The sequence below is a fragment of the Mercenaria mercenaria genome, chromosome 1, assembly GCF_021730395.1.
Source record: "Mercenaria mercenaria strain notata chromosome 1, MADL_Memer_1, whole genome shotgun sequence".
NCBI lineage: Eukaryota > Metazoa > Mollusca > Bivalvia > Venerida > Veneridae > Mercenaria > Mercenaria mercenaria.
Genome location: NC_069361.1, coordinates 27428572 through 27500660, shown reverse-complemented (window position 1 = coordinate 27500660; position 72089 = coordinate 27428572). Strand labels below are relative to the sequence as shown.

General features: G+C 36.3%; 1 protein-coding gene across 1 annotated transcript; it reads right to left on the bottom strand.

Annotated features, from left to right (window-relative positions):
• Positions 1-17508: 17508 nt before the first annotated feature.
• Positions 17509-68470, bottom strand: LOC123542979 (WD repeat-containing and planar cell polarity effector protein fritz homolog). Its single transcript, XM_045329041.2, has 25 exons — positions 68410-68470; positions 65675-65719; positions 65172-65216; positions 63231-63301; positions 58177-58357; positions 57044-57177; positions 56032-56109; positions 51739-51839; positions 51125-51187; positions 50601-50700; positions 49529-49565; positions 48588-48658; positions 48123-48173; positions 47441-47512; positions 44950-45041; positions 43634-43735; positions 37520-37625; positions 36737-36851; positions 30427-30550; positions 29076-29139; positions 23308-23398; positions 22094-22203; positions 21584-21786; positions 20258-20360; positions 17509-18956 (listed from the first exon to the last, which is right to left on the bottom strand). Exons 1-25 carry the CDS (start codon positions 68468-68470, stop codon positions 18912-18914), a joined length of 2265 nt encoding a protein of 754 aa, XP_045184976.1. The 3' UTR covers positions 17509-18911.
• Positions 68471-72089: the final 3619 nt, after the last annotated feature.

Here is a 72089-nt window from a genome sequence, read left to right as displayed (position 1 = left end):
CAGTTATTGATCAGGAATGAAGTGTGACGTACGGACGAACGGACAGGGCAAAAACAATGTGGGGGGAAGTGGGATACATAAAAAGCAAAATATCAACTGTAGCAATGATATTATATATAATATTATATATTAAGAAATTTACACAAATACTACTGATAGACATACATTCATTTAAAAAAAAACAATGGTAAAATATATGAGAAATGTCAAGAACAGAGTGTAAATAGTTACCTTCAGTTCTCCAAAAGCTGTATTGTTCTGTCCAAACCAAGTTAATTAAAGGAAACTTTTCTATTTTCGGCAGGAAATCTGATTATAGAAAATCTTATCAACCTACTGTATCATCATTACATTTCGTAATTTTGGACTTGGTCTCAATCTAAAATCAATTACGTGATGCTAGGTAACACAATCATGCCCACTATGAATACATCAGAGTCGGTAATGCAATTGTGCTTCCTACCAATATACCACAGACGGCTTAAAAAGTGTTGCCAGAAATTGATTTCTGTAGATTACTCACCATTAATTGTATCAACGCTTAGCCTTATATTTTGAGAGAGAAAAATATCAAACAACATCAAATCATAGAAAGAAAGGGTGATTTTACATGAAAAATGAACAGAATATAAAACATGTATATTACTCTACAGAACAATTGTCAGCATACAGATATTTAAATTAAATACATATATATTCTGGAAAAGGACAGCATAATGGGGCCACACTTTCGGACAGTTCAGCGCCTTTAAAAACTCACCGTTTTGAAATAACTGTTACCTATCTTTGATGTATTTGGAATAATGTCCCAGTGCTGAAATTCCATAAAACTAGATGAAACCTAGTTTTCAGCGGTTGTTTAGTTTTTCATGAAACTATGTGAAATCTAGTTTTCGGCAATTCTGAATTCATTTTTAAAGGGCGTGGGGGGGGGGGGGGGGGGGGGGGGGAACTAACTCTTTCAAAACATTTTAAATATTCATCTTACGGAACAGTACGACAGAACATGTAATGGTCAGGTAGAATAGAGTTTAATTGTTCGTATATCAAATATTTCTGTGTTTTAAAGATATACTCCTAAACCTTAATTTGTTGCAACGCATCGAAACCTTTCAGGTCAAGTCTTTCCAGTTCATATTTCAGCGCTTTAATTTAAAAGTGGTAGCATTCTGAACATTTCAGATTATTTCTTATTTTTTCTGTTTTTTGTTAGCAAAACTGTTATAAATTAATTTGTTATGATGAAACACAATGCTGTATCTTAATACAGATTTATAGTAAAGTGGCAAACAATAACCAGTACTATTCTGAATCAATAAACATGGTGATTTAAAAGGAAACGAAATCCAAGATATGAAAAGATACTGACACAGAGTATCCCATAAGTAGCGTCACATCCCATAAGGGAGACTACAATAATAGTTTACTATTTTCCTAATTCACAATTATCTTTCATGTTACTCCTGGATAAAAATGTTTCCATTCTTTGTATCAGTTTATATATAAAGGATTTATTACATCAAAATATTATATCGGTGTCTCAACCTTTTGTCGTCATAATAAGTAACTACTTGAGGTCATTTAAACAATTTGAAGAATCCGATATCAATGCATTATGACAAACAATGGCCGAATAAACAATGTACTATTAATTTCTTTTTGATACATTCAATTATATTTCAAAAACTATTACAAAATTTCAGCCTGGAATTTGATTTTCTGTCTTAGTGATCAGGTGAATTACTGACATCATATTATCTAGACACATAGACCATTATTCAATCATGTAATTCATAAGATACTAAATCATCATTGGAATGATGAAGCCTGCATACACCCCAGGTAGTTCAATATTACTTAAAGACTTTTAATTTTTTTAATAAGTCAGTATAATATTTTGCATCATTTGAGTTCATGAATAAAAAAATCATGCATATGAAATATAGAAATGCTAGTTATTGCACATACTCATAAAATATATGCCACTGCAAAATGTGATGAAAGTTGGATACTGTAAAATCTAGTAAATAAGCCCATACTTAACAAGAGGGCCATGAAGGCCCTGTATCGCTCACCTGACCTACTGGCCTAAAGATCATCAAGATCAACATTCTGACCAAGTTTCATTAAGATATGGTCATAAATGTAGCCTCTAAAGTGTTACAACCTTTTCCTTTGATTTGACCCGGTGACCTAGTTTTTGACCCCACATGATCCAGATTCAAACCTGACCTAAAGATCATCAAGATTAACATCCTGATTAAGTTTCATGAAGATACAGTCATAAATTTGGCCTCTAGTGTTAACAAGCTTTTCCTTTGATTTGACCTAGTGACCTAGTTTTTGACCCCACCTGACCCAGATTTGTTGACCTAACGATCATCAAGATTAACATTCTGACCAAGTTTCATTAAGATATGGTCATAAATGTGGCCACTACAGTGTTAACAAGCTTTTCCTTTGATTTGACCTGGTGGCCTAGTTTCTGACCCCAGATGACCCAATATTGAACTCATACAAGATTTTTTTGAGGGTAACATTCTGATCAAGTTTCATTCAGATTGGGCCAAAAATGTGACCTCTAGAATGTTAACAAGCTTTTCCTTTGATTTGACCTGGTGACCTTGTTTTTGACCCCACCTGATCCAGATATGAACTTGACCTATGGATCATCAAGATTAACATTCTGACCAAGTTTCTTAATGAAGCTGTTATACATTTTAAGTCAATGAATGATATTTCACTTGACGTCAAACATATCCGTTCCTGAATATTGGCCTGAAAAACCAACAGGTTAAAACCAAAATGGAAAGGCAACAGGAGTAAGAACCGTAAATATGACTTGGGAAAATGTCATCACTTCATCAATACTATCACCTACATTAAGTTCAGGATATGTTCATGCGGAAGGAAAAGGAAAATCTACCTATATACTTTCCTTGAGAATAGCTTGGCAGAAGACAATGAGGTGGTAGAATTAACATGTTTCAATATATTATCACTGCTTTTACAAATTTTCCCCAGAATTGTGTAGGATTTCGAAAAGAGTGTATCGTGCCAGTGTCTTTAATAATTATGGACATTATTTGTTTAAATTAAATTTTGTCCTTTAATTTCATAAGTTCCTTAAGTAAATTTCTTGAGTATTAAAATATGTAATAATGCAGAGAGGCATAAAATAACAACAGGGTGAGAAAGAAGTGAATCTTGATACATGATTAGAATTCTGTTTAGACTGCTTTTACATTTTGAACAGTCTGCTTTCACATTGTGGCAAACACAACCACAAAACTGCAATTTATCCTGTGCAGAATCAGTATATATCCTTAAGGTGACAAAATGTACAATTGGGCTCCGAAATGCTCTTAGTTGACACATCGATTTGGTTGCTGTTGACTAACAGAAGTCACATGAGGCACAGAGTGCTCGACTAATCCACAGGATCATGTCAAACACGGGCTATAACTTGGCATGGGTTACTTTATAACAATTTTCAGAACAATATATATTCACAGATTATCACCTTCAGAATATCCTTGTAATAATAAAAGTTTTAAATACGCAGATTTACCTAAGTAAAAATGGCCATAAGTTATATAAAATTCAACTAAGAATTATTTAACTTGGTCATTTTAGCAAGTTTGACGACACAGAAGTGCTGTTTCAATCTGACACATATAATTGTTACGGCTTGATAGTGAATTTGCTAAATGTTCTGAAAGCAACAAACTAAGAGTTATCTAACTACGAACTACGTTATATCAGTAGGTTTGATGAGTGAAATTTCAATCTAATACAGATAGTTGTTACTGAGAAACAGCTCAATAGTTTAACCAAATTTTGTAAGTCAAAATTTAGATTAAATTCAACCAAGAGTTATAGGTAAGTTATTTCATTAGGTTTGATGACTAGGAAAATGTGTGTGAAGTTTCAATCAAGTTGATATAATGGACACTGAGATAAGCAGCATCATATATGTATTGTATAAACTATGGACTTGTAAATGCCAACCTAGCATAACACAATAGAACAAGAGGACCATGATGGTCCTGAATCGCTCACCTATCCCCACATGACCCAGTGTTGAACTGAGTATGACGTCATTATTTCTATTATTTGACATAGTGACCTAGTTTTTGAGCACATGTGACCTAGATATCATCAAGATAAAAAATTCTGACCAATTTTCATGAAGATCCATTGAAAAATATGGCCTCTAGAGAGGTCACAAGGTTTTTCTATTATTTGACCTAATGGCCTAGTTTTTGAAGGCACGTGACCCACTTTTAAACTTGACCTAGATATCATCAAGGTGAACATTCTCATCAATTTTCATGAAGATTTCGTGAAAAATATGGCCTCTAGAGAGGTCACAAGGTTTTTCTATTTTTCGACCTACTGACCTAGTTTTTGACCGCACATGACCCAGTTACAAACCTGACCTAGATATCATCAAGCTGAACATTCTCACCAATTTTCATGAAGATCCGTTGAGAAATATGGCCTCTAGAGAGGTCACAACGTTTTTTCTATTTTTAGACCTACTGACCTAGTTTTTAACCCAACGTGACCCAGTTTCGAACTTGACTTAGATATCATCAATGTGAACATTCTAACCAATAATCATGAAGATCTCATGAAAAATATGGCCTCTAGAGAGGTCACAAGGTTTTTCTATTTTTACATCTACTGACCTAGTTTTTAACCCCACGTGACCCAGTTTCGAACCTGACCTAGATATCTTCAAGGTAAACACTCTGACCAATTTTCATGAAGATCCATTGAAAAATATCGCCTCTAGAGAGGTCACAAGGTTTTCCTATTTTTAGACCTACTGACCTAGTTTTTGATCGCACGTGACCCAGTTTCAAACTTAACCTAGATATCATTAAGGTGAACATTCTGACCAATTTTCATGAAGATCCATTGAGAAATATGGCCTCTAGAGAGGTCACAAGGTTTTTCTATTTTTAGATCTACTGACCTAGTTTTTGAACCCACATGACCCAGTTTCGAACTTGACCTAGATATCATCAAGGTGAACATTCTGACCAATATTCATGAAGATCTCATGAAAAATATGGCCTCTAGAGAGGTCACAAGGTTTTTCTATTTTTAGATCTACTGACCTAGTTTTTAACCCCACGTGACCCAGTTTCGAACTTGACCTAGATATTATCAAGATGAACATTCTGACCAATTTTCATGAAGATCCATTGAGAAATATGGCCTCTAGAGAGGTCACAAGGTTTTTCTATTTTTAGACCTAATGACCTAGTTTTGACCCTACGTGACCCAGTTTCAAACTTGACCTAGATATCATCAAGGTGAACATTCTGACCAATATTCATGAAGATCTCATGAAAAATATGGCCTCTAGAGAGGTCACAAGGTTTTTCTATTTTTAGACCTACTGACCTAGTTTTTGAACCCACGTGACCCAGTTTAAAACTTGACCTAGATATCATCAAGGTGAACATTCTGACCAATTTTCATGAAGATCTTATGAAAAATATGGCCTCTAGAGAGGTCACAAGCAAAAGTTTACGTACGCACGGACGGACGACGGACACCGCGCGATCACAAAAGCTCACCTTGTCACTTTGTGACAGGTGAGCTAAAAATCAGAAATAATACCATGCAAATTTAGACAGCAAACAACACTCGACTGTTGGCACTATGCTTGACACATGTACCATTGAAAAGTCTGAACTTTGCTATCCAAACAAAACTTTCAGTCCGGAAATAAAGTACACAAGTGTCACCTACAGATGCATCAATGGCGGGAGACAATGCAAAAGCCGAGATTTGGGCTAGCGTGTCAACTGGTAAGAGAGCTATTCATATTCATTAATAGAGTCTTAAGACAATAGTGAAAAAATTTAAACTTGCATATGGCCTCTATCCAATGAGATTGTATGCCAACATCACGCTATATAACGTCTACTATGACTGCATGCTGTCACTGTTTTGCAATATGTAGGTAATGTATGTGGTTTATCTAATACAAAACTTAGCAAAACAACTATGATGTTTTACATGGAGATGCATCTCAGTATAATAATTCAACATATTCAATGTACGTCTTCAAATTTGTACTTGACTTTTAGTACAGTATTGTAGGTGTGTTCAATATTTATTTATTGCATAATTCCTGATTATTTTAACGTTAATAATAAACAGAACAGACGTTATTATCTTCTTCTTTCTTGATTTGCACACTTAAAATATTTTTAATACTCATTAATAATAGTTTATAACCTCCCTTTAACATTCATTACCAACTAGTATTTTATTATTTTTGTTGGGTTTAACGTCGCACCAACATGATTATAAACTAGTATTTTAACAACCTTGTTACGCTTGTAGATGCAACGTACAAACTGAATGATCTACGTATGCCATGTTACATTTTATTAGTAGCGAATGGTAACGGTCAATCTGAAATTGTTGGAATGTGGCTAGTGGCAGACGAAATAGAAGAATTGATAGCGGAGGTAGTTGGTCTTTTCAAAGAACAAAATCCAAAATGGGAAGACCTTAAAATGGTCATGTTGGACAAGGACCTCGTGGAACGTGTCGTATTCAGACGGTACTTTCCTGAAGACAAATTAAACATATGTATGTTTCATGTACTTAGAACGTTCAAGTGGGAAGTCACCATGGAGAAAATGAACATATCGGCTGATCAGAGACTACAGATCCTGGATATCCTTCAGAAGTCGTTATGCGAGAAATAAAACCGAGTAAGTGAACACCACGAAACGCTAAAAACCCGGTTGTGTCGCTGTTAACACCTACTTCGAGAACTCAAGGCATCCAATTAGGAATGATTGGGTCACAAGTATGTCCTCAGCATACTGTTTAGGAAATCAGACAACAGACTCGAAAGCTTGAATCAAACACTAAAGCAGGTAATATCAAAACAATTTGCCACAGAATTTGTTTCTTTTCTCAGGTCACATCGAACTAAATTAGACAGTATTAATTTCCAGAACCGCAGTAAAAGTGCTTAACCATTATGCTTATGGACTCAACAAATCAGAAACAAGAGCTGTCACTAATGGTGACAAATGCCCCTGCATTGCCTTGACCTTTGACCTGGTGACCTTGACCTTTAACCTGGTGACCCCAAAGTCAGTAGGGGTCGTGTACGCAATAAGTACTATCAGCAAGTGAAGTTTGAAGGTCCTGGGTGCAGTGGTTTGCGAGTAAAGTGCCTTCATGCAAAAAGTTAACGTTGTGACAAATGAACGGACGGACAGTTGAGAACTAATATGCCTCCCTTCGGGGGCATAAAAAAGAATGTGTTGAAGCATACGGACAAGACAAATGTACCTGTCCTTTTTATACACAGTACATTCTCCCATGTTGTCACATGTTTGCGCCGAGACAAAATAAAACCAGCCTGCGATAGAGAATTAAGTCATAAAAGATGGACAAGTTCCTACTATCTTCAAGGAAGAAACTACTCACAACATCACTATCACAATAGGCAAAACCCAAATCTCAACAACAAAAGGTCCGGGCTTCCTCATATGTTTGCTAACAAATTGCGTCATCCGTAGCAGAGAGCACCAGTCACAAATGCACAGTTAAGCTCAACCAACTGCAGGCTTTGTTAGTCATGGATGAGAGGTGACGATGTAACTCGAAATCTTGCCCCCAGAGAAGACAATACTAAAGACAACGAGTCTACTATCACATTGGAAAACAATTCTAAAGAAGCCGAAAACGAAGAAATTATCGCCGCAATAAACACAAAACGTAATAGTAAAAGCTCACAGTGATGACATTCATTTCAGCAATCGTCAAATTCAGATACGGAAGAAATTAACACCGAAACATTGAACCGATAAAACTCAATGGTCGAATCACAAAGCAACATTCAAACACAGCTATCTTCAAATTCTGAGACAGACAAAATATTCAACGATGAATCCATTGCACATCTCAGCCAAGAGCCTCCAGTCTTTGCACAAGCTGGCGGTACCGAGGACGCTGAACGTCCGCAGTAAACCAGGGAATGCACGACGTCTGAGGTCTCGGTAACGGAATGCATATCTTCTATATTATTGCCTGCCACAATCAGAAAAAAGAGAACAACCAAAGCGATCTGAACAACAGTAATAGGTCTTCCGAAAATTTTAGCGTCTTAAGCTGAAAAAACAACAACAAAGGCCCACAAGCATTTAACAATTTACCAGACGCTGAAAAAAGCCAAGGCAATACTCTCTTGGTCTGCTGATAATAACATAATTGGACAACTGGTAACAACAATATACTATAACAGTATTCATTCCTGATGTTGAACGACAAAATAATTCTTCAAATTGCGGTGTATTCGCTATTGTTTTTCTGACGGAATTTGTTCTTAATTTTGATGTGGACATATCTAGAATTAGATTTACCGCTACGTCAATGCGGGAACATCTTTTAAAATGTGCTAAAAATAATGAGATGGAATTGTTTGTTTGTTTTGGGTTTAACGCCATTTTTCAACAGTATTTCACTCATGTAACGGCGGGCAGTTAACCTAACAAATGTTCCTGGGTTCTGTACCAGTACAAACCTGTTCTCTGCAAGTAACTACCAACTTCCCCACATGATTTATCAGAGGTGGAGGACGAATGATTTCAGACACAATGTCTTTTATGAAATCGTCACGGAGAACATAGGCCCCGCCCGGGGATCGAACTCACGACTCCGCGATCCGTAGACCAACGCTCTCCCTATTGAGCTAAGCGGGCGGGCTTGAGATGGAATTGTTCCCTAAAGTTAAAATATGCTTAAAATGCCATGTAATGTACCAAAACCATTAAGGGTTAGACTTTACTGTAATGCTAGACATATTGATGACATAATTCAGTGGGATAATGAATAATGTGAAAGATGGTTCTGGGTCAAGTGGTTCTCAAGTTATTGATCGGAACTGGTTATCAATGTTCAGGCCCCTGTTACCTTGACCTTTAACGGAGTGACCCCAAAAACAATAAGGGTCATTTACTCTGCATGAACAATCATCCTATGAAGTTTCAACATTCTGGGTCGAGAGGTTCTCAAGTTATTGATTGGAAATGGTTTTCCATGTTCAGGCCCCTGTGGCCTTGACCTTTAATTCAATTCAATTCAATTCAATTTATTACTCTCATTTCATGATACTTTAACAGAGTGACCCTAAAATCGTTAGGGTACATCTACTCTGCATGACCAATCATCCTACGAAGTTTCATCATTCTCGGTCAAGTGGTTCTCAAGTTACTGACCGGAAATGGTTTTCAATGTTCGGGCCCCTGTGACCTTGACCTTTCACAGAGTGACCCCAAAATCGTTAGGGGTCATCTACTCTGCATGACCAATCATCCTATTAAGTTTCAACATTCTGGGTCAAGTGGTTCTCAAGTAACTGACCGAAATGGTTTCCAATGTTCAGGCCCCTGTGTCCTTGACCTTTGACGGAATGACCCCAAAATCGATAGGGGTCATCTACTTTGCATGTACAATCATCCTATGAAGTTTCAACATTCTGGGTCAAGTGGTTCTCTAGTTATTGATCAGAAATGGTTTTCTATGTTCAGGCCCCTGTGACCTTGACCTTTGACGGAGTGACCCCAAAAACAATAGGGGTCATCTACTCTTTATGACCAATCATCCTATCAAGTTTCAACATTCTGGGTCAAGTGGTTCTCTAGTTATTGATTGGAAATGGTTTTCAATGTTCAGGCCCCTGTGACCTTGACCTTTGACGGAGTGACCCCAAAATCAATAGGGGTCATCTACTGTTCATGACCAATCATCCTATGGAGTTTCAACATTCTGGGTCAAGCGGTTCTCTAGTTATTGATCGGAAATGGTTTTCAATGTTCAGGCCCCTGTGACCTTGACCTTTGACAGAGTGACCCCAAAATCGATAGGGGTCATCTACTCTTCATGACCAATCATCCTATGAAGTTTCAACATTCTGGGTCAAGAGGTTCTCTAGTTATTGATCGGAAATGGTTTTCAATGTTCAGGCCCCTGTGACCTTGACCTTTGATGGAGTGACCCCAAAAACAATAGGGGTCGTCTACTCCAGTAGCCCTACAACCCTATGAAGTTTGAAGGTTCTAGGTCAAATGGTTCTCCAGTTATTGCTCGGAAATGAAGTGTGACGTACGGACGGACGGACAGGGCAAAAACAATATGTCTCCTGGGGGAGACATAATGACGGTGTTATGGCAGAGTTATGGACCGGACAAGAAACAGACCATGTTAACCTTTGTCCTCTAAGTGTGACCTTGACCTTGGAGCTAGGGGTCTGGGTTTTGCTCATGACACGTAGTCTCATTATGGTGAACATTCATGCCAAGTAATTTCAAAATCCTTTCATCAATGGCAGAGTTATGGACCGGACAAGAAACATACCCTGTTAACCTTCGACTTGTGTGACCTTGACCTTGGAGCTAGGGGTCTGGGTCTTGCTCAAGACACATCGTCTCATTATGGTTAACATTTATGCCAAGTTATTTCAAAATCCCTTCATAGATGGCAGAGTCATGGGCCAGACACGAAACAGACCATGCTAACCTTTGACCTCTAAGTGTGACCTTGTCCTTGGAGCTAGGGGTCTGGGTCTTGCACATGACACTTCGTCTCATTATCGTTAACATTCATGCCAAGTTATTTCAAAATCTCTTTATGGATGGAAAAGATACAGCCCGGACAAGAATTTACCAGATGCACGCCCGGACGGACAGTGTGCTTTTAATATGCCCACCTTCGGGGGCATAAAAAGATATTAATTATAAGATGCCATATAACATATAAGCTAATAAATATGCAGTACAATAAAGGAACACAGTGTGGAAATAAAATAGAATCTAGAAATGTTTTTTAAATGTGTTTATAAGAAAAAAACAAGAGGGTCCTGATGACCCTGAATCGCTCACCTGAGTAATATAAACCACATGTTTAAAATGGCATACAGATGCTGAAATATTAGAAAGTAGGTCACATTCATGGTCACTGAACTTAAAAAACAAGAAAGTAGGTCAGAAGGTCAAGGTCACAGTCAAGTGACCCTAATTGCTTGTGGTCATCAGGTAATTATAATAAAACAGTCTAGGAAATATGATATGATAATTTTTTAAGTATTCATTTTTTTATAACTCATATAACAAGTGACCACCAGGGCGGGGCCTCTTTTCACCCCACGGGCATAATTTCAACAATCTTGTTAGAAATCCATTAGGCCATGGTTCATACACATTCTTTCAGACAAAATTCCCTGACATTTCCCTGACTTTTCCCTGACATGAAAGCATTTTTCCCTGACTTTTTGGTTTGGTACGATACAAACCAAGTCACCTAGTATGACTTTTGTTATCTTAAAATGTGCACATTTAGTGGTTCAATTTTAAATGAAAAATAGAATGTTGGCCTCCACCACCCCTACAGCCAACCCTTACCTCCTTTTTTGACAAACATTTACATTGTTTAATATTTTGTTTGTTTATTCCAAATCAACTGGATATGGAGCTGGTGATTATACAAAACACATTGGCAAGCAAAATGACATGAATTATCATGCATTAAAAAGTAATCAAATACACTGTTTCAAACAAACAAATGTTTTTATGTTATGACCAATAGACAATAAAGTGATTATTATATGGAATTTGAAAAATATGTAGAATATAGATATATGCATATAATTTAAAATTATGCTTTAATTGTTGTAAGTGTGATAGCTTTCATGAAAAAGGAAATATTTGAAGAAATGCCTTAACCTTTACAAATTGTTGCCTAACCAGATCAGAAAATTCCCTGACATTTTCCAAATTTCAAAATTTTCCTGACATTTTGTAAAATTCCCTGACAATTCCCTGATCTTGAAAAAAAAAATTTTCCCTGACTTTTCCCTGGCGCATACGAACCTAAGGCAATGCTACATATCAAATATCAAAGGCCTCGGCCTTGAACTTTCAGACAAGAAGAATTTTTTTCTCCCCATACGTCTATGTTAAATTTGGGACCCCCAGGGCAGGGCCTCTTTTCACCCCAGGGGCATAATTTGAACAATCTTCAAAGAGGACCATAAGATGATGTCAAATGCCAAATATTAAGGCTCTACACCTTACGGTTTTCGACAAGATGCTTTTTCAAGTTTTTCCTTTCGGTTGCCATGGCAACCAGAGTTCTGCATGAAAATCAATTCTTTGAACAGTTTTGAAAGGGGGCCACCGAAGGATCATTCCTGTGAAGTTTGGTGTAATTCTGCTCAGTGGTTTTCAAGATTTTTTTAGAAATTGTTGACGGACGCACACCGCACGATTGACGACGGACATTGAGCGGTCACAAAAGCTCACCATGAGCCTTTGGCTCAGGTGAGCTAAAAACAATTATACATTATTTAGCTAACGAGCAAAGTTCCAAATACAGAGATTTCTGCTACTGTGCGTTTTAATCGACCTGGCGAGGCGGAGTTTCGCGACGGTCCACTGCATTATTGTGCAGGATATCAAGTATATTCGGCAACCTGATTTCTTATTAAGTGGCCATCTACCTTACATTGTAACCAATATAGCATTGAATCTTAGTCTGTTTTGCTCGTTTTTGAGATGACCATTATTTGCACAAGTCAGAGATTAACTCTGCCCTGCCAGGTCGAATAAAATGCAAAATAAGTATCTTTGAATTTGAAAGTGATTGTGTTAGTTATTACTGGAATTATTTGATAATGACTATTAGTTAATACTTGATTTATTTTGTCAATTGACTATTTTGAATTATATATAAACATACAAAATCCTTGTATAAAGTGTGGGAAGGTCCGTCCTTGACAGCATCCTGTTCCATGCGAGTCTTGTGAAAGATGGCAGCACAGGCCTTGTAAAACTGGTTAAGTAAAGAAAATTTTCAACAAAGCACTGAAAGAGCATATACCGCCAAACCAACCTGGGATACAAGTACCAGGAAGTGTTGCTCGTTCAGCCAACCGGTACAGATCCAAGTTCAGACCAGCAGAGCCAAAGCAGTGTCAAGACTTCCTTGTTGCAGACATCCATAAGGGTAGTGCCAGCCACATGATATTCACTATAGAAGAATAGCTCACTCTCCCAGCAACACCAGAAGATAGTTTATGGACGGTACATTTAAGGTAATTGGGTCAAAAATTCTACTTGACATTATTTATTGTATATTATATTTAAAATCACCTAAAAGGATGCTTCGGCTGCCAAAGATTTCACGTGGGATAAAGCATTGTCATGAAGACATGCAACAAATGAATGTATATATAATAATTCATTACTAATTTGTTGTTCCAAGGATGATGATCAGGACTATGATGGTGGTGATTGTGACTTAGACAACTTAAATAGTTTATATCTGCTGTAACATTGCTTCTGTACTACTTCATCAGGTTGTCAAAGAGTCCTTCTCATCTGGTCAGCTTGAATCCATCCATGGGTTTGTAACGAAGGATGGCATAGAGGAGCAGATGTCAATGGTCTTCATCCTTATGTCCAGAAAGAGAACAGAGAATTAGGTGGATAATTGCGCTATGCACAAAGTGAAACTAACATTATGGACTGTGGGACCTGTACAGAGATGACCAGATAGGTACAAGCAAGCTTCTACAGGACTGCACCAGGGCATATGGCCCACAATGTGAAGACAGGGAAGAGGCGGAAGAGACAGCCTTAATAATAAGATTGTGTATGTGAGAGTGGTGCACAGGGCACCCCCATAAATTTTTGAGATACCTTTTTGATACCTTTTTAACTGGTTCCTGGTGCACTTGATGCCACCTTTAGTAATGAAAATAAAGAATTAATCGCTTACTATTTTATTCTTTATTTCCAGCCTGTCCATTCCAACATCTTGAGGGCTCGTCCGCGATTCCAAAATGGACACCACCAAAGATGCCAGGAGACAGGTAATCGAACTGAGAAGATAAGTGTACCAACTTAATTCAACATATTTGAATCAAATGACTAATATACGAAAAGAAATCTGTTACATTCAAATCAGAAAAAGACCATCGAGAGTATACTGATAAAATGATTACATCTATTCAAGAAGAAACTGACGATGACATAGGCAACTTCTTGCTTAAAGATTTTGTAATGATGGCTGCTGACACAGACAAGAATGCTTTAGTCAGAGGTGCCTAGTATGTTTCGAGAAGACTAAGATTTTCGGGACCATCACAGAATCAGGTGGTTCTGAGTTACATAAGTTTGAAACGCCAGATGTTGGCGGGTCATACTGACCAGGAAATAGCGGAGGGGGTGTTTAGAGCAATTAGACCATGTGCCCGTCTACAAAATTATTTAGAAGGGAAGGACAAACTTTCACCGGGTGAATTGAGGAAAGTACTTCAGTCACACTTTAAAGAACACACAGAAATCGAACTATACAAAAGTTATGTAACCTAACCTAAGGACTGAATGAAACCTAAGGAATCTGAATTCCTGATGCGGGCCCTCAACCTTAAACAAAGGGAGATTTCAGCCTCATCCCAAGAGGAAGAACTACCGTATGACGTGGCCCTTGTTGAAAGAATGTTTACCCATGCTCTAGCAACAGGGATTCGTGACAATATCTGTCATAGATTAAGACCTGTACTAAAACCATGTGTGGAAGACATCACAATGCTAAAAGAACTTAATGAAATTACGTTAAATGAACAAGAACATTGTGTCTATGTGAAATCTAAGGTAAAAGTATCTAGTATCAAGTCTGATGAAATAATAAAAACTCTGCAAGATAAATTTGTGAATCTTAAAGCTCAAGTTACACAACTACAAGCAAGGAACACTTCTACAGACACAAGAAAAAGGAATTTAGAAGTGTGCGAGAAGTGCGAAGAATCAAAAGTAGAAAAGTGTAATCATCGTTTCAAATGTGGTTCCCAGGAACACTATGCACGTGGTTGTCGAGGCGATTTAAACGGGCAAGGGTCATTGGGACGGGGTATCCAATGACCAGTGAAACAGCGGATCCTAGAGACACCCCCAAAACATTGCAAATGAACACATTAATGAAATCAAAAACAAGATTAAAGAAACTGGAAACAATTCATCAAATGTTAACATCAAGGGAACAGTCTTAAGCTTACTATCCAAATCAAAGGAATAACTGACAAGCTTAGTTGGTAAAGAGTGTTTAGTTAATTATATGTTAAAACAATTAAAATTACAGTTCTTTTGGGATGCAGGAGCCCAAGTGTCTCTCCTATCATCTAACTCCTTCACATGTTACAAATAGAAACTAGAATATGCTTTTATAGAAAAGTGCATGTCTCCACCAATGCATAGTCGTATAGGCAAGAAGTCAATAGGGGACAGGAGCAAAAGTCAAAGTGACACAGATGGTTGGTCGCAATAGGGATCATCTAATTGGCATGTCCAATCATCCCACTAATTAATAGAGTGACCCCAAAATCAATAGGGGTCGTCTACTCTGCATGTCCAATCATCCTATGAAGTTTCAACATTCTGGGCCTAGTGGTTCTCAAGTTATGAATTGGAAACAGTTTTCCATGTTCAGGCCCCTGTGACCTTGACCTTTAACGGAGTGACCCCAAAAACTATAGGGGTAATCTACTCTGTAAGCCCTAACATCCTATGATCAAATGGTAAACTGAGTACAAATATTACAAGCGCAGAGAAAACAACGCCATCAAGAACAGTCCTATTGAAAACAAGTGAGAAGAACAAAAATGGACAGAAATATGATGATCTTGAAGAAATTAGTGATTGTGAACTGGAAGAGGAGTGTAAAAGTGAAAAATCTAAAAGTGAAAGCAGCTCATATTCAGATAGTTTGGATAGTTCGGAGTCCGACAGTGGAGGTCAGAAAAGAAAGAAAAAAATAGGTATCTCAACACTTCAGAAGAAAGCTAAAGTGTCAAAAGTGATAAGTAGTGATAAAAGTTCTTGGGAAGATGAGAACATTGGAGCAAGAAACAAATGAAAACCCAGTACAAAAAGAAAATACTCAAAAGCCCAGAACAGAAGGAAATTATACCAATTGAAAACAGTACAAAAGAAACTTACAGAAAACCAGAATCAAATACAGCATGATGTTAGTGATGATCTGCAGAGTCTCAGAGGGACAACATGACCGTGTCACTCTGAATATTGTAGGTACTCTTTGAGACAACAAGGACACTAAATAGCGAGTCGTTCCGTTTGTTAGCTAGATACTGTCAAGGTGAATCTGTTCATGGTCAGTATTTCGTTGACAGAGACCATGCCCATTTTATTCATATTCTGAATTATTTAAGGGATGGTGTAACAGACACTAGGACCTTACACAATGATGTCAGAAGCCTGCATGAACTCTTCTAGGAGGCAAAACTTTATTTACTGCCTTAACTCATGACAGCCGTTGCAACGAAAACAGAACAACTATCAGAGTATCCATAGGGCCTGCCTAGAATTTGTGCAGTGTATATATGTGTAGATACATCTATAAGCAGATGATCCTTAAATATGTTAAATAAGACTGTGTTTTGTTAACAGCATCAAATTACCTTCTACTTTACGAAATTTAGTCTTTCTTCATAACCAACTTTTGGGGACCAATTCCTATAAAGATGGGGGCATTGCAACGTTCTTGTCATGTTTATGTTTTTTAATAAGTATATTTTCAATAACTTTTTATATGAAATTTAAAAGAATATCCAGTCATATTTTGGTTTAAATCTTGGTAATACAATATGTATATGTAAACAGCAGACTCCCTCTCTTATCTTTATTACTGTAAAGGATATAGTTACCTGTATACTAAAAAGAGATTGTCCTGGCTGACCATTGGTCAGTTTCTATTAGATGATAGAAAAAGGTAAGAATTCAGATCTATCTCTTCATGCAAGCATTTATAAATAAATAAATAGTGTTCATTTTAACCTGTATTTTCATACAATTATATTTCTTAGAGGTAAACGTTTTAGGTTTTATTATTTTGGTTCTTGAATTTACAAAGGACCTAAATACTTGGCAGTGTTTATGCTGTTGTGAAAACATGGAGGTGTGTAATTTTCTTCATTAACCCGTTTGCTCAGGGTGTGGAAGTTTTACTACTTGGTGTATTGTTTAGGTCTGATAACCTGTGTATACATGATTACCATGGTGTTATGGGAGATAGTAAATTCAGTGATATTCATCTAAGTACTGAAAGGTTTAACAATTTAGTACTTTACTTGAAGTTGTGTTTCTTTAAGTGATAACAGGGGCCAAGTACTAAAAGTTTTAACAACATTAGTGATTTTCTGGAGTTGTGTTTCTGGAGGTGACTCAGTGTTAAAATGTGAATAATAATGTTTAACTTAACAGGAGTTAATTTTAGTGTTAAGACTTTGGTATTAATATTATAGAACTATTGGATTAATTCAACCAGCAGTGGATTTTTGGCATAGGAGATTATAATTTAAGAAACAAATTGTCGTATTGGTTGATGTGATCATGCTGTATATTTTGTAAATAACTGTATAATACAAATATATATATATATATATATATATATATATATATATATATATATATATATATATAAGAGAGTAAAATGTATATAAGAAATCTGACTTTGTATATTTTCCCCAAGATGATATCAAATACTAGTGACTAATTAAACGCTTGAGGCGACCTGTCCCAATATTATAGATTATATAAGCCTTCCTGCAGGTGCGCTTCAACACTTTTATGAGCTTGCTTTCGTTTTGCAGTAAATATTTTCAATTTTGTCAATTGATACACAATGTGAATCAATGAAAACCAGATTCCTGATAGAAAGAGGCATCCAAAGTAATGTTTTCTGAATTAAAAAGACCACCAAATAATCACACAGTTTGTGGTATTTTGTCGAATTAATGCATGTTTTCGGGTATATAGGGTCATTAAATTCATTTTTCTAAGTTAGGTTATTATGTAGGTTTTAAATCGGAATATTTTTTTTCTTTGCAAATAAAACCTTGGTACAATTCAACAGAATTTCTGTAAAGGGGGTGGGAATATGAGATTGCTATATTTCTGTAACTGGCTGTGAAAATTTCCTAACATTTCACATAGTATTGCAATCCTGTATTTGTATATAGATTTAATCAAGAGTGCCAGACTGTCGCAAAATATGCCCATCAAAATATTCAGTTACATAATTCAATGGCCATAATCCAAGATTGCACTTGACCAAGATATTATACCCATAAACATTGTCAGCAAGTTTGGTGTAGATCGGATGAAAATTATTCGACTTTAAGAGTGCGGCAAGGGTAAATTTGCAGTTTTTCGAGTAATTCAAGGGCCATAATCCTAGAGTGCCTGGGGCGATTTCGCTGGTTATCGAACCTGGCCGAGATATTATGCCCACAAACATTGTCAGCAAGTTTGGTGAAGATCGGATGAAAACTGTTCGACTTACAGGGCGGACATGCCTGTGGATACCAACCACCCGCCCATCACTGATGTTCACATAATACACCCCGCTCTTACAGAGACGGGGGTATAAAAATAGTATGATACAGATGGTCTAAAGACTAGTCCATTAAGATCCCTCTCCCTTAAATATCCCTGAACTATAAGCAAAGCACACTGACAGACTGTCCAAAAATGTCACTATTACCAAACAGGCTGAATTTTCTGAGGAATAATGTTATTAAAGCAAATTTAGGTGTTCATTATTCAACTTTGATGTCTAATACAACAAAACCTCAGACACATTCTCTGTGAAAAGTGCTCCCCTTCTTCCATCTAAGAACACATTCAAATAAATGCAAAGTATCTGTGTCCAGCACAATATGAAAGAACTGTATAAATTTCACAACTGGAATATGTCTGACATAAATAAATTCAGTATAAATGTCACAAATGGAATGTTTATATGGACGGAATTTATCACAGTTACATTATGTCTTATTCTTCCTATGATTAAACAACTCCAAAATGTATCACGTTTGCGGAGCTGCCATCCTCCTGAAAAATGAAATTAAACAAAAAATTTATAACTAGACTTTGTAACTGTCATTACACATTGATATTGTATTCTTCTACAGCTTGTTTAACATTTGATTGGGTTTCAAGTCATCAACAGTATTGGAGTTATGTAAAGGCAGTCAGTAAAACTAGAATCGCCACTATAACCAACTTGTTATCCACAAGTGTTTCGTTTGGTTCATACCACGACTGGAACAGGTCATATGGAGACTCTCCAGTTTTTGATGGTGGATGAAGGTTTTTCATATGGAAGAATTCCTAAACCAAAGACATTTGAGGTTTCGAACTCACAGTGGTGAATGACAATTGATTCAAAGTCAGTAACCTTTTCTTATTCAAAAGTAACTAATGTCCCTATACTGTGAAATCATTAATATTCGTGGGGGACTCATTTTCATGGATTTAAATGGTTGAGTCAATCCACGAAATTTAATCCCAACAAATAAGTAAAATTCCCATTCATTTTATGTTCAGAAGTTGAAATCCACGAATTTATATCCCCACGAAATTGCCGTTTTGACCAAAACCACAAAATTTCATTCCCACGAAATTAAATGATTTTACAGTACAGATAAGAAGTGGTAGTCGGACATATCATCAGGGAGAATACATGCTGCAGTCAGAGACTGAACTTGACCTCTCGAGATTTGGCTAAACAGACAGGCAATACATTATTCTTTTGAAAAGAGCTTCCAGTGTAGTTATTTCAAAATCAGGGTGGCAGTTTTCTGCAAGTGCCAGTGGATTAGGAGAAGTTGTTGTTAGATTTTTGCATTTTTAGCTCTGGCAGCAATTTTCAACAAAAACTGGAAGAAAAAGACTTGAATAATCTTGGTAAAGGGTCACTCAAGGAACATTTGGGTGACATATCTTGAAATCGGTCCATTAATTTCTGACAAGATGATTTTCTAAAGTTCACATTATATACATACTGGTAAAAGTGACATGCCCTCTGGCAGTTAAGAGAAAAAAAAACAAGAAATGTTTTAAACAATACTGAAAAAGTGAATTATTGTTCATTATTCAGCTCTTCATCCTGACAAAACATAATTAAATCATAAATCATAAATGATGAAATTCAAGACACTGGCAATCAGTTCAATATATATATCACTTTGCTGTACAACACCACTTACAATGGATTTGTTCACTGTATGTTTATAACAAACTCTGAATATAACAAACATATTTTGCTGGTCACAAGGGGAGTTCACTATCACTGGCATTTACTGTATATGAAACACGGTTAGGATGATGACCTGACATTGGCGTATTCATACCTGTTGTCCGTTACTTTGATTCCCAGTTCCACCTTCATTTAGAGCAGCTGTATAATCTCTTATAAAGTCGGAGTTTAGATCTATGCCATCAAAGTCTTGACTTCTGAAATGTATAAGGTCTAAATAATTTTTTCTGCTGAATCTATATACATCAACTATCTTTCAACACCTAGCATTTCAATGGCCAAACTTTCTGTTGTCTTATAAATGCACTTTACTGAAAATTGCCCAAGTTTGGAGCTTTAAAAACAAGTTGTTTACACAAATTATGTAAGAGTTTCAGATAGTTCTTCACAATTAAACCAAAGTGACAGTATAACCATTTTTCCATAAAAAATGAAATAATGCCTGGTAGTCACCGTATGAGTAGCATAATTTGTTGCTGCAGATCTACTATATCACATAATTATATCAAGTTTTAAACATGAAGCTCTACTGTTTTTCATTAGATAAGTTTTGATATAAAGAAATTCAAGGCAATATAAGGACTACAGATGACAGTTGGCGACTGGCAGAGTAAAATCCAAACAAAACCCCAGGTGAGAAACTTCAAATGCAAATTAACAATCTGAAAGACTGGAATTTGTTTACTGTCTAAGAATTGTTAATCACGAGAGAATAATTCAACATTATATAGTTGCAGTGTTGATGAAAATCTGCCCTTACAGAGGTGTCTGCACTTCAAAGATGTCATTAGAACAGGCGGAGTTACAGTAAAATTTATTTTTCAATCCTAATAAAACACAATTACTTTTTTGTTTCATTTTTGTTGGGTTCAGTTTGTTTTGTTTTGTTGGGTTCAATGTCGCACCAACACAGTTAAAGGTCATATGGCGACTTTCCAAATTTTATGGTGGAGGAAGACCCCAGGTGCCCATCTGTGAACTATTTCATCACAAGCGGGTATCTGGGTAGAACCACCAATCTTCCGTAAGCCAGCTGGATGGCTTCCTCCCACGAAGAATTCAATGTCCCGAGTGAGGCTTGAACCCACATCAGTCAGGGGCAAGAGATTTTAAGTCAAAGGCCTTAACCACCTAGCCACGTAGGCCCCTTTGTTGGGTCTTGAGTCACACCAATATAACATAGATCAGCTGGTGACTTTTCCAGCTTTTCGTAGAGGAAGATCATATGTGTCCCACCTGGCACCGTTTCAAGCATTGGCAATGCACATGGACTGAACCACCAACATTCTGTGAATTAGCTGGATGACTTCCTTACATAAATTTTACACTCCAAACATGGTTTTAACCCACATCAGTGAGGTGGAAAGTAACACAAAGTCAGAGAACTTAACAGCACACCCACTGATACCCCAACACTTACAATTGTTGATCACTATATTGTACCCTCCTCCTTCCCGACCTCTGACCTGGATGTGATGGCTGTGATGAACTATGGGATACATGTGAAGCACCATGGGATTGATCTAACTGACCAGATGAACTTTGCTGAAAGGTCAAAGGAGCTCTAGTGATCTGTGGCGACCTCTGATCCTGCTGCCAAGGATGTTGTCTTGATGCAGGAATCTAAAACATAATATAATCTATTTGAGTTTTTTCTGCTTTAGTGTTGCTTTATAGCTTATAAAGCCACTCTATCTTTAGAAAAAAACTGTAACAACTGTAACTGTTACTAAGTTATATGAGCCAGAGAAGGTATCAGTTTTTACATTAGGGAATCCTTCCAAAACCAGTGACTTCCTCACATGGAAGAATTTATATCAACTGTTGGGTTTTGAATAGTTGTATAGTAAATAGCAATCTACTTGAGACTTAAACCATTTAAAGACAAAAAATGTATGCAAACTATTATCAACATGTAACATGTATTTACATTTTCTCTATTCCTATTACCAGATCCAGTTCTCTGAAGATTAACTGAAGCACCATTATGTTGCTGGAAGAACGTTCCTTCCATCCCTGGTAACTCATCCTCAAAGCTGTCTGAAATTGAAAACCAATCCAATTATTTATCATCAGCATTCTTCTTATTATCTCCAAACTTTAAGACTTTAAATTACCAATTTTCTATGTTGTATTTCTGTTTTTATTGCATAAAGGAAATAAATTATTCAGCTTACGATGTAGCTTTGTAATGAAAATCTGCAGTTGAGTGATTACATATTTTTGTTACATATATTATTTTTGCATTCCTCTTTTGTGAATGTAGCTGGAATTAGCACATTTTCGTACTATTCCTGTCAGCCGGAGAATGTTTAAAATAGTTATAGATACATAATGAAATGAAAATGTTCAAATGTTGAATCTTAAAACTCCCAACCCAGAATTGTTATAAACTGCAACATTCCTGTGTTTATCTTAGAACTACTTCAAATTTTCTAAATTAGGAACCTAAAAGTGAACATAATTCTGTCTTGCCTGTCTGTCTAATAAGTACAGAATTTGTGTCTATGTTGGAAGGTGGAAGGGTGGGAGCTTTTCATGTGACTATACTGCGAAAGCAGTTTTCAACACAAACTTGAAAGGGAACTGGAATATATGTGCAGACCCAGTAAAAATACAACACCTTCCTCTAAACTTCATGGTGATCATTGACAAGATGTATAATGTTTCATTGGAAACCTTTGCATACATAAGTTGTTTTCTCCAAAATCTTAAGTACATAGCTCTGCAATGAATTTACCGCACAAGGAAAAAGTATGTCCTGCAAATCCACAATTAATAGTGATCTTCAGTATGAAGTTTTATTGTAAGTGTGGAAGAAGTCAGAGTACAACGTTTGTCCAATCATGCAAACAATTCTTAAAGAATCCATAAAAAAAAACTCTGCACTTCGTATTGATAACTTGTATGAAGTTTCCTTTGAACCTCTTTAAAAATGTAAAAGCAGTTTGCACAACAAACTGACCATCCATACGTGGCCAACAACCCACATTTTTGGGGGGTTTTAGGGGTGGGGATGCAGGGGTATACTAAATGTGCACTTGAAATAGGTACCTTGTATAGAGCAAACCTATTTGTGGATTGAGAGGCTCTCTCTCAAGTCTCATCATGACAATTATTGCCATTATCAACATACATACTTACCAAGAGATTCTGAATCTACTTGTTCCGCTTTTTTGCGAGCCACCTCTGCTAGGGCATTCTCTCCTTTGTCAAGTGCCATATAGTGAATATCCTGTATTGGGAAAACAACTGTATTTACAAATCAGTAATTGAACTTTAAATGCTAAAATTATTTTGAAGTCATTGGTTTACTGATATTAAAGGTACGAGTGCAAAGTTAAAGTTTGCAAATACATCATCAAATACTTCAATACAATAAACAAGGATATATTGAAAATGCGTCAAATCAGTGAAATATTAAAGTTGATAAAATCTGATCATTTCATGCTTTGTTACATTATCTACTGTCAATCAATAAGTACCCATAGGTGAGAGGCAAAACTAGTCAAGAACATATGTTAGCAACCATGGTGTCATTCAAATAAACCCTTGCAAATTATAGCTGGAATACAACCTTGTTCACATTCAACTCTGTGTATAGACTGTATTATTGGCATTTTACAAAGATTATTTTTATAACAGAAAAACTGACTTTATATCTACTGTAATTTTCAAAAGACTTGGTCACTGAAAATTTAGACTAATGATTATAATGACATAAACAAGTACAATACAGGCAACATTTGAAAATATAGAACTTTCCCCTGCCATAATATTAAATGATATAAAAGATTACTCCCAAAACACATTTAACACATGGGAAGTTTGAATCACTTCCCACTATCCAATTTATATACAAAACCTTGGCCAACAAGAGCTGTCAGTAAATTGACAGATGTTCTGAGGCATAATAATTACAGTAAGAAAATAGAGTACCTAGTCAGAGAATTCAGTTTGGTCATCACCGTGAACAAATGAGTGAAGCTTCAATCTAATTCCGATAGTTGTTAGTAAAATACCAGCTTATACAAGAGGGCCATGATGGCCCTATATCGCTCACCTGTTATCATTGCACTTCTTGTCCTCAGAAAAAATATCTAAGTCCAAAGGACAGGAACAATAAAGGGAAGAAATTTAACCAAAAAGACAAAAAAAATCTTAAAAGGTACAGATATGTCAAAATACACATAACAAGAGTGCCAGAATGTCACAATATACGCCCGTCACAGCAAATTTCTTTACTCTAGCACCTGTATTTGCAAATGGAATTTTAATTTTGTGGTTGTTTAGTAATCACTGTAAGTCACTTGTTTTTCTAAGTCCACAAAAAAACTCCTTACCAGGTAGAGATACCTTAAAATACACCTAAAATTTGAAAGTAACATCCATGTTGTACCACAGAAAAGTGGTCTTGTTTTTTCCCTACGGTCAATTATAAAAAAGTTACAATATAAGTTATTTATAGTAACAACTAAGGGAAGATAATCTTAAAAAAAAAAAAAAAAAAAAAAAAAAATTGTAAGTCCACACAAAAATCTTTACCAGGTAGAGATTAGTCAAAATACACCTCATAATTGGATGTAGCATGCATGTTGTACTACAGAAAAGTGGTCTCGATTTTTCCCTATGACTAGTAATGAAAAAGTTACAATATAAGCTATTTATAGTAACAACAAAGGGAAGTAATTCTAAAGAAGGGAATTGCGCATGACACTTCGTCTCATGATGGTGTATAATTGTGCCAAGTTACATCAAAATCCCTCCATGCATGAAGAAGAAATGCTTCTGACAAGGTTTTCATTCTTGTATCCTTTGACCTCTAAGTGTGACCTTGACCTTAGACCTAAGGACCTGGTTCTTGCGCAAGACACTCCGCCTTGTGGTGGTGAACATTTGTGCAAAGTTATATCAAAATCCCTCTATGCATGAAGAAGAAATGCTCCGGACAAGGTTTTCATTCTTGTATCCTTTGACCTCTAAGTGTGACCTTGACCTTAGACCTAGGGACCTGGTTCTTGCGCATGACACTCCGCCTCGTGGTGATGAACATTTGTGCCAAGTTATATCAAAATCCCTCCATGCGTGAAGAAGATATGCTCCGGACAAAGTTTTCTTTCTTGTATCCTTTGACCTCTAAGTATGACCTTGACCTTAGAGCTAGGGACCTGGTTCTTGCGCATGACACTTCGTCTCATGATGATGAACAATTGTGCCAAGATTCATCAAAATCCCTCCATGCATGAAGTAGATATGCTCCGGACAAAGTCGTTCTTGAATTTGACCTTTGACCTCTAAGTGTGACCTTGACTTTAGACCTAGGGACCTGGATTTTGCACATGACACTCCTTCTCATGATGGTGAACAACTGTGCCAAGTTTCATCAAAATCCCTTCATGCATGTAGAAGATATGCTCCGGACAAAGTCTGTGGACGCCGCCCACCCGCCCGCCCGCCCGCCCGCCCGCCAGGGGCGTTCCCATAATACGTCCCGTTTTTCAAATGGACGTATAAAAATTGGAGGTATCATCCATGTTGTACCACAGAAAAGTGGTCTCGGTTTTTCCCTACAGCCAATAATAAAAAAGTTACTAAAAATAAGCTATTTATAGTAATGTAAAAGGGAAGTAATTAAAAAGAAAATTATTGTAAGTGAACAAAAGAAGGATCTGCCATATAAATCTGTTGACATAAATGAAATTTTAGATCAGTATCTTCATTAGTTACGAAGATATACCCATTTTAATTTGAAATAAAGGGAGGTAATTTGACATAAAATCAGTCCATAGTTATCTACCCTGATTGGCTCAGTCCAACATATGACAATAATGAAATTTCAAATAAGTCCTATAAGTACTTACTGATATAAATCCATTTTGATTACAATCAGGGGAGGTAATCAGATATAAAATAACTCTGGAACCTACAATTGGATCTGATTTGTCAAGGAATCCAAGATTTATTGTTGTTGAAGATATTTTGGAAGTTTGTATCAAATAAAACCATAAATGAAGTCTCTATATGGCTGCAAAAGCCAAAATAGCCAATTTTGGACTTTTACGGGGCCATAACTCTGGAACCCATGATGGAATCTGGCCAGTTCAAGAAAAGAACCAAGATCTTGTGGTGATACAAGTTGTGTGCCAGTTTGGTTAAAATCAAATCATAAATGAAGCTGCTATTGTGTAGAAAAGGTCAAAATAGCTAATTCTGGCCCTAGCAGGGGCCATAACTCTGGAGCCCATTATGGGATCTGGCCGGTTCAACAAAGGAACTGAGATCTTATAGCGACACAAGTTTTGTGCAAGTTTGATTAAATTCAAATCATAAATGAAGCTGCTATTGTGCAGACAAGGTCAAAATAGCTAATTCTGGCCCTTCCAGGGGCCATAACTCTGGAACCCATAATGAGATCTGGCCAGTTCAACAAAGAAACTGAGATCTTATGGCGACACAAGTTTTGTGCAAGTTTGATTAAATTCAAGTCATAAATGAAGCTGCTATTGTGCAGACAAGGTCAAAATAGCTAATTCTGGCCCTTCCAGGGGCCATAACTCTGAGAACCATAAAGGAATCTCGCCAGTTCAAGAAAGGAACCAAGATCTTATAGTGATACAAGTTATGTGCAAGTCTGGTTAAAATAAAATCATAAATGAAGCTGCTATTGTGCAGACAAGGTCAAAATAGCTAATTCTGGCCCTTTCAGGGGCCATAACTCTGAAACCCATAATGGAATCTGGCCAGTTCAAGAAAGGAACCAAGATCTTATGGTGATACAAGTTGTGTGCCAGTTTGGTAAAAATCAAATCATAACTAGAAAATGCTTTTGTAAAAAAGCGCATGTCTCCCACAATGCAAAGTCCTATAGGCAAGAAGTCAATAGGGGTCAGCAGCGAAAGTCAAAGAGACACTGATGGTTGGCTGCAACAGGGATCATCTACTTGGCATGTCCAGTCATCCTGCTAAATTTCAACACTCTTGGCCTAGTGGTTCTCAAGTCACTGTCAGGCTCCTGTGACCTTGACCTTTGATCAAGTGACCTCAAAATAAATAGGGGTCATCTACTCTGCATGTCCAATCATCCTATTAAGTTTCAACATTGTAGGTCAAGTGGTTCTCAAGTTATTTCCAAAAAATGATTTTACATGAACAGGCCACTGTGACCTTGACCTTTAATAGACTGACCTCAAAATCAATAGGGGTCATCTACTCTGCATGTTCAATCATCCTATGAAGTTTCAACATTCTGGGTCAAGTGGTTCTCAAGTTATTGATCGGAACTGGTTATCAATGTTCAGGCCCCTGTGACCTTGACCTTTAATGGAGTGACCCCAAAAACAATAGGGGTCATTTACTCTGCATGAACAATCATCCTATGAAGTTTCAACATTCTGGGTCGAGAGGTTCTCAAGTTATTGATTGGAAATGGTTTTCCATGTTCAGGCGCCTGTGGCCTTGACCTTTAACAGAGTGACCCTAAAATCGTTAGGGGTCATCTATCCTGCATGACCAATCATCCTATGAAGTTTCATCATTCTGGGTCAAGTGGTTCTCAAGTTACTGACCGGAAATGATTTTCCACATTCTGGCCCCTGTGACCTTGACCTTTAACAGAGTGACCCCAAAATCGTTAGGTGTCATCTACTCTGCATGACCAATCATCCTATTAAGTTTCAACATTCTGGGTCAAGTGGTTCTCAAGTTACTGGTCGTAAATGGTTTTCAATGTTCAGGCCCCTGTGACCTTGACCTTTAATGGAGTGACCCCAAAATCGATAGGGGTCATCTACTTTGCATGTACAATCATCCTATGAAGTTTCAACATTCTGGGTCAAGTGGTTCTCTAGTTATTGATCAGAAATGATTTTCCATGTTCAGGCCCCTGTGTCCTTGACCTTTAATGGAGTGACCCCAAAATCAATACGGGTCAATTACTCTTTATGACCAGTCATCCTATGAAGTTTCAACATTCTGGGTCAAGTGGTTCTCTAGTTATTGATTGGAAATGATTTTCAATGTTCAGGCCCCTGTGACCTTGACCTTTGACGGAGTAACCCCAAAATCAATAGGGGTCATCTACTCTTCATGACCAATCATCCTATGAAGTTTCAACATTCGGGGTCAAGTGGTTCTCTAGTTATTGATCGGAAATGGTTTCCAATGTTCAGGCCCCTGTGACCTTGACCTTTGACGGAGTGACCCCAAAATCAACAGGGGTCATCTACTCTTCATGACCAATCATCCTATGAAGTTTCAACATTCTGGGTCAAGTGGTTGTCTAGTTATTGATCGGAAATGGTTTTCAATGTTCAGGCCCCTGTGACCTTGACCTTTGACCCCAAAAACAATAGGGGTCGTCTACTCCAGCAGCCCTACAACCGTATGAAGTCTGAAGGTTCTAGGTCAAATGGTTCTCCAGTTATTGCTCGGAAATGAAGTGTGACGTACGGACGGACTGACGGACAGGGCAAAAACAATATGTCTCCTGGGGGAGACATAAATAAAGCTGCTATTGTGCAGACAAGGTCAAAATAGCTATTTTTGGCCCTTTCAGGGGCCATAACTCTGGAACCCATAATGGGATCTGGCCAGTTCAAGAGAGGAACCAAGATCGTATGGTGATACAAGTTGTGTGCAAGTTTGGTTAAAATAAAATCATAAACGAAACCACTATCATGCAGACACGAAATTGTTGAAGCACACACGGACGGACGGACGCACAGACGACGGATGACGTTTGATCACAAAAGCTCACCTTGTCACTATGTGACAGGTGAGCTAATAAAAACACTAACCAGATCAAGATGTGGACAAATGGATGGGCGCAATAGCTTTAAATATCCTTTAAATGGTCAAACTAAATATCCTTGTCACAAACTTTTCCAGGTCTGTGTGAACCTTGTTGAACTTACCATGAACAAATCTCTTGCACCAATGTCAACTGCTAACAAATATGCTTTGTCAAATCTTGCATATCTGAAATCATATGTAAATATGTCTCAAATTTCTGCTTTCCGCAAAATTTAATAGTATTTGATGGGAATCTAGTGTATCTTTTTTTAAGTATTTTCTTTTTGTTTTACAGCAGTATTTCAGTTAAATACTGACCTTGAATGCTTCTACACTTTGTACCAATCAACCTTGTCATAAGCAATTTTAAATTTTCCAACCAAAATTCAAAACAAAAGCACCATCTGCAGGTGCCAATGCTCATCTATAAGTGCTTTACACTAAGCAATATGCTAGAAAAGAGTTGTGTCAGAATTATGGCCCTCAGTAATTGTATTTTCTTGGTTAGTTAAGTATTTTGGCCAAGAACCATAACTCTTGCCTTACCTATTTAACTAAACAATAATTGAAGGAATCTGGTACAGAGTCGCCCCAAGAAACAATTCTGTGAAATTACTTTGAAATCTAGACAGTAGTTTCAGAGGAGATTTTCAAAATTTTGCATATAGCCATACTGGGGTAAATAGCCCCACCCTCTGGCCGCCTTGTTTTTTAACAAAACAGAATGATTTGACTGAAATTGGTAAATGATCGCCCAAGGAAAACTGTTGTGATAATTTTTTAAAATCAACTCGGCAGTTTCGAAGCAAAAGATTTTCAAAGTTCTCATGAAGCGATTTACCTAGCCTTGACCCCTAGTGGCAATGTTTTTTTAACAAAAAGGAATGATCTGAACAAATTTTTGGGAGAGGGTCATTGCTGTTGAATTACTTTGAAATTTGGCCAGCAGTTTCTAAGTTTTCCAAATAGCCATAAAGGGAAAACTACATGTAGACCCTTGATGGCCTTGATTTTTAAAGAAAATAACATTTGAAGGGGGCCTCCGTGACTGAGTGGTTAAGGTCGCTGTCTTCATATCACTTGCCCCTCACTGATGCCGGTTCGGGCCTCACTCTGGGCATTGTATTCTTTATGTGAGGAACCCATCCAGCTAGCTTACAACAAAACAAAATTTAAAGGTATTTAGTCACCAGTCAACTAAGGAACAATTTTTGTGAAATTATTTTGATACTGGGCCAGCAGTTTATGAAGCTTTTAAAGTTTTCCATATCAATTTGTAGCCACGGACCACCCAAGGAACATTCCTGTGATGTTTGGTTGAAACTGGCTTGGTGGTTCAGAAGATATTCTTTTAAAAAATTATAAACAATGGATGAAAAGCATCCAAATATCCTCAAATCTCAACATGAACTCTTCATGCTCAGGCAAGTAAAAAGATATACAGCGAATGATAAAACTCTTGTAAAGCAATACCTCAGTAAATGATGAAAGAATCGTCGAGCCAATCTGCTGATAGGATCTCTATAATCCAGTATGGTCATCTCGGACAGTGGTCGTTTAGGAAGATAGAATGTACCCAAGGCTGTCTGAAGATGAACTGCAAAAAATGCGAGAACTACACATCATCAAGTTTAAACAATATTTACACACACTTGTATAATCATTACCTTGGATCATAATAAGGGGGCAAAATACAAATACACCAAGATTCAAGAGTTCTGAAAGAGGTAGAAGCAAGAATTCTTTTCTTATTTTAATGTCAAAGTAGTGGCTGTTAAAGCAGAAGAGTATATAAAAGACCACTATTAATTAAATTTATTTAAAAGTATGTTTTGGGAGAATGGGGATATGAGGGAAACTTAGAAGGGATAATAAACAAGAGGGCCAAGATGGCCCTAGGTCGCTCACCTAAGAAACACTCCATAACAGTGTAAAACATGTTTGACCTAGTGATTTCATGGAAACAAATATTCTGACAAATTTTCATTAAGATTGGACCAAAAAATTGGTCTCTTGCGATAAAACAAGCATTTTCTTAGATATGACCTAGCTTTTGACCCTAGATGACCCATGTTCAAACTCAACCTTGATTTTATCAAGGCAATCATTCTGACCAAAATTCATGAAGATCAACTGAAACATACAGCCTCTATCACATACAGAAGTTTTTTCTTTGATTTGACCAAGTGACCTAGTTTTTGATCTCAGATGACCCATATTCAAATTCGACCTAGATTTCATTAAGGCAATCAACCTGACCAAATTTCATAAAAATCAATTGAAAAAAACAGTCTCTATCGCATACACAAGATTTTTCTTTAATTTGACCTAGTGACCTAGTTTTTGATCTCAGATAACCCATATTCAAAATCGACCTAGATTTCATCAAGGCAATCACTCTGACCAAATTTCATGAAGATCAATTGAAAAATACATCCTCTATTGCATACACAATGTTTTTCTTCGATTTGACCTAGTGACCTAGTTTTTGATCCCAGATGACCCATTTTCGAACTCGGCCTAGATTTTATCAAGGTAATCACTCTAGCTAAATTTCATGAAGATCAGTTGAAAAATACAGCCTCTATTGCATACACAAGGTTTTTCTTTGATTTGACCTAGTGACCTAGTTTTTGACCCCAGATGACCCATTTTCGAACTTGGTCTAAGTTTCATCAAGGGCATCATTCTGACCAAAATTCATGAAGATCAATTGAAAAATACAGCCTCTATCGCATACACAAGGTTTTTCTTTGATTTGACCTAGTGACCTAGTTTTTGACCCGAGATGACCCATTTTCGAACTCGGCCTAGATTTCATCAAAGTTATCATTCTGACCAATATTCATGAAGATTAAGGTATTAGATCACTAATAGTAATGTTTACAAAATGGCCTTTGCTTGGTATATTCTGAAAGGTAACCGTGTTTTGCATTATTTTGCAATTTTTAAACAACTTTTACCGTGCCGTTTTTTATAAATTTTGTATAACTTATGGTATCTCCTCAAGCTCAAATAGAGACAAATTTCAAAGTGATAGCCACTATCCAAAATGTTTGCAGAGAACTCATTTTACCATTAATTTTAATAAAAGAAACATCAAACTATTGGTAAACAATTATAAAACACAAAATAAAAATGTCAATATCAGTTTTTCTATGGTGCCTCAAGTAAACAGATTTAATGAGACAGAATTCATATTTCATAGTTTCTTATATACAAGCATATATATACATGTTACACACAGGGGTGTGGCCATTTTTGACCTTAGGACAACAATTTGGACAAGTATGGTAGAGAGTCAAACCTTTATATCACACTGCCAAATATCAAAGCTAGAGAAAATTTTAAAAGTCTGATAGCTGAAAACCTATTTTTAACCAAAAAGACCCATATTTCCAATGAACCGGAACCATTTGAACAATTTTTAAAGAGGGCTACCCAAAGATTATTTGTGTAAAGTTTCATCAAAATCAATTCAAGTGTTTTGGAGATGTTGTTCAAAGAAATTGTTGATGAAAAGTGACCATGCCCTCTGGCTGCAATGTTTTTTGACAAATCAGAAAAATATGAACAAATTACACGTATATATTTGTAGAAAGGCACACAAAATTATTCTAAAATCAGGTTAATAGTTTTATACAAGAAGATTTTCTAAGTTTCTACTACTTACATATAGGGAAAAGTGACCACGCTCCCTGGCGGCCATGTCTTTTAACAAATCAATAAATTTGAACAATCCTGGTAGAGGGTCACACAAGGACCATCTGTGTAAAATTATTTTAAAATCGGGCCAGCAGTTTCACAAAAGAAGATTTTTAAAATTTCTACTATATACATATAGGGAAAAGTGACCATACCCCTTGGCAGCCATCATTTTTGAGGTATCAGTATAATTTGAACAATCTTGGTAGAGGGTGACATAAGGACCATTTGTGTAAAATTATTCCAAAATCTGACCAATGGTTGAGATGTTGTTTGAAGATTTTTCTATTTTTAGCTCTAGCAGCCCCTATGTGCAAACAAGTGGAACCATTTGAACGACTTTGGTAAGGATCATCAAAGGAACATCCACACCAAATTTCATCAAAATCCATTTAGTGGTTTTGAAGCTGTTGACGATGGACGTACGCACGACAGGCACAGCATGATCGTAATACCTCACCATGAGCACTTTGCTATATGTCTGCCTGTGAATGACAGCTGTTGGCTGAACCCTTTTAAACAAGAGGGCCAAGATGGCCCTAGGTCGCTCACCTGAGAAACACACCATAACACAACAGAGTAAACATGTTTGACCTAGTGATTTCATGGAAAAAAATATTCTGGCCAATTATCATTAAAATTGGAGCAAAAATATTGAGTATAAGTAAATATTTTCTTTGATTTGACCTAGTGACCTAGTTTTTGACCCCAGATGACCCATATTCGAACTTGACCTAGATTTCATCAAGGCTTTCATTCTGACCAAATTTCATGAAGATCCATTGAAAAAATACAGCCTCTACGCCATACACAAGCTTTTTCTTTGATTTGACCTAGTGACCTACTTTTTGACCCAAGATGACCCATTTTCAAATTTGGTCTGGATTTCCTTAAGGTAATCATTTTGATTTAGTTTCAGGAAGAACAATTGAAAAATACAGCCTCTATCGCATAAACAATCTTTTCCTTTGATTTGACCTAGTGACCTAGTTTTTGACCACAGATGACCCATATTCAAACTTGATCTAGATTTCATCAAGGCAATCATTCTGACCAAAATTTGTGAAGATTAATTGAAAAATACAGCCTCTACTGTATACAAAAGGTTTTTCTTTGATTTGACCTAGTGTCCTAGTTTTCGACCCCAGATGACCAATATTTAAATTTGCCCTAGATTTCATCAAGGTAATCATTCTGACCAAAATTCATGAAGATTAATTGAAAAATACAGCCTCTATCGCATACACAAGGTTTTTCTTTGATTTGCCCTAGTGACCTAGGTTTTGACCCAGATGACCCATTTTCGATTTTGGCCTAGATTTTATCAAGGTAATCATTCTGACCAAAATTCATGAAGATTAATTGAAAAATACAGCCTCTATCTCATGCACAAGGTTTTTCTTTGATTTGACCTAGTGACCTAGTTTTTGACCCCAGATGACCCATTTTCAAACTCATCCTAGATTTCATCAAAATTATCATTCTGACCAAAATTCATGAAGATTAATTGAAAAATACAGCCTCTATCGCATACACAAGGTTTTTCTTTTATTTGACCTAGTGACCTAGTTTTTGACCCCAGATGACCCATATCCAAACTTGGCCTAGATTTCATCAAGGTAACCATTCAGACCAAAACTCATGAAGATTAATCCAAAAATACAGCCTCTATCGCATACACAAGGTTTTTCTTTGATTTGACCTAATGACCTAGTTTTTGATCCCAGATGACCCATTTTCGAACTCGGCCTAGATTTCATCAAGATAATCATTCTGACCAAATTTCATGAAGATCAGTTGAAAAATACAGCCTCTATCGCATACACAAGCTAAATGTTGACAGACGACAGACAGATGCCGGACATTGTGTGAGCACAAAAACTCACCTGAGCATTGCTCAGGTGAGCTAAAAAAAACCTCTACATGGCGAATCAGGTAGTGAAAATTCGGTCAAACAGCCAGGCATGTAAGATCCTTATAAGGGTACAACTGATCATGCCTTGTGAAAATCTATCAACTGTTTAATGAAACAAATATGTTCAAACATTTTTGTACTTTCAGGGTTGCCAGCACTCTGGGTGAATAAAATTCCCTGACTTTTCCCTGACCAATTCATGTTTTTCACTGACCAAAATCGCCAAACATTTAAACGGCCTCCCAACCTCCCCTATAGCCGTCCAATCCTCCCATTATTTTTTTTCCAAATGTTTTGTATTTATTTTTCAATATATTAAACATAAACATCAAACACAATGATAATAAACATGGTTTTCTTTCTTGTATGACTGTTTGGTGGTCAAGTCAATGAAACATAATTGTGACTATTGGTCAGTGAAACCTAATTATTAAGGGATACATACCAAAAGCATCTTTGCAAGACATGTAACTATCAAAAATCTAACATCTTTTAAGGTACACTTTCCTCATGGTAAAAACAATAAAGTATGGTTAATAACAAGACCATTGGAACCCTGCTAGTATTAGCAAAATATCATTCTCAAAAATCCAAGATATGTTATTATACAGTTCAGGGCACTCGTTTGACCATTTTTGGGGCCGAATATGGGTACCATTCCCCTCCTAAAATAATATGTTTTCTTCCCCTTTCTCAGAAGAAAATTCCCCTGATGATAGGTTGTTTGAAACAAACAGATTTACTCTTTCTTTTAATATTATATAGTGCCTCTAAGGAAGATTACTGTTGCAATATAGTCACATTAGTTAGAAATGATTGAAAACAGTGTTAGTAAGTGTGAAAAGTAGTTACATATACATGGCTTAAACTCCCCCTTTTCGTCTTAAAATGTCGAAAAATTCCCCTTCCTGAGGGTATGGGTACTTGTCCCCAAAAGTTGTCTAGTGCCCTGCAGTTTCCTAGAGGCAAAAACAATACAACACCATGACTAATAGCAAGACCATTGGAATCATATTGACAAAGCATCACTCTCAAAATCCAAGATCTCTTAATATACAGTGTCCAGAAAACACCTGGAATACCTACAACAAACTAGAGCTGTCTCCATAGGATGACACATGCCCCCGATGGCACTTTGAATGAATAGTTATGGCCGATGTTAGAGTTTAGGACCTTTGACCTACGGATCTTGGTCTTGCGCGCGACACATCATCTTACTGTGCCACACATTCATGCGTAGTTATTCTAAAATCCATTAATGAATGACAAAGATATGGACCGGACACGCCCATCAATGTACTATCATGAAAAATGACCTTTAACGTCTAAGTGACCTTGACCTTTAAGCTACGGACCTGGGTCTTGCGCGCGGCACGTCGTCTTACTGTGGTACACATTCATGCCAAGTTATTTGAAAATCCATCCATCGATGACAAAGATATGGACCGGACACGCCCAACTATCATGAAAAATGACCTTTAAAGTCTAAGTGTGACCTTGACCTTTGAGCTATGGACCTGGGTCTTGCGCGCGACACGTTGTCTTACTGTGGTACACATTCATGCCAAGTTATTTGAAAATCCATCCATGGATGACAAAGATATGGACCGGACACGCCCAACTATCATGAAAAATGACCTTTAAAGTCTAAGAGTGACCTTGACCTTTGAGCTACGGACCTGGGTCTTGCGTGCGACACGTCGTCTTACTGTGGTACACATTCATGCCAAGTTATTTTAAAAAAGAGAAGAGAACCATACAAAGATACTCCAAACAAAAGTTTGGTGAAGATCCAGCTCATGTTAACTTTGACAGCCATTACAAGAAACACAAAACAGGACCTTACAAGGATTCTAAAGACTAAGCTTGGTGAAGAGCCATCATCTAGTTCATGAGAGGAAGTTGTTTGAAGGTATTTTTTCTAATTTTTCTCTAGTAGCCAATACATGGGACCAAACTGAACCATTTACCATTTACAAACTTGATAGGTCCAAACCAGGACGGTATCTACCAAGTTTAGTATTACTTTAACAACTATTATCTCAAAGAGATATAAATATTGGATCTTGCTCAAGTGGATAAAAACAGAATTCCTTCCCTTACTTATTAATAATCAGACACTGGTTTATTGATAAGCTTTAGTATGAAGTAAAAATAAATTACCTTCCCTTTCTGCATTTAGTGGCATCTTGAGAAGATGTGTAACAATCGCACTCAGGCAGGTGTAACAACTTGTGCCATCTATGTCCCAGTTCATTGAGCACAACAATGCCACAGCCTGGATCAAAATACTTGTTTTAAGGAAGTGTTTAATATGTTATACTATTATATAATTCCTTCTATAGGCCTTAAATGCAAGTCCATAGTGCTGTATGGCTGGTCAATATCTAAATCTAAATTTTGCCAGGTTGAAGTCAAAACCTGAAGACAAATTTACAAGAATTTATTTTTATTTTATCAACTGTGATTATGTACCCTATTCAAAAATACTACTGTATAAAAAAATGGGTAAAAACATGTTTTGGGAATTGTTTTTTTTTCTTTTTAATTTTCTCAAGATATTCTATAGTATTAGATTGTGTACTATTAAACTAACAGGGTAGGCATTTAGTTCATCTGATTTTACAGCATATGGTTATGATTAATTTTTTCCTAAATTCTCTTTCAATAACTTTGCTTAAAGGGGTGGGGGCTGGGGAGGGGGTTGATAACCTCTATGAAAATGCAGAAAATAACTAGCTGAAATACACCAGCTAAAAATGCAAAAGAGCTAATGTCAGCCAGTGAATTGATTGACGCAAAAGCTGCATGTTAAAGTCACCTACAAATTATTTTTTATATAAAATAGAAAGGGTTGTACAGAGTGAAAATTGAGAGAAAGGCTGAAATGATAATTTAGCAAATAACTTAATATGCCTTAAGTAGAAATTAATGACAAGTACATACATCTTCTATCTGTTTGGATCTGATGTACTCCTTGGTAAGTTCCACACAGGACAATCTCTCTCTGCTCACCACACCCAAAGACATCAGCAGTACACCAACAGGTCCCCTGTAAAAATATAATACAATCAGAGATGTTACGTTCATGGTGATATTTGAAACTTCCATATAGGAAAAGAGCCAAATAGAAATAAATCTGGCTGCACTAAAAACAAGAGGGCCAAGATGGCCATAGGTTGCTCACCTGAGAAACCCACCATAACAGTGAAAACATGTTTGACCTAGTGATTTCATGGAAACAAATATTCTGGCCAATTTTCATTAGGATTGGACCAAAAATGTGGTCTCTAGAGTTTAAACAAGTATTTTCTTTAATATGATCTAGTGACCTAGTTTTTGACCCCAGATGACCAATATTCAAACTTGACCTAGATTTCATCAAGGCAATCATTCTGACCAATTTTCATGAAGATCAATTGAAAAATACAGCCTCTATCGCACAGATTTGACCAAGTGACCCATATTCGAATTCGACCTAGATTTTATCAAGGCAATCATTCTGACCAAATTTTATGAAGACCAATTGACAAGAGGGCCATGAAGGCCCTGTATCGCTCACCTGACCTACTGACCTAAAGATCATCGAGATAGTTTCATCATGATATGGTTATAAATGTGGCCTCTAAAGTGTTAACAAGCTTTTCCTTTGATTTGACCTGGTGAACTAGTTTGTAACCCCACCTGACCCAGATTTAAACATGACCTAAAGATTATCAAGATTAACATTCTGACCAGTTTTCATTAAGATATGGTCATAAATGTGGCCTCTACAGTGTTAACAAGCTTTTCCTTTGATTTGACCTGGTGACCTAGTTTTTGACCCCAGATGACCCGATATCAAAATCATCCAAGATTTTATTAAGGGTAACATTCTGACTAAGTTTCATTAAGATTGGGCCAAAACTGTGACCTCTAGAGTGTTAACAAGCTTTTCCTTTGATTTGAAATGGTGACCTAGTTTTTGACCCTAGATGACCCAATATCAAACTGGTCCAAGATTTTAATGAGGGTAACATTCTGACCAAGTTTCATTAAGATTAGGCCAAAATTGTGACCTCTAGAGTGTTAACAGTCAAATTGTTGACGACAGACAAACAATGGACACAGGGCGATCACAACAGCTCGCCTTGAGCACTTTGTGCTCAGGTAAGCTAAACAAGAGGACCATGATGGTCCTGAATCGCTCACCTCTTCCCACATGACCCACTTTTGAGTATGACGTCGTTTTTTCTATTATTTGACATAGTGACCTAGTTTTTGAGCTCATGTGACCAAGTTTTGAACTTGACCTAGATATTATGAAGATCCATTGAAAAATATGGTCTCTAGAGAGGTTACAAGGTTTTTCTATTATTTGACCTATTGACCTAGTTTTCAAAGGTATGTGACCCTGTTTTGAACTTTACCTAGATATCAAGGCGAACATTCTCACTAACTTTCATGAAGATCTCATGAAAAATATGGCCTCTAGAGAGGTCACAAGGTTTTTCTATTTTTATACCTACTGGCCTAGTTTTTGACCGCACGTGACCCAGTTTCGAAACTGACCTAGATATCATCAAGGTGAACATTCAGATCAATTTTCATGAAGATCCATTGAAAAATATGGCCTCTAGAGAGGTTAAAAGATTTTTCTAATTTTAGACCTACTGACCTAGTTTTTGACCACAGTTGACCCAGTTTCAAACCTTACCTAGATATCATCAAGATGAACATTCAGACCAACTTTCATACAGATCCTAAGAAAAATATGGCCTCTAGAGAGGTCACAAGGTTTTTTTATTATTTGAACTACTGACCTAGTTTTTTATGGCACGTGACCCAGTTTCAAACTTGACCTAGATATCATCAAGGTGAACATTCTGACCAATTTTCATGAAGATCCATTCAAGGGTATGGCCTCTAGAGAGGTCACAAGGTTTTTCTATTTCAAGACCTACTGACCTAGTTTTTGATCGCAGTTGACCCAGTTTCAAACTTGACCTATATATCATCAAGATAAACATTCAGACCAACTTTCATACAGATCCCATGAAAAATATGGCCTCTAGAGAGGTCACAACGTTTTTTCATTATTTGACCTACTGACCTACTTTTTGAAGGCACGTGACCCACTTTCGAACTTGACCTAGATATCATCAAGATGAACATTCTGACCAATTTTTATGGAGATCCATTCACAAGTATGGCCTCTAGAGAGGTCACAAGGTTTTTCTATTTTTAGACCTACTGACCTAGTTTTTGACCACACATGACCCTGTTTTGAACTTGACCTAGATATCATCAAGATGAACATTCAGACCAACTTTCATACAGATCCCATGAAAAATATGGCCTTTAGAGAAGTCACAAGGCAATCATTCTGACTAAATTTCATGAAGAACAAATGAAAAATACTGCCTCTATCGCATACACAAGGTCTTTCTTTGATTTGACCTAGTGACCTAGTTTCTGACCCCAGATGACCCATATTCGAACTCTATCTAGATTTCATCAAGGCAATCATTCTGACCAAATTTCATGAAGATCAATTAAAACAAGAGCACCGCCTTGCGGGTGCTGACGCTCATCTGATTTTTTTTGTGTAATAGAAATATTGTCCTACCCATGATTTTCTAAGTCTAAAAAGGACCATCATTCTTGCAAAAAGCAGGATAGAGTTATGTTTCTTGATGTACAGTGTCCACTTATGATGGTGAAAAACTGTTGCAAGTTTTAAAACAATAGCTTTGATAGTTTATGAGAAAAGTTGACTTAAACATAATACTCAACCAAGAAAATGATTTTCTAAGTCCAAAAGGGGCAATAATTATTGCAAAAAGCAGGATGGAGTTAAAGTTGCTTGCTGTACAGGGTCAGCTTATGATGGTGAACAAGTGTTGCAAGTTTCAAAGCATAGCTTTGATAGTTTAAGAGAAAAAGTTGACCTAAACATAAAACTTAACCAAGAAATCTGATATTTTCTAAGTCCAAAAGGGGCCATAAATCTTGCAAAAAGCAGGACGGAGTTATGTTTCTTGCTATACAGGGTCAACTTATGATGGTGAACAAGTGTTGCAAGTTTTAAAGCAATAGCTTTGATAGTTTAGGATAAAAGCTGACCTAAACATAAAACTTAACCAAGAAAACTGATTTTCTAAGTCCAAAAGGGGCAATAAAACTTGCAAAAAGCAAGATGGAGTTATGTTTCTTGATGTACAGGGTCAGCTTATGATGGTGAACAAGTATTCCAAGTTTCAAAGCAATAGCTTTGATAGTTTAGGAGAAAAGTTGACCTAAACATAAAACTTAACCAAGAAATCTGATATTTTCTAAGTACAAAAGGGGCCATAAATCTTGCAAAAGCAAGATGGAGTTATGTTTCTTGCTATACAGGGTCAGCTTATATGGTGAACAAGTATTCCAAGTTTCAAAGCAATAGCTTTGATAGTTTAGGAGAAAAGCTGACCTAAACATAAAACTTAACCAGGCAACGCCGACGCAGACGCCGACGCCGACGCCGACGCCGACAACCGCTCAAGTGATGACAATAACTCATCATTTTTTTTCAAAAAATCAGATGAGCTAAAAATACAACCTCTATCGCATACACAAGGTCTTTCTTTGATTTGACCTAGTGACCTAGTTTTTGACTCTAGATGACCCATATTCGAACTCGACCTAGACCTTATCACGGCAATCATTCTGACCAAATCTCATGAAGATCAAGTGAAAAATAAAGCCTCTACCGCATACACAAGGTTTTCCTTTTATTTGACCTAGTGACCTAGTTTTTGACCCAGTTGACCCATATTCAAACTCAACCTAGAATTGATCAAGGCAATCATTCTGACCAAATTTCATGAAGATCAATTGAAAAATACTGCCTCTATCGAAAACACAAGGTTTTTCTTTGATTTGACCTAGTGACCTAGTTTTTGACCCCAGATGACCCATATTGGAATTCGACCTACATTTCATCAAGGCAATCATTCTGACCAAATTTCATGAAGATCAATTAAAAAAATACAGCCTCTATCGCATACACAAGGTCTTTTTTTGATTTGACCCAGATGACCCATATTCGAACTCAACCTAGAATTGATAAAGGCAATCATTCTGACCAAATTTCATGAAGGTCAATTGAAAAATACAGCCTCTATCGCATACACAAGCTGAATGTTGACAGACGACAGATAGACAGACGCCGGACATTGAGCAATCACAATAACTCACAGGTGAGCTAAAAACAAACAATTGGTAATTTATATCAATCATTCAATGGCAGTTTCTATTTATTTTCTATATTGGATCGCTTGAAAATCTAGGTCATTCCCAGCATGTTGCTCAGCTCTTTGCAACCTTCAATTGCATTAATACAATGGTAACAAGACCGGACATGTAAAAAGTATTCCAATGAAATTATACATGTACAAATTTATGTCATTTTACTAGTGCTTTCATTCTATAACCTGCTGAATCTAGAGACCAAAGTATTTTGATGTGAGGTGGCTACTTGGCCTGCCATTCAAATCGGCAGCACCTATATACCTCTACTATCAAGAAATTTTGCAAATAAATTTTGCAACTACGTGAAAAATTCAAGAACGTTCAAATAATATGTAGTACAAAACTTTTTTCTACAAAAATCTTGGGTGATTTATATACAAAATGTACTGAAAAACATGAAAATGTTTACTTTAAAGTGAAACATTGCCCAGATTCTTTGAACACTGTGGCAGATACCTTGATGGTTATTTTGTGAAAGGATGGACGGACAAGGCAGTATGTGCAAAGCACTGTTGAGGAGGATGCCAAATTAGGTAATCAATCCTAACTGATGAATGATTTTAAACAAGAGGATCATGATGACCCTGGATCGCTCACCTGTGTAATATGAGCCACATGTTTCAAATGGCAAACTGATGCTAAAATACTAAGAAGGTAGATCAGTAGGTCACATTCATGGTAACTGAAAGATCGGTGTGCAAAACTGTACATGTCATCCAAATTTCAAGGCTGTATCTTAAAAAACAAGAAAGTAGGTCAAGGTCACAGTCCAGTGATCCCTAATCGCTTGGGGTCATCAGGTAATTATAATTAAACAGTCTAGGAAATATGATCAGATAATTTTTGAAGCTTTTTTTCCCCTATATAACTCATAATTATAACAAGTGACCCCCAGGGTGGGATCTCTTTTCACCCCAAGGTCATAATCTGAACAAACTTGTTAGAGATCCACCAGGCAATGCTACAAACCAAATATCAAAGGCCTAGGCCTTGAACTTTCAGACAAGAAGATCTTTATTTTATTTTCCTATATAAGTCTCTGTTAAACTTGGTACCCCCAGGACAGGCCTCTTTTCACCCTAGGGACATAATTTGAACAAATTTGGTAGAGAAACACTAGGAAAGGCAACATACTTAATACCAAAAGCCTAGGCCTTGAATTTTCAGGCAAGAAGATTTTTAAAGTCTTTTTCCTATATGTCTATGTAAAATTTGAGACCCCCCTGGGCAGGGCCTCTTTTCACCACAGGGGCATAATTTGAACAATTTTGGTAGAGGACCACAAGGCAATGCTACATACAAAATATCAACGGCCTAGGTTTTGTGGTTTTAGACAAGAAGATTTTTAAAGTTTTTTACTATACAAGTCTATGTAAAACTTGTGACCCCCGGGGCAGGCCTCTTTTCACCCCTGGGGCACAATTTGAACAATCTTGATAGAGGACCATAAGATGATGTCACATGCCAAATATCAAGGCTCTACGCCTTGTGGTTTTGGACAAGGTTTTTAAACTTTTTCCTTTCGGTTGCCATGGCAACCAGAATTCTGCATGGAATTAAATTTTGAAAGGGGACCACCCAACGATCATTCCTGTGAAGTTTGGTGTAATTCTGCTCAGTGGTTTTCAAGAAGAAGATTTTTTTAGAAAATGTTGACGGACGGATGACACATGACGGACATTGAGTGGTCACAAAAGCTCACCATGAGCCTTTGGCTCAGATGAGCTAAAAATTGTTCTTAAAACAAATTTAAAATGGCATCATGTAATTTTAAGTTCTGCATGTTACCTGTCATACACAACTGCCAAAGCATCAGTGTAATCTCCTGTCCAATCAGCTGCCTGGGGGTCAAAGGGGCACCACTGAATCTCTCTCAGGGGTGGAGGTGCTCTGTATAAAAAGAAGAGAAAGGAATTATACTTTAGTGTAGTGTGGACTAGTGGTAAGGCATAGAATAGCAAACCTGAGTCGCATCCTTATTACTTTAATAACTAACTGTTACAGTCTTCTGGAAGAGATCTGAAACCAACCAGTTAAGTGTGCTAACTTTACAAGTAATTTTTTTTACTTTTCAAAGACTTTTTCTAGACATCATCTCTTGAAATTGTAGACCTTTTATTGACTATTTCAAACAATTATATTCATCAATCACTGTAAATTGTAATTATATATCAAATGGTTTCCAGGCCGGAGTACAAAAAGAGACATGATCAACTAGATTTTTGTAACGTTTGTTGATGATATGGATTTTTTTGTGTGTACTTTAAATTGCTTTGACAACAATATTCATAATCATCAAATTTTTGTTAATAGTTATTACTAAATCAAAACCTTGCAGCTGATAATTGTTTTACAATGTTAATGCCACAAATGGTGTTACAGCAGGAACTGCACTCTATGTAAATCACAATAAAACATTGTATATTTGTGTATATGAGGGAGTAAATGGATATTGTTAACAATTTTGTCAAAAGATTGATTTTTCACACCTTTTTGCCCTTAAAACTCCGAATCAGTAAAATTCAGTAGTTTTGATGACAGAGATAGCTCAAGCCATTTATGTCAATATGAAATTTTCACAGCAACAAATTCTTAGTCGTAAATGGCTCAAGTTGTGGACCAAAGTGTGTACCCTGTAGTCTCAAGGTAACTGTTGATAAAAACTCGTTTTAAATCTCTATGTCACTTGACCTACTGAACCCTAAATCTAGTGGTCATCTCTTGACCGCAAGCAAACGCCCTCCAGTCCAAATTGTTCTAAAATTGTTGAATAAAATTACTTGGCAGTCATTAACCGCTTGATGTCAGAAACAGTTTTCATCTACTGACCACAGTGACCCTACGAAAGTTGACCACAGTAGGCCAAAGCAAAGTTATTGATCAGTAAACAAACTGTATACATACAGACGAACTGACCTGAGCAAATCAGTCTTCTTGAAAGAGGGGCATACTTAACCCCTCAAAAAAGCAACAACATCTGAACTACAATATGTTTCATCCTCCTAGATTGTTGGCTTTAAACATCTGCACTATTTGTGTTGAATAATAAAATTTTGCCAACAATGTCTGTATATATTTCAGGTTGTAATTATAAAGATACATACTTGAAGAACTTGCTGGTAGGAAGAATTCTATGAGGATTTGGTTCCTCTGCTAACAGTTGTATCCTCAATGGAGACAGAGCCATGTCAAACACCTACAATGTCAAGTTTTATATAGATTATGTTGTTTGGTTTATAACTTTCTGAATATATTCATTCATATCAACATGGTTATACATTTTTAAAAGGATGCACATTAGAACATACAGGGATAGTGTGCCAGATTCCTCATTCAAAGGTTCAGGTTTGAATTCCTGTGTGAGTGGAATTTGACTGTGACCTCCAGGGCAGGAGTACTTTTTTATCACTGATGCATACCAATAGGTAAAACACAGTGTTTCAATAAAGCAATAGCATATAGCAAACCTATATATTTAAACACAAGCCAGATGACACTGTGTGTACACAGGACACTGGTGCCCCCACTTACTGTCACTGTACATAGTTTAATGACTAAGGTGAAAAATGTTTTTTTAAGATGTATATGAAACACAAACTTTCAAGCACAATATGTGTACTTTTCACTAAGTCAAGGACCATAACTCTGGTCTGACTGAGTGAAATCCCAAACAGCATACCATGTTTGCTATTTTTGCACTCTCAATGAAAATGTGCATGATCTTTTCATACTAGAATCATTATTTATGCAATGGCAGTCAGTTAATCTAACCAGTGTTCCTGGATTTTTCATCAGTCCTATCAAACTTTTTTGTCTCTAAACTCTTATCTTCTGGGCCAACTTGGCCTGCTACATCCACGTTCAATGAACTTTGAAAAAAAAAAAACACCTGGATTTTGGCCTGCTACATCCACGTTCAATGAACTTTGAAAAAAAAAACACCTCTGGATTTTGTACATCATTTCAAAAGCATACTGATCGTTTCTATCTTTTCAAAACATCAGGCCCTTCCCTAGCCGCATAAGGCGCCGCGCTACCGCAGCGCTTAAAACACGAAATACAGCTTCCAGCAGCGCTTAAATATCCCGCGCGGTGCCTCAATTATTAGCGCGGCGTCTTAAATCAGTAAGCGATTTCATCCCCGTGAGATACCTCATGTGTAGTGTATATGTAATTTCCCTGTTGACATGCCTCGACGATTTTTTTGATCAGCAAATTACGTCACGGCGAGTGCACACAGGTAATGAGAATCAATGAAGTGTTAAAATTAATTGATAAATAGTATGGAACTTGCGTAAGCGGCCAGCTGATTACCAAGCACGTGAAAAGTGCCCTAGGTTTCTTCGCGCAAAATTTAAATTAGACCGTTGTTTAGTATAATAACAAGTATATATCAATGCAGTTTGATTCTACTGTAATTTAAACTAGAAAATGCACAAATTTTAATGAATATCGAAAGTAAAAGTACGTTTAGAATGTCTGTTCACGAGTCGTTATTACTCCCGATGTCGTATGCAATTTTTCCATATTTCCTCCAAAAAAAGCTGACAGTCGGTGTATTTTTTAGGATGAGAAACATCAAAATTTGAGGAACTATCTCTGGTTTACCCTAGTAGGTCATGTAACTGAGTAAAAACTACTTTCAGACAACATTCCGAAAGTGTACCAGTATCCGGATAGTATATTTTGGATATGCGTTTTAGTAAACTTTAACCTGACTGTAATAGCACTTTTCTGTTAATGAAATATTGATGAAAGACCTGATCAATACAACATGACTTTTGATAATTATTAGTTTACAATGTGACCTGAAACAGGACTTTAACTATGTTGTTTACAACTTGATCTTGGTTTCAAGATTAAGCTAATATATTAAAGCCCTCCACTATTTCATATTCATATGAATAAGTTGACATTCTTGGTGACATTTTTTAAGAGAAAGGCTTGAATGGTTTAACCTAAACTATAAAGTAAGTAAAAAGGGCTTTGTAAACTTTGTTACTGGTTTTGGGAAGATTTACCGCTTAAATTTATTCTGTGACATTTCCTTTAAGTGTGCAATAAAGATAAATGGAATACATATTAACTATAGACATCTAGAAATGCAACTACTGCTATGATAACTTTCAGGTCGAAAAGAGCACCCTGCCCCTTTTGGACAGCACTCTGTCCCTTTTTGGCAGCACCCTGTCCTTTTTGAGCTCTAGAAATAACACTATAATTATGATATATTGATGGTTATATCATTATGTGAAAATGTAGAAGTAATGAAATACATGTTGTTGTGTTTTTTTGCATATGGTATACTTAAGAAAGCACCATTTGGGTTCGATTTTTTAAAAAAAAACGAACACGCGAGGGGATACCCCTCCCGCACCCACCCCTTATGCCCCCATACAGACTTTACCCCAGCGCCTTAGAAAATTTCTGGGGAAGGGCCTGAACATTATTTTATCATTCACTGCGATACTTTCAAAATTGGTTTTATACTATTTATAAGATATGTATAAAATACAAGATTTAACTTACTTTAAAAGACTTATTTTAACTGAGAATATATGAACGAGTCTCTTAAAATAGTCTTTTTATATATACCTGAAGATCTCCTCTGTTACTTCCAACATAAAATATGGTTCCTGTCGGATGCCATGCTGCTAAACTTGGAACCTGCAATGTCATTTACTATGAAATTTAACATAACATTCCTTGGTCGATTATGAAATTGTTATATTTATCTCAAAAACAGATTTACACACATATATTCTTCAGATCTTTCACAAAAAAAGTTTATTCTTAATAGATATTAACTTTAAATGTAGAAAATATCCTCATCAAATAAATTTAATTTGTACAAATATACAAACTATGTAGAGCTCCATCACAATTAAATGTCATGTCAACAGACAGGTGTAAAAAGAAACTTCCAGTTTTGTTATATATTAGGTGTGTGCTGTTTCAAACCTAACACACAGTACACAAACATGTTAATTTTACATTTACGTAGGTACTATGTATAAATACTTTCAAGCATGAATCTGGGTCTAATGTATCTTTAAAAATAATGTTAGTCCAGCCTCAATATCATAGTCATTTCTATACAAAACACTGAATATGCAATTACTTATAACAAAACTAAGGTGTGACTTCATGACATTTAATAACACAAAGCTTTAATGGCATACTGACAAAATTTAGGTGCGGGATACCTGGTATGAAGCCACTGATACATTCTAATTTCTTATACAATTTCTTGATATCCATATAAACATAAACTTACTAGTCCAGCCCTGTTCATCTCTGTAATTTTTCTATTCTCATCATACATAACCTGCAATGACATAATAGTTTAGACATGACTAACTAATGCTGATGTTCTCAATGGTGTTGGTGCATCATCCCGAGTCTGTAAAAGGGTCAAACATACCTATCAACATCACAAGCCCAAACTCTAAGGAAATCCAGAAATCTAACATCCCTGCAATTTCAATAAGGGAAGTCACTAACTTAAGTAAGAGTGTCCTAACTCATGACCGATTTTTTTTCATCACATCATGAATAACATTTGTGTAAAGTTTCATTGGAATCGCTTGAATAGTTTTAAAGTTATATCTGTCAGAGACACAAAGTTCTTCAAAGTGACAAACTAACAAAGTGTAATTACTTTCTGCCTCCTTAAATTTAATAAGGGGCATAACAACTTTCTTATTTAATTGCCACAACTATACAACAGTTTGCTGCATACCAAGGTTCCATCTGCACAGCCAAGTAGAAGTTTGTCTTCTCCAGGACTTCTACTCTCACAATGTACCATACCTACATGACAGTGTAACAACCAGTTAATGATAAAACAGGACAAAGAGCAACACCAGATATACATTTGTGTGGTTCAGTTATAATATAAGGCACTGCCTCAATCGGGAATCGATCTGACTTCAACTCATCCCATAAGATTTGAAAAGAACTGTCTAATGACAGCACAGAAGGATACTTTTCTTAATTTGACAGTAAATATCTCATTCGGTATATCACATGTTAAAGTAAAGGGATTGATTCCCTATCAATTTACAGGTAGATTTTGTGATAAAAACAACACTGCCCATATTTGCACTGATGTGTAGTTTGGACAAGTTATGTGAACACTTATTATGCACAAGGAAAACGCGTATTCTTCCAAAAACTCCAAAGTCAAACGCTCTGTGCACGTGCCTGAAAGACACACTTTTAAATCCGATAGTATATATCTCATTTGGTATATCGCATGTTACCGTAGAGGAATTGATCCTGATTTTTGTCACTACACTATGCGACGGAAATCTGTAGGATCGATTCCCTATTTATGTAATATGCCACATTGACTTCTGACTGAAAAGCTGTATTTTCCTTTGAGTGGTATCCTACATTTATGTGGAAACAAACTCGGTATATTGACATGAAAATAATGACACAAGGGAATGGATATCTTTCATTCCAGGAGTCTTAAATCAGATGATGGCTATGCAAATATATAGCTATACTGAGGACAGATAGTATCACAGTAATGTATGCATGTCATTCAATAAGAAGGATCTTATGAGCTAATTTACACTTCTAATATTAATGCACTTACATAAAATAAAATAAAAGCAACAATGGTTCAGTTTGCTAAGAAATGCGAACAATAGGAAAGCAGAAATACTGACTTACTTTTCAGGGGAATATTTACAATAGACACTCTCTGAATCTGAAACAAGTAAAACAAAGCCATTGTTTACTTTCACTTCATAATATTTTACTTACACTAATGTTAACATTTTACATAACCTTTGTCACTTGCTATAAACTCAGGAACTGTAATTTAAGAAATTTGCACCTTATAGAAAAACTGACAGCCATTAATGGACTGTTTGCTTAAATATGATTAATTTTTGGTTCCTATTCTGAAGCAGTGTAACTGTCCAAGTTTACATATCTGTAAGTTATATTGAAGAATATTCCATTACAAACTAGAAGAAACAAACACTATCTTTCCATTTACAACAAGAGTACCAGACTGGCACAAAATATGCTCGTCTAAATATTCAGTTACATATCATAAATGTAATAGTGTTGATGTTGCAAGCCTTGTTAACCCAAAAAGAGTAAGAAGGAATCAAGGTATTTGTGAGGTTCCATGTGTGATGAAATTGACCATTGGATCAAAACTGTTTGAATAGACAAGGCTAATTTCACAGATTTTGAGTAATTCGAGGGCCATAATCCAAGAGTGCCTGGGGCGATTTGGGTGGTTATCGAACATGGTCGAGATATGCCCACAAACATTGTCACAAAGTTTGGTGAAGATGGGATGAAAACTGTTTGACTTAAGAGAGCCGACAAGGCTAAGTTCGCAGTTTTTCAAGTAGTTCAAGGGCCATAATCCAAGAGCGCCTGGGGCGATTTGGCTGTTTATCGAACTTGGCCAAGATATTATGCCTACAAACATTATCAGCAAGTTTGGTGAAGATCGGATGATAACTGTTCGACACAGAGAGTGGACAAGGCTAATTTCGCAGTTTTTCAAGTATCAAACCTGGCCAAGATATTATGTCCACAAACATTGTCAGTAAGTTTGGTGAAGATCGGATGAAAACTGTTGGACTTAAGAGAGTGGACATGCTTTTGGACGCTGTCTGCCACCCGCCCGCCACTTGTGTTCACATAATACGCCCCGCTCTTTAAGAAATGGGCGTATAAAAAGGTAAGCCTCAAGGAGAGCCGTAACATCTAATGAACTTACCTTTCCTTGAACAACTTCGTAAGTACAAGCCTTGGCAGTTGTCTCCCCTCCTGAACTCATCCCTTGTTCTACTGTATACAACTTGTGAGGCTGTAATTTACTAAAAAACAGTTCCTGGATTTAAGTAAAATTGTTAGTCAATTAAAATGTAGAAATCAAGTGAACTTTTTGAAACCAGAATTACTATGTGTCAAATATTATAATGATGCACCTTTTTAGTGAACTTTAACATCCCATAGGGCAGAACTGTCTAGCAACTTCACTTTCCTGTTTGAAAAAAATGTATACTGGTATCTTCAATTGAACTTTATGACAAATATAAAGAAATTACATTTAAAACATATAAAACCTGTCCTTGCCAAACTTTCTCAACAAAAGATCATTCTAAATATCAGTAAAAACTGTTTAGAACAAAAATTGTGACTTGATTTAAAGAATTAATTCTACCAAATTTATAACAAGAAAAATATCAAGATGCGAAAAGAAGGTGTTGCTATAGCAAGTATAAGTAATATAATAATTACCTGAAGCCAGCAAAAACAGGATCACATTCTGTTCTGTTGAATGTCAGAACATTAACATTGGGACTGAAAGGTCAAGTTAAATTCTCATCAATAACTATTTCTTGGATTTTTAAAAAAAAAATTCTATATTATAATACTTTCATATCTATGAGACAAATACCACTGCTGGTCTCACATTTGTGTGTGATAATATCCACTCACACTGCTGGTTACACAATCATCATGTACTTCTTTATTTAATTAAGCATAAATTACTCACTGCAGGCTACTGATTACACAAGTTTTGCCATTCAGAAATATTCCAATTACCAGTAGCTTTAATTACATTTCTAAAAGGTGTAAAGAAAGTTTTTTCCAGTTCAGAAGACTTTTTCAACTGACATATATAACAGACACAAACAAGACCCATGACATTCATTGAAAGATTAACCTATGCGTGATCATGTTGTAGATTTTATTGTAGATAAGTTCAAATGAATGAATGGCACTTCGTGAACGTTTGCCATTTATTCATACGTTGTGAAAAAAAGACATTTTTCACTAAATTTCATGGGGATAGGCCACTTTCAGACTTAACTTCCCCTTACACATCTGTATCAAGCAATGTAACTTACCCATGTATTGATATGATAATGAGATTTGCTCTGTCTTTATCTGACGCCATCGGAGACCAGGGCATTGCTTCCTTACTGGAGTTACTCCACCACACCAACACCTGTACCAAAATAATTCATTTGTGTAGCACTCAAAAACATTTATCTCCTCTATTTGTAATAATCAATTGTCACACAGTATATAAGCAGGTTTGATTTGTGTTTTGGAAATGGTCAGAACTGCAATAAATCAATTTTTGATTTTGGGAATCAAACCTAGCTTTTTTTCCAAGTACAAAATTACACATTATTGGAATTTTAAAGAATCTAGGGAAAAAAAATAACACTGCTTTGTAAGACAACATTGTGATGTAAACTAATGCTGGGTTTTGTTTCCTACCCTGGTAAGGAGCCATTCATCATGATAGTGATTATGACCAGAACCCATTATAGATAGGGGTAAGATATTTTGAGTGGAAAGCCTTATTTGCTAACATGAAAGGCCATCATCCCCTTTCAAAACTTTGAGATGCAAAGAGATCATCATCCGATTCTAAACTGCATGCATGCTGTCATTTCATAGGGAAACAAATTTTCAGAAACTACAATTTCTACTTCAGTATCACTGTTATACAGTTTTATTTTTATTTTCCACCAAGGTACTAGACCTATGTTGTGGTATCACCATTAGAAACATAGACACCTTGGATAGATAAATATTTAATGACATACCACAAACCAATGCCCTTACAAGATGTTGATAATCAACAAATATCAGGCTGAAGACAACAAGCCAGTGACTACATCATAAAATATTCATGATGTTATCCAATCAAAATAATCAATACATTTCATTTACTTTCCCAAGAAAAATAATGCAATTTTATTGTTTATTTACTGTTGCCAGTGGTTTCCAAATTTGACACAATCAAGGATCATTTCTCAGACATTTTAGGATTATATAGAAATTCAGACACTAACAGTTCCAGATAATTTTTGGATCTTTTCATGTGTGGCTTTGATTGGTAAATTTCATTACAAATAATTTATGCTGTTAAGTTTGAGCAGCAGAAAACAATTGCAACAAAAGTGAAAACAATATTTATAAAATAATTGTGCTTGCTAAATTGGAAAATATATGTTTGCCAAATTGGAAAACAGAAGATGAAAAAATCAACTGTGCAGGAATAATGAATTAAAACGATAATAGGTAGATGGGGAAAATAAAATGTTGCTGTAATTTGTTTGCTAGATAGAGCAGAAGCAACAACATACAGAAAGGAACAATTGTGCAGGGACTGGCACTTGCTAATCATGGCTAAAGAATACTCAGACACAGAAATGTGTCTTAAATGTGTGGACGAGAATGAACTTCTGTATGATGAATCAGGTAAATACTTGGACAAAATAACGTCAATGAAGTTAGATTGTCCAGAAAGCCTTTATGAAGACATTCTGAAGAATCTACCACAATGCAAGGATGTTTTATCAATGTCAGTAAAACAGAGAATACTTATGAATGAATCAGGAGTCAGATTAAATGCAAGGAATGATATTGCGGGAATGCAAGCAAAGATTGCCGATATAAATTTACCCACAGAGTGTAAGAACTATTTGAGGGACATAAGCATTCAAGGTTACAAAATATTAAAAGAAAGTAACTTCTTTGATTACCTCGTTGAATTTGATGCCCAACGTTCTGCAAATGTAAAAATATTTGGAAAGAAAGCAATAATTGTTGGCAGTTTTGATATGCTTGCCATATTAGATGAAAAGCCTTTTGTGACTTCAAAATCAAAACAAATGAAGCCTGAGAAACCATTAAGAAAACTGTATAAATCACATGATGCAGAAAAATCTGAGCAAAATATGATAAACGATAAAGTTAGAGCAACCAATTCCAAATTTGATGATACCAATGACTATTCAGTGACGGACAGTATTAGTGAAACAACAATTTCATCAAAAAGCCTTGGGAAAGCTGCACTCACTGTAATTATCACTGCTAGAAACTATATCAACACCTTGGATATTTTCAGACAATTCTTATTTATGTATCTACAAAATCTGTCAAGGTTTTTCTTTCTGGTGTTTCGTGTTGGTCCACTAGTTGAAAAAGAAGAAATAGTTCTGTATGAATATAAACCACCAAGATTAATTGTAAAATTTGTCAAATCATTTCAAAGAGCTGCTGGAAAACAACAAAAGGAAACTGGAAAACAAAACAAAGAAAGTGGCAATATGACAACAAGTGGACCTACAGAATTCATTGTCAGTCAAACAGTTCAGAAATCCAAAACACTGGGTCCTACTGAGGTAATGGAAGATATTACAGAGTCACATATCTTAGATGTTAGCCAGTTAGAAGTAGAGTTCAGAAGGGTCAAAGGTCGACACTTGCAACAAGCAGCTCCATTAAGAGATTATTTTCGTTACATGGTATATGACTGCCCGGGTGTGAAAGATCACCAAAGAGACAACAGAGCAAGGTATGATAGGTATATCACTAAACGGGAGAAAAAAAGAGAAGCAAAGCTGATTAAAACTAGATTGGAAGCTGAAGAGACAGAAAATGAAAAAGAACCAACATTTACATTTGAATCAAGCAATGCAGTTTTTGGAAGTACATGTTTACATACATATCAATCTGATTCCCAGAGTATAGCTGTGCTGCATGAAAAGAAACTCTTGGAAACTTAATTTTCACCTAAATAAAACACCTTTTGAAAAGATACAGTGATATTCTCAGTAAGAAATTTTTAGCAACTTACTGAGAAAGGAAATAGTTCCGTTATTTACTCTGCCAAAATGTTTTTAGTTTATTATATGGCCCAATTTTTGACAAACTTGAAGGTTTTCATTGGAAATATCACTTTCCATATATTTTGACAAAGACTAGACTACTGTGAAATCATTTAAATTTGCTGGCATGAAATTTCACTCAAACCACAAAGAGACATTTTTGTGCAGGCTTTAAATTGTGCATTTTCAATTTAAGATAATTCTTCTTTTAATTTTTTTTTTTCAGAAATCGCCAGCATCGAACATGTCACTATCATGTACCGCCTGTCAATAAAAAAGGCCCGTTTATGACCTTGTTAAAAAACCAATATGACATTTCAACTGATAACTGTTGTTAATTGACACTATGGTTAGGTAAAGTGTGAAAGTTTGTCAAAGGATCAATTAAAAAAAGTCTGAAGTCTTATCATGAATGGCGCTTGTCACTGTATTCTAAAATCGGGCCATTAGTTTCACACAAGAAGATTTTTAAAGTTTCCACTATATACATATAGGGAAAAGTGACCACACCCTCTGGCAGCCATGTTTTTTGATGAATCAATTTGATGAATCAAAATAATTTGAACAATCTTGGTAGAGGGTCACACAAGGACCATTTGTGTAAAATTATTCTAAAATCGGGCCAGCAGTTTCACACAAGAAGATTTTCAAAGTTTCCACTATATACATATAGGGAAAAGTGACAACACGCTCTGGTGGCCATGTTTTTTGATAAATTGACCATTTGAGTAAAATTATTCTAAAACCAGGCTAGCAGTTTCATGCAAGAAGAGTTTTAAAGTTTCCACTATATACATATAGGGAAAAATGACCATGCCCTCTAGCGGCCATGTTTTTTGACGAATTGGTATAATTTGAAGAATCTTGGTAGAGGATGACATAAGGACCATTTGCGTGAAATTATTTCAAAATCAGACCATCGGTTTAGGAGGAATGTCGTTTGAAGTTTTTTCTATTTTTAGCTCTGGCAGCCCCTATGTGCAACCAAGCAGAACCGTTTGAACAACTTTGGTAGAGGACCACCCCAGGAACATCATTGCCAAGTTTCATCAAAATCCATTCATTGGTTTTGGAGGAGATGTCGTTTTAACACAAATGTTGACGACGGACGGATGTACGCGCGCACGCATGAAGGACACAGCGTGATCACAATTGCTCACCATGAGCACTTTGTGCTCAGGTGAGCTAAAAAAGCTTAGGTCATCAAATAACCACAGGCAATCATGCTATGACATTTGACAAGTCGAGACCAGGTATCCACTAGTAATTGATCAGAAAACAAACGGTTTACAGACCAAGAACCCTCTCCTTCGAAGGAAAGCATAATAGCGCAATCCTTCAAGTGCTTGTACAAGTATATAACTGCAACATCTGTTCTTAGACCATTTACCCACCATACTTTTCAAATGAATTCATACAATCTGAATCTATTCTCAGTTAACCTCACATTGATTCAATTTATCCTTAACCATAACATCTTTTAACATCTTTATAGTGCTTACTGCAACCTACCATATCTTGGTGCATGTTCACAGACAATTTCCTGTCCAGTCTTCTATTCACTGGTCCTGGAATGTCTACTTGTGTAACCTGTAAGAAAAAAAACAACACATGACTTAACCTTTACCCTACTAAATTTCTAAAATGGACTGGTCTATCATTCAATTTGGGCAGTACCATTTATTATTCAAAGGCTGTTCACTGAAAATTTACTAACTGCATAGCAAACAGTGCAGACCAAATTGAATGCAAAGGCAGAATCACTTGCAGCCAGCAGGCTAAAGGTTAAAAGCAATATAACTTAAAACTTTTTCCAAAATTCTTTACAACTTGAAATTTCATACTTCCTTTCTTTGTTGCTTTTAAAAGCAAATCAATAATCAATTTTATAATTCTGTGATACTTTTAAATGCCAACCAACTGATTTCATAATTTTGTGTTCCTTTTTAAAGAAAACCAATAATCAATTTCATAATTTTGTGTTGCTTTTAAAAGCATACCAATGATCAATTTTGCAACTGACTCTCCAGCTTTACTTTAAGAACCCAGCAAAACATTATTTTAGGTGTCCATAGGTTACTGTGTGGAACTGAAGACCTTCTGCACGCTGTTTAGATGGCATCATCATAAGTGAGGCTAGAACCCATGAACCATTAAGACAAGGAACATCCCATCGTGAAATATTCTTGGAACACATGCAGTAAAATTATACTGCATTTTATCAGTTTTATTCAACGAGTTTAATAAATACAATGTGGGAAGACACAATATGCTTTTTATCACGTTAGCTTTTCCTGATGAAGTATCAAAATTTCTTCATTCTTTGCATATTATGGACCTAGTAAATTTGACGAAAGAAGCCACAATTTTTCATTTTCAAAAGGCAGCTTCATAATTAACAATTATGTAAAGCTTAATCAATTCATATTTTTTGCTTCATTCCACTAACATTTTATCATCTGACTGCCATGTCAGTCAAACAGCATATAGACCAAAATGCCAGGTTTTATATGTTAAACGTTACCTTAGGATCCCAAGCAGAGACCTTTTCCAGCTTTTTAATAGCCTCTCCAAGAGGTGGTCGCTTACAGAAGTAGATATAGTCTAACCTGGCCTTGTCTGAGTATGTAGTTACTATGTACTGATCAGTCATACATGCTGCAAACAGAGAACATATGATCATTGGATGGTTATATACCAAAAAGGACAATACAATAAACTAAAACAGAGTTCCTATAAGTACCCTACAGGCCAAGTTTAATTTCCATACATCAATGCAAACTAAAGTTATTGAACGGATACCATTTTTTCTACTTTAAGCAACTGACTTGACCTTGATCTGACTGACAACATTTGCCAATCTAATAACCAGTTGTTTTTTTTTGAAAACTTGGTTAAAAATCTTCTCCTCTAGAACTGCTAGCCTGAATTCACAATTATTTCAAACATAATCTCCACCAAATTCATTCAAGCCCTGCCCACATTATTCCCTCCCCTACCCCTACAAAAACTGTTGTTTTTTTTACTTTGAGATTATTGTGTTTCTTAATACAAGCTCTTAGTAATATTGCATCCTCCATGCCCATCCCTACCCAACCACATTATTAGGTGCTCCTCCTCAACAAAAAAGTTTTATTCTTTAATACTTCTAAATATTCAAAATAATTTCAGATAATTTCCTTCCTACAAACCCAAGTGAGGTATCTTAGATAATCTAGGGCCACCCTCTTTTTGTATTGTATTAACAGACCTTGATCCACTGACCTTAATCTTAACAGAGCTCATGAACTGCCCACCCATAGGCAAGGTTCCTGCCAAGAATGATGATTTAAGTCATGGGGTTCTCAAGTAGCAGAAACGACCCTGACCTATGACATCAACAGCAGTGATGCATTGCCCATGAACAATGCACTTATTCAGTTTAAGGGTCATTGTCAAAGTATTCTTATGTTATTGTGCAGAAATTGCTAGCAGACAAGACAGACAACCTGCACTATCACATAATTATGATAATGTCCCTTTTTTATGTGTATGAATGTAAGTATTAAAGACCCATAGGTTATGATCAATCATGCACTTGCTCTGCCCTGAAAGTCTATCTTTAATATATACCTTAAAATGGCATTTCAGTATTTAGTGCTTAGATAACATACAAACCATCAGAGATAATTTCCCCACTTAATTTGCCAACAAGTGATTTATCAATGAGCAACTTCTCAATATCTCCAGAGTGTCCTGTAAGTACTACATTGATGATACATGCGTTGCTAAGAATCATCTGTAAACACTTGCGACTTCTCCAACGAAGCTCAATCATCTTAAATGCTGATAATAATTCCTGAAAAAATAAAAATTTGGTAAAAGTAATAGGTTGCCATTTCGTACTTGCTAGATTTTATTCCATGTTCCACCTAAAGTGAAAATTCGAAACATTTCAAATATAAAGCAACCTAGCGATACACATTTAAAACATACTTGAGCCGGGCCATGAAAAAACCAACATAGTGCATTTGCAACCAGCATGGATCCAGACCAGACTGTGTGGATGCTGTTCGCTTTCAAAGCCTATTGCAATTAGAGAAACTATTAGCAAACACCATGGATCCTGACCAGTATGCGGATGCGCAGGCTAGTCTGGATCCATGCTGGTTGCAAATACACTATGTTGATTTGTCATGATGCGGTTCACTTGTACAACTAATACTTGAAGATACACCAGTAGCAAGCAACTTGTCAATGAATAAATTTCGCAGACAATATTGAGCAGCCAATTCTTCAATTCAAATTGCTCTAATACGGATTGATTTCTAATTTATCTTTTTTAAGTAACACCAACACAATTTATGTCATATGGCAACTTTGAAGTTTATCTGTAGGCAATATTTCAGGTACAATGATAACTAGGTTAATACCTAAAACCTTCTGCAAGCAAGAATAAAATCATGTCCACATGAAAAAAATTTACACCCCAAGCTCTGTTTGAACCCACATGATTGTATAAACATAAAATTAATATTTCCTTTATCTTACAGTAAAATTACATACATTACCAATATCATTTCATAATACGCAACTTCAGATGTCCAAATTTTTCTTCTAATATACAAAGTTAACACTTTTTTGATAACACTGAAACATGTCCGTTTGTCAAAAGCCAGTGGAACTAGAGCTGCTTTTTAGAAAAGCGAATGTCTCCCACAACTGCCTAATCATCTAAATAGCAAGTCAGTCTTTATATACTGTTTACTCACTACAATTCAACGGCCAGAACTCCAAAATGCCTGGAGGGATTTGGCTCATTATTGAACTTGTCTGAGGTCTTATGGTCAAACACATTTTGTTCAAAATTGGTGAAGATCGGATGAGAAATGTTCGACTTGAAGTGCAGACAAGAGTTAAAAGGCTGATTTCTCGGTAATTCAAGGGCCGTAACTCCAAAATTCCTGGACCGATTTGACTAGTTATCAAACTTTGCCAAGCACTTATTGGCAAACACATTTTGTTCAAGTTTGGTGAAGATCGGATGGGAAATGTTCGACTTAGAGTGCGGACAAGAGTAAAAAGGCCGATTTTTCGGTAATTCAAGGGCCATAACTCCAAAATGCCTAAACCAATTTGGCTAGTTATCTGACTTGGCCGAGGTCTCATGGTCAAACACATTTTGTTCAAGTTTAGTGAAGATCGGATGAGAAATGTTCGACTTAGAGTGCGGACAAGAGTAAAAACGCAGATTTTTGGTAATTCAAGGGCCATAACTCCAATATGCCTGGACCGATTTGGCTAGTTATTGATCTTGGCCGAGGTCTTATGGTCAAACACATTTTATGTAAGTTTAGTGAAAATCGGATGAGAAATGTTCGACTTAAGAGTGCGGACAAGCTTTGTGACAGACAGACGCACACACACACAGACAGACACACACACAGTCTGGAGTAAATCAATATGTCTCCCACACCACTGTGTGGTGGGAGACATAATTACTGTAGAATGTTGAATATATTTGGGAGAGGGTCACACAATGAACATTGGTATGTAACTGTATTCAATTTTTAAGTCTGGCAGCTTTGGTTTTCTTTTGTAAATAGGAATAATTTTGATAATTGTTGTAAAGAGTGACACTGAAAAAAATTTTATGGGGTCATTTTAGGGACATTTTAAAAGTAGAGCAGTGGTTCAAGAAATGTTGTTTGAAGATTATTACTATCTCTGACACTGACCAGTATGCACAAAACCAAGACGAAGTTTCATCAATATCCAACAAATAGTTTCAGAGATGTTTGAAGAAAATGTTTACTGACTGACAAACAGGAGACTGAATGATCACAATACTGAAGGGCTCACCTTCAGCAAGTTCTGCTAAAATCATTACAAATTAATACTTCAGTCTTGTGTTAATCACAAAAAGAATATGAAAGCTTATTCACATGTAATTTCATGACTGACAAACTGTGTTTTCATGATTTAAAGTAATTTCTAATGATGACACAACAAATTTATGGAAGAAAACTGCAATACAATGACAAACTAAATTTCCATTTATCATTCATACCAAATGTTTAATGGTATAAAAGCCAAAAAATTTCTTGGTTTGTCTGAACAGAATCTGATAGGTCTGAAGGCTTCCCCCGATGATGATTTTCTCTAAATAATAACATTTTTATATGTACTGTAAAAGATATTCAGTATCACTCAGCACCACCTCAATCATCAACATTCAATCTCTTAATTTCAACTCCATGATTTATGCTGTAACATATTTTCTAAAGTTTGCCTTCGATGATAATAAACCCAGCTGAATATTTCTCATATTTCTAGTGATTGCAATTATATCTGTCCTCATCATGTGATAGAAATTATTTATTTCTCTAAAAAACAAACCTAGAATTGCCTAGTCATTCTCTGCTGAAAAGGTTGGAACTCTCATTCAAGATGTTTTCCTTTAGATTTTATACTGTTGTTATCCGGACTTGATTCTAATGGAAGGCTGTTACTTATGTAGTCACTCTGTCTGCTTTCTGAGAAAACAGACAGGTAACTATTTCACTAACAGTTTCCTTTATACCCCAGTCACAAGAACGCTATGAGCTCTGTACGAGTAGATTTTTAGTTGAATTTTGGCAAACTTGTATGGCGTCCGTACGGACGTTGTTGACTCATGAGTGTCGTACGGATTTTTTTAACTCGTAGAGGACTCGGGAACACGGTGGAAATGTTTCATCGAACTCCCAAGTTCGCTATGACCTAGTAGGGATTTCGAAGTCTGGAGTCCCGTAGTGGAACCACACGGGCCCCAGAAGAGCTCGTACGGGCAACGCATGATGAGTGTAGGACAAAATCCCCTGCGGACAAAACCCCCTTTGCTCATTTTTGCACAGGCGGACAAAACACCCTTCATGTTTTTTACAAGGAGGACAAAACCCCCTTCACACTTTTTTCAAGGAGGACAAAACCCCCTTTGCGGTTTTTACAGGGAGGACAAAAACCCCTTCATCCTAGAATGAAAAGGGCAAATTATATAATAATATTTAATTAATCAAACTATCTGAGAGTTATTCAACAATTTACTTTAATGAACAGTTCAGTGAGAAAAAAACATGCAATTAACAAATTAACATGTCAGTTAATTAGGAGATATTTCACACTTTTTTTCTACAAACTATAATAATTGTATAATTATGTATAGTCTGATAAATCTCAAAGTCATTGTGGAACAAACTGTAATAATTGTATATAATAGATTAAGTACATCAATTATCCATATTATAATATATCTTCAAGACATCTTTTTCTATGAATAAAATGATAAATCTTAAAGTGTATTATGATGTTTTCCCTTTTGAATCCTTATAAAAAGCAAAGGGGGTTTTGTCCTCCTTGTAAAAAATGTTAAGGGGGTTTTGTCCTCCTTGTAAAATTCATCAAAGGGGGTTTTGTCCTCCTTGTAAAAAACATGAAGGGGGTTTTGTCCGCCTATGCAAAAATGAGCGAAGGGGGTTTTGTCCGCAGGGGATTTTGTCCGGATCCCACGCATGATGTCCATGCAGATCTGGAAAACTACAAGGCTTGCCGATGCTCGCACGACTATTGAAGGGGACTCGCATGGTCAACGTACGATGTCGGTACAATATTAAGGACACCATGTGGAGATGTGCGATGTCTGCACGGGGCTCGCAGGGCACCAGGCCTTAAAAATGAAGCATGTCACAAAATCATGATATTGCTTCCTGAATGGGACTATATTTAGTAACAAAGGTTGGAAAATCCATAAATTGATTTCAAGAGCAGGAAGTTTACCCTAATTTTAACACATTTCTCAACTTGTACTTTGTCTGGTATACTATTTCTCCATGGTTTCTTGATTGCAAACTAGTACTGACACAAGTAACAAACAGGTTCCCAACTAAATTCAAAAAGGACACATGTGCTCAGAATTATTGTATTCTGTCATCATGAAGAATGTTACGTAGCTTGCTTATCATACTCACAATCTCCTGACAGTGTTGTACTCTACCTGCTGAGCTAACACGCGGACTACACTAAAGAACGACCAATGACATAATATTGATGAACTGCCTTTCTATAGTTTATACATAATTTATTTTAGGTTGATTGTGAAGGAAGTTCTACAACTTATATATGGAATCCATCGCCACGAGGGTATCAGAGAAGAGGCCAGTTTCCCTTTCAATGCTGAGCACCAAGCAAGGGAGCTACTGGTACCAATTTTCACGTCTTTGGTATAATGAGGCCAGGGATCGAACCCACGACCTCCTGCACTCGAAGCAGACGCTCTACCACTAGGCTATCGAGGCGGTTCAACACCCAAATTTTATGTAACATGCACAAGAAATGTAAACAACATCATCGAACCCAACAGATTATAGCATCAAATATAAGGACTTTTTAATCAAAACTTTGAAAAACCTTGTTAAAAATTATGGGTAATAGGCTTTTTTTTTTCTTCAAAATGTGCCTTCTTTCACCCATCAATCTGTCACCCCCTTCCCCCATACAATTCTGGAACTGCCCCAAATAAAAATAAAAAATTTCTACAAGTAACTAATAATCAGGATTTTCACATTTTGCTGGTCATCCTTAAATGATAAAGGTAAACAATGTTATATCACTCAGCAGTAGGAATATAGTTAACTCCCTTTTTTTCTCTAATGAAAGTAGTAAGTTCAAGAAAAATAAATCTTCATAAAACTAACCTCCATTTCTTTGATATTGTCCTTCAGCTTTTCTGGTCTTTTATTTTTCGGTGCCCACACCATATCTCTACCTGTAATACAAGTACTAACACACATGACTTACACATATATGGGTGTCACAGACCCAAGCTACCTAAAACAAAACAAACAAAAAGTGTGCCTATGAAAACTACTTATTTACTAAGTTTGGTATGCTTAGCCCATACCTATACATACCGCACAGTAATAAGGTGTTTTGAAATGTAAACAAACAAAACTAGAGTTCTCACAGGAGTGACGAATTATACCCCCACAATACAGCCTTGTCAAAGAACTAAGCCAATGTCAAAGCCAAACTTGCATGACCTTTGACCTACTGAACTCAAAATCAATAGGGGTCATCTGCTGGTCATGACCAACCTCCGTATTACGTTTTGTGATCCTAGGCCCAAGCGTTCTGAAGTTATTGTCCGGAAACCATTTAAATGTTCCGAGTCACTATGACCTTGACCTGTGACCTACTGACCTCAAAATTATTAGGGGTAATCTGCTGGTCATGACCAACCTCCCTATCAATTTTCATGATCCAAGGCCCGAGCATTCTCAAGTTATCATCCGGAAACCGTTTACTGTTTCCGGTCATTGTGACCTTGACCTTTGACTTACTGACCTCAAAGTCAAATTTGACCAGTATTTTGTCATATTACACCTGTGTACCAAAATTTATGATCAACTGATCAACAAGCTCACTCCTATGTACCCCCAAACTTCGTTTTGTGGGGGTATAACAATAGCATAAATTTAAGTAAATACACTACATTTACCATGCAAACAGTATTTCCTGTTGGCCCAGCTGTAACAGTATTTGTGTTATACTTTTTTGTCAGGAGTTTGATTCCCAGACACGTAAAAATATATTTTTAAAACTGTATTTTTCTTTTTTTTAATACGATTCAACGAAAACAATACAAGTTGGTTAATCTATTACTAACTTGTTCACTAACTTATATATGTCACTGTTAACACGTAATTATGTTAAAATACGCCTCGTCTTTCATATAATCTAAAGTTTTTTTTGAAGCTTTCATGAAAGAATTGGAAACCAGAGAAAAACAAACTTACACAAAGTATGTAAATTAAAATGAAAAGAATATAGAGCAGATGCAAGTTTCGAACCATCAAAACTATCACTACAAAATGATTACATGTCTATCCACTCAGCCTACTGCGCCATCAAGCAAACTATTGAACTTTCATCTTTTGTTTTAAAAGAGAGTGCTAAGTAATGATTGTTTATTTACATGTTGCTAAAAATAAAAACGCCACAATACTGTACAGTACTTTAAGTTATTGTGAGAAAACCACTTTTCTATTTTTAATAATAATAGTCTTTCCCCTGACCTAAACAACCCAAAATACATTTAAAACCATGGCCTCCATGCAATTTCATGTTTGGATGCAAAACCCAATTTCTTACTGAACTTACTGAACAGAAAATGTTTATCTATTTTTAGTAACAGCAACTTTGACATTGACCACAGTGACCAAAACATACTGTACATCAGTTTCCAAGAAAGCTATAATACAAGTACAAAGGGTGATCACAATATTCCACAGTAAAAATGTACCTTAAAATGACATCAATGACATTTCCATATAGCAGCTAACACTTCTACCATGTTTTATTCAAATACTACACACAATGTCATAGATATGGTTTCAGATGGACAAACAAAAACAAAAAGATGGATGGGAAGATGGACAGATGGACAACACCAAAACAATATCCCTCTGCCTTTGGCAGGGGTTAACAAGTTTTCACACTTTACTAAGCAGTAGCAGACAAATATTTCTCATTTATATTTCAACCACCTACAAAATCTCAAACAAATGTCTGCTTCTACAGCACTTTAAGCATCTGTGTCCACACCAGCTTGATGATAACATACTGAAAAGACATACCTTCAGTAAACTGTTGCTTTTCCTCATAATATGGACTGTTAGAGCCTGAAAAACAATGGCATATGTTAGGTGGCAATTCCTATCAATCATATATATGTGAGTAATGATAAATGTTAATCTTGAAATGTCCATTCTTGTATTCTGCATTCTGTCTACATGAATTTCATTCGTTGTTGCTTTTAAATACCTTTTAGAGAATATTTATAAATCCTTTAAACTATCATACTCTGCATGCTCTGATAGATACATGTTGGAGATAGATACATGTTGGAGAGAACAGACAAACAAAACACCAGGCCAAAGGAGTATAAACAATATTTTTATTGAAAAAGGCAACTGCTCAACAGAGATGCCATTTCAGGAGGCAATCACTCAACAGATGTGTCTGATGTGATTTTAGGAGAATACTGTATAATTCTGTAAAACAAATATATCAGATTTTTCTCCATGCTCTTTAATCAAATTTTTACTATCAAAACAGAAGAGCAACTGGTGAGTCATACCTGCTTCTCCTTTTTCATGATAGCTGTGACATCCAATAACATGGTCTGAAAAATAATTGCATCATCATAATAAAGTCTTAAGAACTCTGAAATCTTAATTAAACTAGAGCAGCTTTTGAGAAAAGCACATGTCCCCCACAACTGCCTAATCATCTGAATAGTAGTATATGAATCAACCATGTACCAAGACCTCCAGGCCTCGATCTTAACCTACTTTTGCTGGTAGCCAGCAGGGCTACCAACTTGTGAAATCAAGTAGCCCGACAGGTTTCTGGTAGTCCCATTTTGGAAAAGAGAAAAATATATTACAGTCTTCGCCTTAATTTTTTTTCAGCACTTGTCCTTTTGGGCAAGTAAGTTAAGAAAACCACTTGCCCGAAAACATTTTTAATTGCCCGAAATCATTTTGTTTATAAATATGATGTATTTTAGTTTATGTTTGATTCAACATTCAGTTATTTAAATGGTAGGCAACTAACCTACCCACATTACCCATGGGCAGGCTAAGCCAACGTAAGTGGATAACCATGTTGCAATATTCAAGTAACTAGCAGACGGAAATTATGGGAGAAAACTGTAGAAAAAAAGTAAGACCTATACCAGCATCTAGTTATATGCCAGGCGTGGGGTTCAAATTTGCACTACCCTTCTAAAACTTACTTTTTTAGCCAGGGCCTTTAAAATATAGTGCAGCTGTTCAAATTTAACTGCAATAATGGATCAGCCTGGTTAGCCCCCACCGCTCCACTGCCCCCAACCCCCAAAAAATGTTGTTTCTGGTGGCATGGCCAACAAAAGTAGGGTCGGTAGGTCGGTATATTTTTTTTAAGCATTATTATCAAGTAAATGTAGCCTATTATCACAGTCCGGGGCGACGTGGACACAACAATCATCATCAGCCCACCCGTGTTTAAAGCGAAAAGAAAAACATTAACAATTATCGGTAATCATTCTGTTGATAAACAAGTAATTGGCCTTGTTTTCATCATCAATTAAAACCCCCTCAAAGAGCTAAAAGAAGTGTGTCGGTATCATGGCATCTGAAGTGGAGATCAAAGCGGTTTATTTGCCCGAGATTGTCATGGCATTACATCATGTTTTCGCGCCATGTGCCACATCACTGTCTGATTGTACGGCCTCTGTTCTTTAGATTGCTGAGAAGAAATCAGTTAAAAAGTATCTTCTTTAATTTTTTTAAAAGCGAATGTGCAATATCCCGTATAAACTGACAGGTAAATGTGTCAAACGATAATAGTAGGTATCCTACCTCTATGACCTATTTGCCCTCAAGGAATTTACATTATTGTTTGAAAAGAATATCTGACATGGTGTCGAGTCAAAAAAGACATGTACAAAGCTTCATTTACTTATTAAACTTATTAAAAACCACAGCGACATCATATTGCTTTATTTTAAAACAATCATTGTTTTTATTTACGTTCACGAGGTCCCGTAACCTATTCATCCGCACTTGCAGAAATCTGTTTGCCAAAAATCGTTTTACTCGATGTATTTAAATTGCTGCCGCTTTTTCATTATCTAAGATTTTTTAATTCTGTTTTTTGTACTTTCTCGTCAAAAGTCTGAATTTTATGACCATAGTATGTATTATTTATTTACTTTTAGAAAGAAATAAATAATTAAGATCACGCTGTTTGAAATTTTACAAATAACTGTATGAAACTTCGATCGTTTTTATAGAATTTTGCCTACATTTCTGTCGACATCTTATTAAAATCGTTATAGAATTCAAACTGTATTACTTCTAAAGCGGTGCTGAAAATTTGAAGCGATTATATTAAAAAATGAATGCACTACAAGCGTTTCTTGTGTACGTGTCGATAAACATTTAAGTAACGGCGATACGATAGGTCGCACGTGCTCGTGGAATGAAAATTACTGGCATGACGTTTTGATATCTTTACGATTCGCGGGTAAATTCCAGTCAATCCGGGTAATTTTTAGGGATGTAATTTCTGAATTTTGTAAAGTTACTTTATATATTGCAAATCTAAAGTCATCATTTCATGCATAAATATACGAAAGCTAGTATTTAGGATGTTCATTTCAGATTCATGAAGTCCTTTTTATAATTATTGTGAAAATGAAGTGATTTAAATTTCGGAAAAATGGCCAACCGGTGTTATTTAAAAGGAAACATCAGATAAATCGGTGAAATTTCAAGCTTTTATTATTAACATGTTTGAAAACTTAGTAGCCCGACGGACTACCCAGCATGGGAAATTCGGTAGTCCGTCTGAAAAACTGGTAGCCTCGGGCTACCGGGCTACCGTCAAGATCGAGGCCTGACCTCAACTGCTTTATCAGACTTTCGGTGCTTTGATTATCAAAAACAAGTTTCAAGGGTCATAATTCCAAAGTGCCTAAGCCGATATGGGTAGTTATCGAATTTGGCCGAGGACTTATTGCCAAACACATTTTGTTCAAGTTTGGTGAAGATCGGATGAGAAATGTTCGACTGAGTGCGGACAAGATTTGTGACAGACACACACACAGACAGGAGTAAATCAATGTCTCCCACACCACTGTGTGGTGGGAGACATAATTAGTAGGAGCTGTCAACACTGGTGTACAGTTAAGTCAGTAACAGTAGCTTAAAATAATTATCAATTAAATGATCATCCAATTAACAAAACAAAATGTTTTTTTTCTCATTCAGTAAAAACTGCCTGCACAAATATCAATGCTAAAAACTGATGAACTTGAAAACTTACTTGGTATAGAGATATTTCCCTTCAGTGACCACAAGTACAACTCCGTCAAACATGTAGTCATCGTTAGAGGATTTCTTTCTTACACAGCTGAACATGTAACTGAAGTATTCACAAATAAAAGAATCTAATTAATACAATATCAACAGTTTTTCAAAGCATTTCAACACACTGGACTGCCTTTCAGAGGCTTACATATCTCCTTTTCACTACAGAAACGTTTGTGCCCAGGGTTTACCTTCTGTGCAGGCCATTATTCAAATGGAAAATGTTTTCAAAAGAAGTATAACTTTTCTAATTTTTCTAATCTGGCATTGTTGCCTTGCAAAACAATGGAAATATAACTTTCCAGTATTCAGTAGTTCAAATGGCCAATGAAGCAATATATTAATAGGTTACCTAAGGTTTTTTGTCCTAAAACTAAAAGTTTGTAAGGTTTAAGTGATGGGAAAATAAAAGCCAATTCTGGTCAAAGCAAGAATTTTAAAGAATTTGATATTTTTAATTAAAGTGTTACATTTCACAAGATACTGGTTCAGAAATGACTTGAAGACATTACCTTGTGTATCAAATGTTAAACTGATACAGTTGGAGCCATGACAGAGATGTATGTAAAACTTTATATTTTGGAAATTCTTTAGGAGGGACAAAATGTGCCAATATAAGACTAGAAATTCATTGTTTTTAAATGGTACTATAATATAAAATATGCAATCAGAATAGTAAGAACCCTAGCTATGCAAATATTAGGGTCATAAAAACATCTAAATGTAGGGACAATGGAAGTACAAGAGGCATTCAGTGAAATACCCATCTAAAAGTAGGGACAATGGAAGATCAAGAGGCATTCAGTGAAATAACTAGAGATACTTTCGAGAAAAGCGTGTGTCTCCCACAACTGCCCCTATGAAAAATGTCTAGTGTTTCTAGATGGCTTAGATAAGTGGATCCAATTAGATGGTCTGGACGAGTGGATCCAATCAGTAATTCTAGGGCCATAAATCAAAAAAGCCTGGGAGGATTTGGCTAGTTATCGAACTTGGCTAAGGTCTTATGGCCAAACACATTTTGTTCAAGTTTGGTGAAGTTCGGATGAAAAATGTTAGAGTGCGGACAAGAGTAACAAGAGCACCGCCTTGCGGGTGCTGACGCTCATCTGATTTTTTTGTATAATAGAAATATTGTCCTACCCATGATTTTCTAAGTCTACAAAGGGCCATCACTCTTGCAAAAAGCAGGATAGAGTTATGTTTCTTGATGTACAGTGTCCACTTATGATGGTGAAAAACTGTTGCAAGTTTTAAAGCAATAGCTTTGATAGTTTATGAGAAAAGTTGACTTAAACATAATATTCAACCAAGAAAATGATTTTTCTGAGTCCAAAAGGGGCAATAATTATTGCAAAAAGCAGGATGGAGTTATGTTGCTTGCTGTACAGGGTCAGCTTATGATGGTGAACAAGAGTTGCAAGTTTTAAAGCAATAGCTTTGATATTTTAAGAGAAAAAGTTGACCTAAACATAAAACTTAACCAAGAAATCTGATATTTTCTAAGTCCAAAAGGGGCCATAAATCTTGCAAAAAGTAGGATGGTGTTATGTTTCTTGCTGTACAGGGTCAGCTTATGATGGTGAACAAGTGTTGCAAGTTTTAAAGGAATAGCTTTGATAGTTTAGGATAAAAGCTGACCTAAACATAAAACTTAACCAAGAAAACTGATTTTCTAAGTCCAAAAGGGGCAATAATTCTTGCAAAAAGCAAGATGGAGTTATGTTTCTTGATGTACAGGGTCAGCTTATGATGGTGAACAAGTATTCCAAGTTTCAAAGCAAAAGCTTTGATAGTTTAGGAGAAAAGTTGACCTAAACATAAAACTTAACCAAGAAATCTGATATTTTCTAAGTACAAAAGGGGCCATAAATCTTGCAAAAAGCAAGATGGAGTTATGTTTCTTGCTATACAGGGTCAGCTTATGATGGTGAACAAGTATTCCAAGTTTCAAAGCAATAGCTTTGATAGTTTAGGAGAAAAACTGACCTACACATAAAACTTAACCAGGCAACGCTGACGCCGACGCCAACGCCGACAACCGCTCAAGTGATGACAATAACTCATCATTTTTTTTCAAAAAATCAGATGAGCTAAAAATGCAGATTTTTCAGTAATTCAAGGGCCGTAACTCCAAAATGCCTGGACCGATTTAGCTAGTTATCGAACTTGGCTGAGGTCTCATGGTCAAACACATTTTGTTCAAGTTTGGTGAAGATCGGATGAGAAATGCTCGACTTATAAAAAGGCAGATTTTTCAATAATTCAAGGGCTGTAACTCCAAAATGCCGATTTGGCTAGTATCAAACTTGGCTGAGGTCTCATGGTCAAACACATTTTGTTCAAGTTTGATGAGGATTGGATGAGAAATGTTTGAATTAGAGTGCGGACAAGAGTAAAAAGGCCGATTTTTGGTAATTCAAGGGCCATAACTCCAAGACGCCTGGACCGATTTGGCTAGTTATCGAACTTGGCCGAGGTCTCATGGTCAAACACATTTTGTGCAAGTTTGGTGAAAATCAGATGAGAAATGTTCGACTTAGAGTGCGAACAAGCTTTGTGACAGACACACACACACACAGACGAGTAAATCAATATGTCTTCCACACCACTGTGTGGTGGGAGACATAAATATCAACAGATAGGAGCAATGGATGTAGAAGAGGCATTCAGTAAATAACATATCTGTAAGTAGGGGCAAAGGATGTAGAACAAGTATTCACTGAAATCAGATCAAAAAGTAGGGGCAATGGAAGTACAAGAGGCATTCAGTGAAATACATATCTAAAGGTAGGCCCTAGGGAAATGGGAGTACAGGAGGCATTCAGTAAAACATACATCTAAAGGCAGGGACAATGGAAGTACAAGAGGCATTCAGTGAAATACACATCTAAAGGTTCAGGCAATGGGGGTATAAGAGGCATTCAGTGAAACACATACCTAAAGCTAGGGGCAATGCTATACAAGAGACATTTAATGAAATACATATCTAAAGATAGGGGCAATGGGAGTAGGCATTCAGTGAAATACACATAGAAAGGTAGGGGCAATGGAAGTTTTTTTTTTTTTTTTTTTTTTTTTGTTGGATTTAACGTCGCTACGACACATGATAGGTCATATGGCGACTTTCCAGCTTTAATGGTGAAGACCCCAGGTGCCCCTCCGTGCATTATTTCATCACGAGTGGGCACCTGGGTAGAACCACCGACCTTCCGTAAGCCAGCTGGATGGCTACAAATAGAAAGGTAGGGGCAATGGGAGTACAAGAGGCATTCAGTGAAACAAATATCTAAAGGTACGGGCAATGGGATACAAGAAGCATTTAGGGAAATACATATCTAAAGGTACAGGCAATGGGATACAAGAGCCATTCAGTGAAATACACCTCTAAAGGTAGGTGCAATGACAGCACAAGAGGCATTCAGTGAAATACACATCTAAAGGTTCGGGCAATGGGATACAAGAGGCATTCAGTGAAATATATATCTAAATGTAGGGGCAATGGGATACAGGAGGCATTCAGTGAAATACACGCCTAAAAGTAAGAGCAAAGGGAGTATAAGTCATTCAATGAAACACACATCTAAAAGGTAGGGGCAATGAGAGTACAGGCAGCGCTCAGTGAATTACACATCT

Excerpts from the sequence above, each read along its gene's own strand:
- LOC123542979 (XM_045329041.2), bottom strand. The coding sequence starts at position 68,470 with ATGACTACATGTTTGACGGAGTTGTACTTGTGGTCACTGAAGGGAAAT. Across the intron at positions 49,566-50,600 it reads ACGAAGTTGTTCAAGGAAAG|ATTCAGAGAGTGTCTATTGT; the intron begins GTAAGTTCATTA and ends TACTTGTTTCAG. Across the intron at positions 18,957-20,257 it reads ATCAAAGTAACGGACAACAG|GAGGATGGCAGCTCCGCAAA; the intron begins GTATGAATACGC and ends TTCATTTTTCAG.